Here is a 72,089-nt window from a genome sequence, read left to right as displayed (position 1 = left end):
TTTTCCTTACAGCAGATGGCAATATTTCTACAATCTTGAAGTTCAAAATGTTAGTATTTCCTTTCATTTGAAAAACAAGCCTGTATTTTACATTTATATTTACAAATGTCCAAATTATGTATCAAATTATATTTGGCTAGGCTGGCAGCCTTCACCCATCTCTACCCAATCTTCACATCTCTCCCCCTGGAGATCTCAAGCTAGTTTTTCAACTGACCCTTGATAAACGCCGCTTGAGAGGGTTAGGTCTATCTGAGTGTACCTCATCCCATTCCCTGTCTTGAGAGCCCATCTGCATTGGCATTGCTACTCCAACTGCGGTGCTGCACTGACATATCATATGCTTGCAAACCCATGCTCCATCTTAGCAAATTGGCGTTTTGCTGACTGGCTCTGTTTAGCCATGTTAGAGAGTTGTGATCTGTCATAACAGTGAATTTCCTTCCATGCAGATAAGGCTGACGTTTCTGCAGTGCCCACACTCTGGCTAGACACTCCTTCTCTACAGCTGCATAGCATCCCTCCTTGGGTTGGAGCCTATGACTGAGATAAGCCACTGGGTGCTCTTCCTCCTCTGAAGAAATCTGGCTAAGTACCGCCCCCACCCCATGGTTTGAAGCATCCACCTGCAAAACAAATTATTTGCTGTAATCTGGACTGGCTAACACAGGGGATCCTCCCAAAGCTTCTTTAAGCTTCTGGAATGCCTGCTCACATGATGGGGTGTACACTACACTTTCTGGCCTGTTCTTCCTTAACAGGTCAGTGAGGGGAGCAGCTATGGTACTATAATGGGGGACAAACTTTCTGTAGTACCCTGCTGTCCCTAAATATGCCCTCACCTGCATTTTAGTAACAGGTGCAGGCCATGCGTGAATGGTTTCCACTTTGGCAGGTTCTAGCCTTATCTTACCACTCCCCACTCTATGTCGTAGGTAGGAGACCGCTGCCATACCCACCTGACATTTGCTTGGCTTAATGGTCAAACCTACCCTCTGTAGTCTGCCCAGCACCTCCCTGACATGCTGAAGGTGCTCTGGCCAGGAATGGCTGTAGATGGCAATATCATCTAGGTAAGCAAGGGCAAAACCTCCAGCTCGTACTAGGATATGATCTACCAGCCTCTGGAAAGTCGCTGGGGCATTCTTCATCCCAAAGGGCATCTTTGTGAACTCATACAATCCAAAATGAGTCACAAAGGCTGACCTCTCTATCACTGGGAGTCAAGGGCACCTGCCAGTAACCCTTGGTAAGATCAATGGTTGTAAGATACTTAGCCCACCCAGCTGCTGTAGGGCCTCATCTGCCCTAGGCATGGGGTAAGCATCCGACTCTGTGTGACTATTTAATTTCCTGTAGTCCACACAGAATCTGGTGCTACCATCCTTCTTTGGCACCAGCACTACTCGGGAGGCCCAGGAACTGCTGGACTCTTGAATCACCCCTAGTTCCAACATCTCCTGTACCTCCTCCCTCAGAGTCTGCCTGACTCTATCAGGCACCCTACAAGGGGCCTGCCTAATAGGCCTTTGAGGTCCTGTATCCACCTGGTGCTGCACCAGGTGGGTGCACCCTGGTTTCCCAGTGAACATGTCCCCATATTCCTGCAACACTGCTCAGATTTCCCGAACCTGAGTAGGAGATAGCTGCTTGGGACATTGCTACCCCTTCCACTGAGGTGTCAGCTCGAGCCTCACTGAGGAGATCAGTCACAAGATCTCTCAGACTCCTCTTGCAACCCACTACAAATACTCAGCACAAGGGCCTCCTTATCATGGTAAGGTTTCATCATGTTAACATGGTACAATTTGTGCCCCTGCCGTCTGCCTAGCAGTTCCACCATGTAGTTAATATCACTTACCTTTCTTACCACTTTGTAGGGACCCTCCCAAGCTGCTTGTAGCTTGTTGTGTCTGACAGAAATGAGAACCATTACCTGCTGCCCCACAACATATTCTCTAGCTCAAGCATTCCTGTCATACCACACCTTTTTCTGTTATTGGGCTTCTGACAGGTTCGCCTGGACCAAGCCCATGAGTTCACTGAGCCTTGTCCTGAGGTTTAGGGCATATGCCACAACAGATGCACTCACCTTCACACTCATGTCGAATTAAATCTAGAAGTCCTCTCACCCTATGCCCATACAGCAACTCAAAGGGTGAAAAACCTGTGGATTCCTGGGGAACTTCTCTGTAAGCAAACAACAGATGGGGCAAATATTTGTCCCACTCCCTCTTAAACTGATCTGCAAATGCCCATAGCATGGACTTTATTGTAGAGTTTAACCTCTCAACAAGACCATTAGTCTGGGGATTGTAGGGGGTGGTCTTAATGTGCTTCACCCCACAGGACTTCCACAGACAAGCCAGCAGGTCTGACATGAAATTGGCACCTCTGTCAGACAGTATTTCTTTTGGGAAACCCACCCTACTGAAAATCTCTAACAAAGCATTTGCCACCTTCTCTTCCTTAGTGGAGGACAAAGCCACTGCCTCAGGGTATTGTGTAGCATAATCCACTACCACTAGGATATACTTTTTCCTTCTGGAACTTGGGTTACTCAGAGGGCCCACAATATCCATAGCTACCCTCTGAAATGGCTCCTCAATCACAGGCAAAGGCATCAAAGGAGTTCTTATTTTGTCTCCTGCCTTGCGTACCTTTTGGCACAACTCACAGGCCGTGCAGTACCTGTCACATCTCTGGAAATTACAGGCCAATAGAAGTTCTGCATAATACACCTCTTTGCATGTTTTATGCCCATATGACCTGCAAAGGGAATATCATGGGCTATGGGTAGAAGTGCCAGATGGTAGGCTCTAGGCACTACCAACTGCTGTACTCTCTCACCTACTTGCCCTCCCTCAGGGGTCCACTCTCTGTACAGTAACCCTTTGTCCCAGTATACAGATTCCCCCTTCCCTTGAGAATCAGGTGCCTCCCTAGTTATCTGCCTCAGGCCTTACAATGTAAGGTCTGAGAGCTGAGCCTGTCTCAACTCTCTCCTTGAAACCCTCCCCAGCTCCCCTTCCACAGGAAGTCTGGCATCCTCTGACAGTGGTGCCTCACTGTCAGCCTGGGTACTAATACTCACCTCTACCTTTGCAGTTACCCTGTCCAAGAGAACATTGGTACCCACAAGCAGCTGTAACTCACCTTCAGTGTCACTGCTACAGTGTAACTCACTCCCTGAAGTAACCACCTCACCAGTCCTGGCTGCAAGTATGCAGTCTGTCTTGGTCTCCCCAGGCTACCATACCCACATGCTTGTCTCCTAGCCTGACCGTGTGTAACTGCATAAGCACATGGTACTGCCTCATCCAAATCCTTCCCTCTCAGGACATCTGCAGGTTGGTAGTTCCATACCCCTGTTGTCTCAAGACAATCTACTATTGGCATTTTGTCTTTCCCACTTACTGGCTCCTTCACCTTTGGTTCCCCACCTTGCGTCCATGGACACCTGTATGCCACATGGCCCCACTGGTTGCATTCAAAACATTTAACCCTAGCTCCTGGATGTTGTACCTGGACTAGTGGCTTCCCCTGCTACTGGCAGATTCTGTTGTGGCAGTCTGTACTGCTCACCATGGGCTCCTTTAGACCCATGAGCAGTACGGGGTGGGTCCTCTTCCTGTGCAGGTCTGCCCTGCTTGCCAGGTATAGGTCTCCCTTCTTCCCTAACTCATCTGAAGTAGCACATTGTCTTTCAGCTAACCAGATCTTCATGTCTTCAGGCAAAGTACTATGGATTGTTCCCTCTCCAGAATGTCTGCCAGCCCTTCAAAAGTGGTGACATGACATCCACTCACCCAGCTTTGAAAATAAGTGCTCAGTTCAGCAACATATTCACACACACTTTCATCTGCCTTGCATCTATGCTCACAAAACATTTTCCTATGCATTTCAGGTGTTAGCTTAAAACATTCTAAAAGATATTTTTTTACAGTAGTATAATCAAAACAGACAAATTCAGGCATTTTTGTCAAAAGCGTTACAGCTTTCCCATGGAGTAAGGGGGTCAGGAACCATACCCAGAGCCTTTGGTCAGCACAATACTGTTTGCATACCCTCTCAAACATATGAATGAAATTATCAAAATGATCCCCCTCTTTAAATTGCAGAAGAAATTTAGTGACCTGATGTGCTTCTGGGGTCCAGTTACTCCCTTCCCCATTACCTCCATGACTCTGAGTCAGCATTTCCCTCTCATGCCTCATTTGATGCTCCTTTTCTTCAGCTTCTATCTCCAAATGCCTGGCCTCCAACTCAAGTCTCTTTAGCTCCAGCTGGATTTTTAAGTCCACTGCAGAAAGGTTGAGCTGTCCATTCTCTGAAGATATTGTATCTCCACTGCCAGTCTGATTGTCCTCCTGGATGCTGTTTTCTGATGCAGCTGTAACCAAGGCTGCAATCAGGTCTGCCTTAGTCAGGTTTCCATGCACCAGTCCCCTAACCTGGCACATCTCCACCAGCTGGCTCCTTGTCAGCTTTCCATACTCCTCTGCTGACATGCTGCTTACTCACCCTAACTAAGCTAATAAAGGAAATAAAACAATTGTGATCTGAACTCTGAGAATTCACTGCATGGCTGATTTAGAGTACAAAAAACCTTCAGAGATCACTGTAAATAAGCTACAGGATTCACTCTACCCACACCACTACAAGTCAATTAGTATTTGCCAACCAATTAATATGTGATGTGGATATCCCAACCACTGCCACCAATTAAGATGTGATGCCCTAGCCCAGCAATCAAGGAGCCTCAATCCTCACCACTAACACCAGAGAGGGTGTCTCATATAGGAGAAAGGATAACAAGTTACACACAGTAAAGTGCAGTTTCCCTCGAGCATACAGAGATCACAGTCAGTCTGTGGCTGGTCACTCCCTTGCTCTCCAGGTCCCCAATAAGACTCCCCACTGGCACAGCTATAGGGTTCAGATCTCGGCCTAGCTGGCAAGCTAACCTCCAGTACCCTCCCTGTCCAACCAGTGCTTTGTGTCCCTGTCCAAGTTGCTGACACACACACACACACTTTGAGATAAGTATTTATACAACTTCACAGACACTCCTGGGAAAGGCTGGCACAGATTCTCCAGCTGTGCCCTATACCCAAACAATACAGTAGTAATTACTGCCACCACCAGCTAATATTTATCAGCTACCCAAAGGCCCTTAAAAGGGTTTCCAATTATTACTGTGCAATATTATTATCCAATTGGTAAGTGTGTCAAAACAGTCTTAAGGCTTATTAGAGTGGTTTTGTGCAATAAACTCTATAAATATGCAATGTACACTAGAGCTTAACTTATCTCTACATAAACCAGAGTTGAAAAGGTTTTAAAAATACTTAATAATAAATACTAAAAACACAAGACAGTACTACTACACCACAGTGCTATTCAAGAGTTCAGAGATCACACAGAAACTTAACATAATTCAGTAGTACAGTTCTTTTTTTTTTAAAACAAGTTTATTGTTTTTAACATACAAAATAAATATCATAACAATTTTATACAAGCAATTAAATTAGAAATAGTTATAACATTCAATAAAATAACCAAAGTATTTACAAAGACATCCACTACAAATCAAATCAATTGATTAAACTATAATGTCATGCTATTGAGACTAAGATTTTTTTAACAGGTTTTGTAAAGTATCCCATATAATATAATAAGATGTTTTTCTAGTAGTTCTTGATTTTATTGTCATCAATTCCATATGACACACTTCAGTCATAACATTTTTAAATTCATTAAATGAAAGAGGGGTATCTGAAATCCAATGTCTGGTTATTATTTTTCTAGCCACTGCTAGAATAGACCATAATAAGGGAAGTTTAACTTTTTTAACACTTTTAGGAACAGGTGTGTTAAATAATATAAATGATTTAGAAACAATGAAATTATCCGTGAAAAGGGCCTGCAAAAAATCATTGATTAACTTCCAATATTCCTTCAATTTTATACAGTCATAAAACATATGTGCCCAATCAGCATTTATTTCTACATTACATCTTTTACATAAGTTGTCTTTATTATTTATTTTATTCATCATTAAAGGTGTATAGAAGGATCTATGTAAAAATTTCCAAGTAAAAAGTCTCCAATTAATGGAAGAAGTAGTTTTATAAGCAGATTCCAATATATATTGTTTATCTTGTTGTTTTGGTGATTCACCATTAATGGAAATGAAATAATTCCAATAGATATCTGAACTGTAATGAGTTTCTTCTCTGATAATTTTATGTATGTATGAGAGCTTACCTTTATCAGAAACTCTATGTTGTAAATTTAATATCAAGTAATCAATCAGTATTGGAGCAGATTCTTTAACTGTTAAAGACATTAAATCAATTTTATTAATAAGATGTTGTCTAAAAGTCTGAATTTCTAACCAACATGTTTCTTTCAAATCAAATTCTTGCTTTAAGAAGTCTAAATTTTTTACTTTATTATCAGACAGCAACTGATACCAATACTTTAGATCATTCTCTGTGACTAAAAGAGTTCTTTCAGATGTGGTTGACAAAAGCATACCTTGTGTATACATTATAGGGAATAGAATAAAATTCCATTCCTTATACTTAGGATGCATGAATATAAAATTACGATAACTGATAATAATGTTTAATGGGTAACTAACTACATATTTTGGTGTAATGGATGAAGTACAAAATTCTTTTAGTAACCATAACATGGGATTATTTACAATAATATTTTTATGTATTAAAGAGATTTTCTTCCATGGTAAAAAACATATTGTTCCAGCTATTGAAAAGATTTTGTATATTAAGAAGACAGGTACTATAATTATTATGTATAATAGATTTGATATCTTTAGTTAATATTATACCTAAGTAAGTTATCTGACCTGAGTTGGGTATATATTTTTAAAATCATTAATGAGGACATTTTTTCGTGTGTATATTGGTAATATTTTAGTTTTTTCTTCATTGAATATTAAACCAGAGATATTTTTAAAATCCATCATTTTATCAAATAAGGACTGCATAGAAGAGTTAGATCCAGCTGATGTAATTAGAACATCATCTGCAAAAAGTTGAATTTTAGATATTGTATTTTCATCTATATCAAATCCTTCTATATCAGTACTGTTTCTGATCAAATTAGCCCAAGGCTCCATTATTAAAGTAAATAATAGTGGAGAGTGGACACCCTTGTTTTGTACCTTTTAAAATGGGTATTTTTTGTGAGACATATGTTCCTATCTTAATGTAAGCCAATGCTCCTTTATATAGATGTTCAATTAGATTTACAAATGCATCTGAGAAGTTTGTGCACTTCAGTAAGATAAACAAGTAGTCCCAACTTACTGAATCAAATGCTGAACTTATATCGAGACTAATAAGTGTTAAATCTTTCTTTTCCTATTTGCAAAATCAATTAACGTTAAAGTTCTCCTTATATTATCAAAAGTATTTCTATTTACAATAAAGCCTGTCTGGTCTATATCTATAATGCCTGGGATGATTGTCTTTAATCTATCAGCAAAAATACTCATAAACATTTTATAGTCAACATTAAGTAATGAAATAGGTCTATATGAAGTGCATCTGGTTGGGTCTTTATTGGGTTTTAAAATTGGTGAAATAAATGTGTATTGCCAAGATGGGGAGTTGTTAACTCATTTTGGGCCAAAATAAAAACCTTATGTATTAATGAGTAAGTACTTTTGGGAAGAATTTTATAGATCTCTGGTATAATACCATCATTACCTGGTGCTTTGTTTGATTTAAGCTTGTTTATTTGTGTAATAACCTCTGTATATGAAATATTTTTATCCATTAGTTTAGTCTGTTGTTTATTAAGTTTTTGTTCATGTTTGTAGTTATAAATTTCTTTATTTTATCTTTAGGCTCCATGTTAATGTTATTATGATTAATTTTGTGAAAGTGATTTCTAAATTCATCTAATATTTCTGGTAAACTAGAAACATTCTTCTTTTCCTTGGAGAAAATTTCTGTGATATGATTTTGTTTATTCAACCTTTTGTTTTATTTTTAAGTCTATGTAAGTATTTGGGACTTATTGAGTAAGACAAAACTTATATTTCTCTAATGTTATTTTAACTTTATGAGTTAAAATTTCTTTGTATTTCTCATTTAATTTATTATTTCTTCAATGACTTTTTTGTCCATAATATTTTCTTTATTATTATGTTTGTATGAGTCTAATTTGCTCTGAATATCTAGTAATTCCTTGTCCCAAGATTTCCTTTTATTATTATACCATCTGATATTTTGTCCATATAAATATGATTTTAAAGCATCCCAAACATAAATAATGGAGACTTCAGGTGTATTGTTTAAGTCTAAAAAATGTTGCACTTCTGAAAGTATATAATCTTTATAGTCTTTTAGTTGAGTTAAGTATGCTGGTATCCTTTTGATCTGAACATTGTAAGTACTTTTTATCATAAACTCAAAGACAATTGAATTATGATCTGATATAGGACACTGAATGATTTTAGAATTAATTAAGTCTGTAACCATCTGGTTAGAAATAAAGACTCTATCTATTTTTGAATAAGTTTTATATCTGTTAGAAAAAAAAGTGTATGGTAATGATTTTGAATCTATCTGATTATTAATATCATTCAAATGATATAAATTAACAAAATCCTTTAAATGTTTTGCATTAGATGTATTTTTCTTTTTCCTATAGTAGTAGTATCTTTTTCATGTAGGATACAATTAAAGTCACCTGCTAAAATAATATCTCCTATAGAAAATGATATGATCTTATTGAGATGGTGTTTCACTGTATTAATGCCAATTCCTGGTATCCAATATACATTGATTAATGTATATGTCTTTCCATTAATCTGTATTGTAACCATACAAAACATTCCTTTATCATCTTTATAAGACTTAATAGTTTTAGGTATGGGCATACTTTTATTCCATAAAATAGCCACTCCTCTTTTTTTCTGAGTGTGTTCTGAACTAACCAAGACTGTATATTTATTAGTGGCTAATTTATCAATATCCTTTTTCAGGAGATGTGTTTCTTGAAGGAATAGTAAGTTGGCCCTATGCAAATTAATGTATCTCATTAAACTTGCCCTTTTACATGGGTTATTCAGTCCATTAATGTTTAAAGAAATTCCTTTTAGAGAAATCATTTAGCTTATATAAACATACAAAATATATAATCAGAATAACAATTAATAAAATAAATGATATTATACCTCCTCCTTTAGGTGTACCATTAATTATAACTGTATTTATTGAAAATCTTATGGGATTTTGTATAAGCTTCACTTTTATTTGTAGTGACAATAAGTTTATAAAATGTGTTGTGGATGTCAGAACTATATACAAACAACAATAAACAGGTGAAAATAATATTAGGATTAAACATTGCACCCAGCCTGGAGTTAAGAACTCCAACTTTGAGTAGTACATACCACTCAAGTTATCCCCCTATCCTAAGCAGCAGTACCTCAGCTGCCACCATATCAATTCAATACTAACTATTATTAACTAAAGTTAACCTCATTTAATTAGATTATCTAGTAAGACAAAGCTAAACAATTTATAAATCAGCTTCATATAAACAAATAAGAACATTTAGAAACAGCTCATATTACTATGTACATCTATTTTGTAAAATACACTCATAGTCAAAATAGCATTCTAATAAACTTGATAATGGGAACCGAGAAGAGAGAGAAAGGAAGAGAGAGAGAGAGAAAAAAAAGGAGCATATCTATATATTAGTTTATTAAAAGTTTGTAAAAATAAGTTCTTATCTTCATTTGGATTCAATAACTTAGGCTATAATGGTTCAGACATTACATATATTAGGGTATTCCTACTTTCTGCCATAGAAATGCTGTTAACAGTTTTAAAAACTTTAAATTACTTGCACCAAAGCTTTCTTCTCATACTTATTATTGCCAGTAAATAAAATATTTATACTCATACATATGTTTACAAGTCATACTGCACAGCAATGATAATTCCTAGTTATACATAAATCATTGTGATGAAAGCCATCTGTATTTTATATATCTGAACTGCAGCTTTAAAATATGTCACATGACAGTTTCTTCTAAAATATGGACATAATGATACTTGTGCTTGTCAGTTAGTTAAGGCAAATGATTTATAACATTATATATGTTTAAATCATAAGTATTTATATACATTAATATGCTGCAGTAATGTAAGCTTTCAAAAACATGTGTATATGTGTTTTACCTTCTATGCCTTCTAAAATATCTCACTTGCTTACTATGGCATACTGAATCATTTAAAATCATTATAACTTTCATATTTTATAAATTACATCTTAAATAAGTAAGTTGTTATAAAGAATAACTCACATTTAGATGTCATAAAGTTCGTTTTTCATCACAAAGTCGCATTTACAGCAGTTCTACTTCCTGGAACAGTGTTCTTCTTGAATCTGCGATGTGTCAGTGTGAAATCAGGGGTCAAAGTTCAAAATGACTGCATTCAGCTTCTCTGCGTGTATTCTGAGTGTTGAAGCTTTTAAAACAACTCGAGGACACTATTCATGAGGTAACCCTCATCCCAAATTGTCTCCCTTAACATTCTGGCGGGAATTTTAGTAAATAAAAGTGACTGACATTCATTTAGTAATACAAATGAAACTAAACAGTGCAAAACCTTCGCAAAGTATTTTACAAGTCATTACAGTCTCTATGACAGTGAAACCAAGCCTACAGTTTAACATATTATATAACTTATTTTTATATGCCCCATTTCATTTTCTCATACAAATCTTATTATATACATATATCAGTATTATCAGAAGCATATAACTGTACTTATAAGAGAGAAAGAGAGAGAGAAAAAAAGAAAAGGAAGAGAGAGAGAGAGAAGAAAGAAAAAAGGAAGCTACAAAGAGTATCTACAAAGAAATATTACTTGCTGTTTGTATTAATAAAGTTAAACATGAAACATATTACTTACAACTATTTTAGTTCTAATTATTTGCAATTATATCATGACATATTTGTAATCATATATAAGCAATAAAGTCATGATATAATATTTAGCAACAGTGTTTAAACAGCATATATAGTTTTATAGAACTAATAAGTTATTATTTCACTTTTTCCATATTTTGCATCATACTTCTCTCCTTGCCCTCCCCCACCCCTCACTAAATGCATAGTTTATAAAGAAAGCCATTATTTAAAACAAGAAGAGAAAGAAAATGTATCAAATTACTAACCTTAGGTCTCTGTATCACAAAGAGAAACAAGTTGATTGATAGCATGTTATTTGTTCCTCAGAGAGTTTGACTATTTATGAAACAAAAACAGTTCTTTGCACACAGAAAAATAACTTTGAATAAATCTTTAAAATATTTGTGGCTTTCTGGAGATGCAGTAACTGTATTTGAAGAGATTAAGAGAGAAGGAAAGAAAAAAAAATATAGAACATGTCATTTGTTTTTTTAGTCTTTTTTGCTTCTCTGAAGTCTTCCAAGAAGTTCCTGTTGCCATCCTCTTTAATGAAGGACTTGCCCATTCCATATCTTCTATTTTATCTATTATCTTATTTTTTTTAATATACAGCAAAGCAGAGTCCAAGTCTTCAAAAATTCTAGGGCCATCAGGTAAAAAGATTTTTAGTTTTGCAGGAAATAAAAGGTAAGTTTTGAACTGTGCTTTCTTAAGCTCTCTTATTAATGGAAAAAAAAAACTTTTCTTTTAGTTATTACCAAGGAAGAATAGTCATTGTCAAAACGCACAGTTGCCTCATTAATTTTAATAGGTGCTTTAGCCCATGCAGATTTTAATACCATCTCCTTGTCATAAGATGATAAAAATCTTACTATAACTGATCTAGGATACTTTTTGTTAGAGTTAAAATTAGATAAGGACCTATGGGCTCTTTCAATACCAAAAGAAAATGCTTCTGACAAGTCTAAAGTTTTGGGAAGCCAAGTATTTAAAAAGGAAGTAATGTTGTTGCCTTCTATATTTTCTGGCAGTCAAAAAATCCTAATATTATTGCATCTAGATCTGTTTTTCAGGTCATCAAGTTTGGATTGTAGGTGTGTGTTCTGCTTCAGCAAAAACTCAATGTTAATTTCTTCTTCCTGGATTCTGTTCTCCATATCATTAACAGTCTCTTCTATGCCTGTAATCTGAGCCTTCTGTTGTTGCAAGTCTTGATGTAACAAATCCATTTGTTTTGTAGTTTTTTCTATGAAGTTATCAATTTTAGTATCTAGTTTGTCCATTTTGGTTGTTAGTTGCTGAATAGTAGATATCAGAGACTGAAGCTCTTTCTTGATGCTGGAATCCTGACTGTTTGCCTTACTGGAACTCATTTTGAACAGAGGTGATGAAAGAGAAATTTCCAAGATGATTTCTGACAGGAAAATTATTGAAATTTTCTTTCTTTTTTAGATATTATTCAAGAAACTGATATTCCAAACGTATTTAGAAAGAAAATTATTTCATTAGTTGATTTTTAAAGTAATTATTTCCTGTCAGTGCAGTTAAGTTGTTGGAGCTGAAGAAATCTGCTGCTATCCTGTGTTCATCCTTGGCCACACCCCCCCAGTAGTACAGTTCTGACATAACAGAAAAACACTTAGTCTAATATTTATAGTCCTAGCTATTTCTATAAGAAAACACACTTCTAAGATAACTTATTAAGACAACTGGCAGTGCTGTAGAATGGATATCAAGACAAAAATGCTTAATAGTCTCTGGTTGTCACTGTTTAAATTGAAACTGCAGTTCTGCTAAACATTACATCATCTTTTATACCTTCCTGGTTTCAGACCACACAGAAACTGCATTTACATTCTTTTATACTTAGAGCAATAAAGGACATTCTACATGTAAATTCTGGTCATTAACTTTAGCCTTAAAACAATAGGCAGGATGCCTTCATCTAGCCGGACTGGAGCCGAATTGTAAAACATCAAAGGCAGTGATGAAATAATTTTAATTTCAAAGAAGAGATGTGAAGTGCTTGACTTAGTTTTCCTTACAGCAGATGGCAATGTTGCTACAATCTTGAAGTTCAACATTTTAGTATTTTCTTTTATTTAAGAAACAAGCCTGTATTTTACATTTATATTTACAAATGTCCGAATTATGCATCAAATTCTATTTGGCTAGGCTGGCAGCCTTCACCCATCTCTACCCAATCTTCACAGTGGGTTTCAATGCTGTTTCAATGAATGTGATTTTCAAGGGCAGAGAAGTTTTAATGCGAAGTCTAGTTTCATTGTGAGACTGCATTGCTTTGTTTAGCAGATATCTTTTAGTGTTTGTGCTGTAAAATGCAAAATAAAACTTTCAAATGATATCCAAATCATTGCAGAAGTAAAGCAATATGCACATTACAGTGTTTATGGTAAATTGGTTGAAATAACCAAGGAATGGGACATTGGAATGGCTGCAAGGGGGAGACTCTATTCGACCATGATTTTGTGAAGGGGGAAGGGCAGCAAACTCAAAGTCAGCCCCGGCTGAACTGTACCTCACAACTGTCCAGATTTTTGCAGAATGAATAGATTTTGCTACTTATTTTTGGTTTGTACCTCATAAAAATGTGTGGTTTTCTGGCAAATCATTTAGGAATGAAGTCACTAAATAATGACAGACATTGAGTTTCAGACATCATAACCTTCAGAAAAAGCATGCTAAAGCAAGACCAGTTATTCTATCAACTATCTAAGTTTATACAAGAGCAATTTTTAGTACTGTTTGTATGTTCCCCCAATATATTTGGCCTTGTCCAGATTTCTTGCATTAAGAGGTTGAGAGGTATGTGCAAATAAATTGCTTTATAGAATTAGGAATATCCAAACCTCTGAACTATCCTCAAGTTTTGCTCAAAATGTTGCTCTCCCCCTAATAATACCTCTGCAATATGGCAATTTTGGAAGAAAACATCGAGGGTTTACCATAATAAATATCTGTAATGATCAGAGTTATAGATTACTTTTATTTCAGAAATGCATGTAGATTCTCTTATTTTTCAGCTGTTCAAGTTAACAGTTCTAATATTAAAAAAGGTGTCCCTTCTTTGACAGGTGCCCAGCTGTATTGTGTGGCAATTTTATATTTTTGCATCACATTTTTGGTCTGTTTTTCATAAAATTGTGGTTTTCTGGTAAATTAGTGGCAAATCATCAAAAATTGAAGTTAGAAAATAATGGCAGACATTTGAGTTTCAGATTTCATACCCTTCAAAAAATTCATACTAATGCAGGACTTACTACTATTCTATTATCTTTCTAAGTTTATAAGAGCAATATTTAAAAAAGTGTCCTTATTTTTGGGCCTTTGTCCCACTTCTGTGTATGGCAGATTTCTTGCTCTGAGGTTGAGAGGTATGAGTGTCAGAGCCATCACTGTCAGCCAGAGACATATCAAATTGTGACATATTTGTTGCACCCCACTATCCCATGTAGGGACTCTGGATGAGTCCAAGCAAGGCAAGGAGCAGTTATGCAGAGTAAGTGTGCAGAGTATTCCCCTATCCAAGGTAGACACAATTACAACAGTGGCTTTTCATACGTCCTTGATTTTGCAGAATGTTCTGGTTTTCTGTCATATTTTTATACTTTTGATTTATGCTTCTTATTATTTAGAAAATGCATGCCATCACAGTGCCCTATTGCTCTGTGTTTAAGTAGCAATGCTTTAATGATCATCAGGTAAGCTTGTCGGAGATTGTAAGATGCAAGTAAGCTTTAATAAGCATACTGTTAAAGAATTGCCAACATTGAAAGCCTTTTTGTTGTTGCCATGCAGAGAATTTTAAATAAGTAGATAACATAAGCCTTAGGTATTGAAATTCATATGACAATATTTGTAATAAAGGACATGATTACAGTATTTTCAGAAGCTCATTACATTTGTTGGAGACTTGCAGTCATCTTTGCAGGCTTTGCCCATAAACTAAACAGAATGCCAATCTATCATGTGTGGTCTATAACATGTGCAGTAATCCTTTAAGCAATTTAACTTGAGCTTGTTTCTTGTTTGCTGTTCATTTTTTACTTTGATCATGTCTTCCCTATGAAACAAGTAGATAGTTATTGTCAGGCAGCAGGTCTTTTTTGGATAAGAAACATTTTTACAAGTGGGGGTATCACAGAGATTGCTACTTTCAGCATGTTACTTGGTAATTTTATAAAGCTGAATATAAATTATAATTACAACTGGAGTGCAAGGAGAAGTCGTTTGAGTTGAGTGCTGCTTGTTTTTTTATACTTGATTTTGACTGGTATTCCAGTATTGTATTTAAAAATTAATTTATTTTTCATGTCTTACAACCTTTTTGTTTCCATCTAGCTATTTAGTAAGCTGTCATGTAGCCAATGCATTGAAATACATTTTTCTTCTACACATCATTTTGTCTTGATTGGACTCTCGTAACAATGGTTTGGCACCCAGGGTAGCGTATTTAATTAAAGTTCCAGTTGTTGTGGTTTTAAGCATAGCTCCACCCCTTTCTAGTTGGCCACACCCCTTCCCATTGGCTGCACCCATTCAGCTGTCTCCTGCAGCCCCCTTTAATTTGAAGTCACCAGCTGCCACTGGGTAATGGTACAAATTGCCCACAACATCGTACATTTACATATTTTTTTTCTGAAAGCAAAGGGCAATTACATGAGTTATGGTAAAGAGACGCATTTTAAATCATGTATTTTGCTAACTGTGAACTAAAAATGGTTAGTTATTATTTGGGGAAATGCAAACTCATTCCTTGCACAAATTAAATTAGCTAACAATAGATAAACTATTAAAGTGGTCATTAGCCTAGTAAACAGCTATGAACCTATGGGGGGGGGGGGGGGGGCAGGCACAGACATTCCTTAGCCTGAACTCATGCAGTTGCCTTTACAAACAATTAACTGAGAAGGTGCAAGCCTTGCTAACAAGTAATTTAGCAGAGGCTGTAGCTCAGTTACCAACTAACAATTAAAACATACAGCAGAGTTAACTTATATTTGCTACTTTACATGTCTTTTGTAAGTTGAAAAAGGAAATTAGAATATTGTACTTGGGGTTTCAGTGGTAGATGTGCAACCTCTTGTTGTATTTTCTAAAAGAAGAAGTCAAACTATAGCTTGAAATAACCTAAAAGAGTAAAGTGGTAAGACAGAGCAAAGATGCTAGTTACTAATGAAGAGAGTCAAAGAAACCGTTATAAACTGTGTGTTAGTGTATAATGAAGGAACACAAATCACAATATTGTCATTCTATTTTACTTACTAGCATTGTCATGTTGTGTTTATGAAGTTTCTCTGAGTCTACTACAAATGCTTGAGTCCAAACACTTCAAGACTACTGTGTCTCAACAATAGGGACACATGCAGCTCTGCATCTAATCTGAAAACATTATTCATGTCTGAGTCTGCATTTTATCTGAATACATTATTAATGTCTGTGCAATGTAAGTGGAGCAGCCATGGTACGGTTGTGGAAAGGGGTGGGAGTGTAGATTAGGGCACCAGTCAGGAAGGGATTTTAGGTGTAAGTAGCCGGAATGAAGTTTTAGGGTTAGGGAGAAGGAAGGGAGTTTTTAGGTTGAGGAACAAGAAGAAAGACTTAGGCTAGGGCACACATGGGGGAGTTTAGGTTTAGGGAGTAGGAAGGGAGTTTTAGGGCAAAGAGTTAGGGTTGTTGTAGGTCCATAAAGTTTTATAGGATAGAGTGGCTAAAAAGTTCCTGGAGATTGCGTTAGTGGGAGTTTCAGCGCTTCCTTTTTGAGCAACTGGTAGAGAATAAGTGTGCTGCAAACCAGCACAAAAGTACTTTTAGTAGATCCAGGTTCTCCTATGAAGAATTGACCTTCAACACTCAAAATGAATAACTGCTCAGTTGGAAACAGTAAAAATACCAGTACCTTAAGCAGGCGATCTGCCCTATAATCCTCATGTGGCATTTGCCCAACACCCCACTTACTTTAGTATACTAACTATATGGTTACATAACCAATGGGCAAAGAAATAAATGTTTTTCACAGGTGCACACAGTCGCCAAATGTACCATAATCATACAGTCTCTTTAGAAATATAGCAAAATTAATAGAGAAACTATAACCAAGGAGACTATAGATATACAAAACATCTAATCACACATACTTGACATAGGACAACTAGTTTGGTTTCTTAGCTTTTACATTTGTATTTAGTTAAGAAATTATTGTAACATTCTTATAGTTATTATATTATTATTATTATTACTGTAATGTTTGAGTTGTTCAGTAGTATCTGCAGCCCAAACCTTTATTGCATATACTTAATGCATATTATTATTATCATTATATTTTTTATAAAGCATTTAAAGATATTGTAACCCTTTCTGAGTGAAAAGGCATTTTCCTACTCACAACTAATTAAGTACTTAGCGCTGGTGTATAAATATGATGTTGACTTGCTTATCAATTTAAACAAATAAAACATATTGAGCTGCATTTTATTGAATTGAAGTTACAGTGTCGCATGGACTGAACTTCAGTAATAGTTGCTTAACTGCTGCTGTGTGTTACATACTAAGTGTTGTTTCATTTGATGGGAATATGCAGATTTAGCCGATTGCAGCAAAACAGGAATTCTGTGTCTGTAAACTGCAAAAGATAAACTGCAGTAGCTGTAGCAGTATGATTGATTGGAAGGAAGCCACACCGTGGACTCTTATTCAGGGAGCGGTGGGTGTTAGAACAGCTTCCAGCTGGTCCCTGCATAAGTTATTCTTCTGAAATATGATTCATTTTACAGTCAGCAGTAGGAGAATCATGTAACTGCAGGAGTCAGAAGTGCCTTCTCAACAGATGGTGATGGGAGACTTTGGAAACAGCGGGAATCTGAACAACTGACTCAGGAGGTGAGTGAATCAAAGTTAAATGAGATGGAGCAAGCATCAGTGTCTCTGTCTGACAGAGGCCTAGTGTCAAAAGGACAGACACTTATAAGCAACATGTGCCTGTAGTCAGCAGTCATGAAAATAAAGACAGTGAGTTAAATATTATGGGAGTTCTAGCTGATGCTGACAGAAATCAATATGTAACACACACTGGCATGTATAGCTGCTTGTTTTATGAATGCAGAAATGTTAAACACCTATTTAACTTGGTTAAAATCTCACATCTACCTGTGTTTCTACATATATCTTAGAGAAACAAGCTATATTGATCTATTTGACTTAACTGGCATTCTCTCTCATTTCCCCTCTGTCTGGATAAGTTTTCTGAGTCACAGCTCCAAGACTTTATCCTGACCTCTGGTTAGTATTATGAATATTCTAGATTCCTCCCCAGAAGTATACTGGTTGAATTAATAACTTTACGCTGTCTGTCATAGGGCTTTAACTTGCTTAAAAAATCAGTTGCAGAAGTTTTTGATAGATTTTGTAACACCATTTCTCAAAAAAAAAATGTTCTTGCTGGTTTCTTCTAGCATTCCATGAAAATATACTAGAAGAGAACAAAAATAAGGTACAGATTCATAAACTATTTCAATAAGTTTCCTGTTGTGTTAATGCCACAAAGCTTGCAGAGTAGTTTGTGGTCAATGCGCTTCAGAATAACACAGAATGGCACAGAGCATTGCAGACAGCAGTAGCTAAAGTTATTATATCCTCTGCAAACCTTGTGCCTTCTGCTTTGTAAATACTTTCTTCAAAACAGTGTAAGAAACGTCTCTGTGTGGAAGATTTTCAGTCCATATATTTCCAGTTAATCACTGTATATTAATCAGATCAGACAATAGTAGTAGAAGTAGCGAACTTAAACTCGTCTTAAGTCAAAACAAAACAAAAAATAATAATAGAAAATATATAATTGTACAGCATTACTAAGTATTCGAAAGTAATCCAAGCGAGGCAGGCAGTCTGTTTCCAGTCGAAAATCCTTTATTAAGTACACAGACAAGTGATCCAAGTAAAACAAAAATAGAGTAATAATTTCCTCACAAGCTTTCTAAATATATATATATATATATATATATATATATATATATATATATATATATACTTTTTTATCAGGCATGGGAGTGGTCTATCGTGCTGTAAAACAAAGTGTTATTGGTAGATATGTTAAATTCACATCCCTTCCCCAATCAGTGTGACACTTGAGCTGGTCCTGCCCTACTTAGTAACTGTCATAATAATATATAAACCTTATGTACTTTAAATAAAATTTATAATGATGTGGTACCGCTTATCTAACCAGATTATTATGTAGATTATTAAGTCTGTGATTGTATCCAAGACAAAATACTACATGGCTGGAAATATATCAACCTTAGTTCATTTGGCAATCAAAATATATATATAAATATATACATATACATTTTGCATGTAAAAATCAATTTTTGTTTTCATAACCTATTGTTAACAAAGATCGCTTTCGTCCTTCTAGACTTCTTCAGGTCTCTGTACAAGAACCCGAAAAACAATCTATAAATATATATATAATTGTATAATTAGTTAGTATTGTTATTACACTTCATTTTGAATAAAGTGGAAAAAATAACCAGAAAAAAATAAAAATAAGAAAAAATGTATGTATGATGATGGAAACAAAATATACACTTAAATTTCAACTGATTTAAAATGGTATTTAAAACCAGTTTGTAGAATAAAATAAAATACAATTAGTCATGTAAACAATGTGGCAATTTTCTAAGTTCTAGTGCACTTTTAATTGAACAGTAGTAGTTTAGTCCAGGCTTCCTAAAAGTTCCAGTGCACTTTTAATTGAGCAGTAGTAGTATAGTCCAGGCTTCCTAAAAGAGTTCAGCTTTAATTGTCACGAGTTCATGTTTCTCCAGAATATTCGGGATGTCTCCTTCAAGATCACCCATGTCTATGCAATCCAGGATCTGGAACTTAAAACCTGTGTGTCTTTTATGAAGAGAAAGGTGTTTGGCTAGTGCATTATTTTTACATCCAGAGCGGATTTCTGACAAATAACATGAAATCCTATGCTTGAGTTTATTTACAGTCTTGCCCACATAGAATGCATCACATTTATTGCACTGTGCCCTGTAAATTACTTTTGTAGTGTTACAGTCACCCCCTGCACTGGTTTTAAGGATCTTCTTTAAATAAGGGCAATAAAAACAATCACCTTGCTGTATAAATATACAAAATGTACAATTAGTTTCACATCTTTTAGTGCTTTTTTCATATGGTCTAGGTTTAAATTCAACAAAACGTCTAATGTTCCTGGCCTTCCTATAAACAAATGATGGGGCTTCACATAAGATGTTAATCAGAAAAGGGTTTCCTGTGACAATGTCCCAGTTTTCTTCAATAATATTTTTGAGACTGTGATAATCCAAAGTGTATGTCAGGATGCAGCTATTTTTGCATTTGTTATTCTCTGTGGAATTACTTAACATTTTTCTACTGGGGAGGTTGGGTGAAGCTGCTTCAGTCCTTTTCAGTTCTATAATGGGTCCCAGGATGTTTTTTAACATATGACTTTCATAGCCTCTCACTAGAAAATCATTCTCTAAGTTGTTCAGGTTTCTCAAAAATGGTTCCATCTCTGTGATAATTCTAGCTAATCTATAGCCTTGGGACTTCACTACATTATACTTGGTTTTTGTAGGATATAGACTTTTATTGTGGAGTAATAAGTTAACCTTCATTGGTTTTTTGAATAGATCAGTGGTGATTCTGTTATTGTTGGTGTCCCTGGAAATCTGCATATCTAAGAAAGTGGTTGAAGTACAGCTATGGGAAGAGGTATACTTCAGGAAGGGGGTTGTTTGATTGAGGTAAGTGATAAAATCTCCAAGCTGCAAGGTGTCACCTTCCCACACAATAAAGATGTCATCAATAAAACATAAATAGCATGTGATATGCTGCATGTAGTCTATGTTTAACACAAAGTCCTCCTCCCATTTACCCAGGGCTATGTTAGCTATGCTGGGAGCCATGGCAGCCCCCATTGCTTTGGACCCACTACACTTTAGTGGGTTATTTTGAGACTTTGGGGATACCACGTAGATTACTTGTAAATACTTTCTTCCAGACAACCCTCAATACTTGTTTCACTATTAGTGTGTGTGTGTTTGTGTGTGGAACACACGTGCATATACATATATATATATATATATATATAGTCTAGATAGTCTACTACCTTTAATGGTATCAATACCAACAAAGAGAAAAGGAGGAGTATTATGATCACATAAATGTTTATAAAGAGCACTTCTAACGTGTTTGCAATTGATATCATTCAAGTGCAGTGCAATTCTGCTTTTCAAACTTCTCGAAGTTTGCCCAGTATAAAAGGAACCACATTGGCATACTGCCATATATATTACCCATTCTGTACGACAAGTAATAAGATGTTTAATATCAAAAACTCTAGAAGTGTTAACAGAAGTGAAAGATTTGGTACGTGACATCACCTTACAATATACACAATTACCACAGGCATAAGAACCAGTAGGTAAAACATTGTCTGTACCAACTTTAGGCCAATCAATCTGTTTAAACCAGGACAGATGTTCCCCTAAATTCTTACCCCATCTATAACTATATGAACATTTACATTCCAAAAGTTGGTCAAAAAAAGGATCTGACTTGAATATTTCCCAATGGTTGTCTATAACATTACAAATCTTGAAAAAATTAGTACCATAATTAGTTAGAAATCTAATATTCTGGTTAGATTTAGGTTTAGATATATCAAGAGTATCAGCGTCCTGGTTGATGTTGTTTGTTTTCAAAAGTTCATGCCCGGAATGAGTTGAGTCCGTTGATTTTAATGTATAGATATTGTGTTTATCATGACCCCTTCTGATGAACCTATCACTCATGTTGTCCAATTCTTTCTCAAAATCTTTTTGTTCATTACATATATGTCTAAGTCTATGAAACTGTGACTTAGGTATATTTTGAGTGATGTGTTTTGGGTGACAACTGCTGGCCTCTAATATAGCATCCTTAGTAAATTTTTTCTGAAAAAGGCCAGTATTGATGGTACCATCAGTTGTTTTAGTCACTTGTACATCCAAAAAATCAATACTATTTATTTCAATTCTATCAGTAAATTTTAAACCAAAATTGTTGGAGTTAAGATAATTCACAAATTCTTTCCAGCCTTCTAAATTCCCAGACCAGACTCCCCAACAGTCGTCCAAATAACGACGCCACATTATCAAATCTTTCTTAAAGATATTCTTATCTGAATAAATTAATTGACATTCAAAAAATCCCATATAGAGATATGCATAAATGGGTGCAAATGTGGTACCCATGGCAGTGCCTCTCATTTGTAGGTAACATTCACTATTAAATAAAAAGATGTTATATTCTAATAGTAACTTGACCAAAGCAATGAAGAATTCAATGTGGGTACGGCTATACTTCCCATATTGGGTAAGCCAATATCTAAGGGCTAATATACCACCATGGTGCAGAATGTTTGTATATAATGATTGCACATCTAGAGTGCAAAGAAAAGAATCAGGTTCAACTTGTAAATCATTCATGAGACATAGGAATTCACTCGTATTTTTACGTCTGGCTCTAACAAGTGTCAATAGGGGTTTAAGTTGTTGTTCTAAGTAAACAGACAAAGGTTCTGTCAAAGATCCACGTCCTGAGATGATGGGTCTTCCTGGAGGGTTGTCTATAGTTTTATGAATTTTGGGGAGGATGTAGAATCTCTGGGGTATTGGATTGTCCACTGTCAGCTGTTTAAGTAAGGAATCTGGTATGTTTCCATTTTTAACAGCAGTGTGTAAGAACTCGTCAATTTTTTTCTTAAAATCCATAGTAGGATCTAAAGGTAATTTATAATAAAATTTAACATCATTCAACTGCTTATATACTTCAGTTAAATAATCTTTTTTAGACCAGATAACTACCGCTCCCCCTTTATCAGCATTAACTATTATAATGTCATGATTATTTTTCAGACGCCCTAATGCCTGCCTAATTGTTAAATTATCACCAGACTCCCTGAAAATGGAATTCTGTCCCATATGTAACTCATGTAAGACTAAATCTTCAAAAAGCTTAACACGAGGATGATATGGTGGTTGAAAAGTAGATTTCCTAAACTGAAAAAAGCTAGAATAGTTGGCATTCTTAGTAACAATTTCAGTGTCTGGTTTATTATTGAAAAAATACTTGAGATTTAAATTTCTGCAAAAGTAGAAAACCTAAATCTAACCAGAATATTAGATTTGTAACTAATTATGGTACTAATTTTTTCAAGATTCGTAATGTTATAGACAACCATTGGAAAATACTCAAGTCAGATCCTTTTTTTGACCAACTTTTGGAATCTAAATGTTCATATAGTTATAGATGGGGTAAGAATTTAGGGAAACATCTGTCCTGGTTTAAACAGATTGATTGGCCTAAAGTTGGTACAGACAATGTTTTACCTACTGGTTCTTATGCCTGTGATAATTGTGTATATTGTAAGGTGGTGTCACTTACCAAATCTTTCACTTCTGTTAACACTTCTAGAGTTTTTGATATTAAACATCTTATTACTTGTTGTACAGAATGGGTAATATATATGGCAGTATGCCAATGTGGTTCCTTTTATATTGGGCAAACTTCGAGAAGTTTGAAAAGCAGAATGGCACTGCACTTGAGTGATATCAATTGCAAATGTGTTAGAAGTGCTGTTTATAAACATTTATGTGATCATAATACTGCTTCCTTTCTCTTTGTTGGCATTGATGCCATTAAAGGTAGTAGACTATCTGACCTAATAAACATCAGATCTTGGACAAAAAGGAAAGAATGTGGATGATTAAACTTGGGGCTATGTATAAACCCGGTCTTAATGACCATTAGTAATTTAAATTGAATTTATTAATTTATTTGTTTTCTATTTTCTCTACAGTCATTTCACTTTCTTCGGCATTTTTTAAAAAATACATATATATTTTTTTTACTTAGTGTGCCTTACCCTTTATTAGGTATATGTAGTTGTATGGATGTACTTTTACATATTTTTTGTATATATATGAATATACTTGTTTATTTTGTTTTTTGTATTATAGGATGTATGTACTATGCACATGATCTATTCTCATTATAAAATATGAGCTGGTGTGATGCCTTGTTGTAATTTCACACTGATGACACCAGGGGCGAAATCGGTCACCGATCTGTGTTTTTTCAGTCGAGCTGAATGGCTGCATGAAGGAGCAACCTGAATGCTTGTTCCACTTTACTATTAAAGTACCTTTGTACTGCTTAAGTGCTTTTTGGGTCGTTATTCTACATCTGAAATTAGAATTACTATTCTGAGTGCTGGAATTTCTTTTTGGGACTATACATATATATATATATATATATATATATATATATATATATATATATATATATATATGTATGGGTCTACCTTACTTAATCAAAATTACACTTACCTGAATTTTAAAAACGCTAGACAACATCACCGAACACACCCAAAACAACAAATCACTGATATTGTTTATAGGGAAACTAACCACTTGGCCACCAGGGTGAGCTTTGCCATTTCCCCAGTGTTGTGCGATTTGAGAGTTGATATATTTAGTCAGGGGGAGTTGAAGCCCCTGGGTCTATATTAAAAGACCAAAGAGGTGCTTCAGTGAACACATCTTTGTCAACACATAATGAGTGAAAGCACTAAAGCGGGAATGCTCAAAACTGCAGTTTTTTTCCTCTGTCAAAGAAACCGCTAGCACAAACACACACGCACACTTTAAAACATAACAACATGGGGGGCTTCGCCGCCACATCCCCAACACCCCCCTAACTAAATATACCAACTCCAAGATCGCACTACAGTGAGGAAAGGGGCAAAAACATGGGGATGGCCAAACGATTTCTTTCCCAAGGAAAGAAATTGCTGTTTTGAGTGTTTGCTCATTATGTGTCTACCAACACCTCTTCAGTCTTTTAATATAGACCCGAAGCCCCCCACTTTCATGGGTTTAATTTTCTTCCTTTTTTTTTTTTTTTGTGTGTCCTGGTGGCCAAGTAGTTAGTTTCCCTGTAAAAAGTATCGGTGATTCATTGCTTTGGGTTATTCAGTGAAGTCGCCTAGCATTTTTCAGAATCAGGTAAGTATAGTTTTGATTAAAGAAAGCAGACCCTTATATGCATATGCTAAGTGTGTGTGTGTGTGTGTATATATATCTATCTATATATAAATACATATATATAGATATATGGGTCTACTTTAGTCAAATAGCCCATATATTGACCTATGTGCACTGACAACAACACGTTAACTTGTATGCTCTGAGAAAGAACTTCGTTCTATGCAATTTTTAAACAAATGACAAAAAAAACCCATAAAATATTGATTTTTGCAGGGGGCAAGCCCCCTGCACCCCCAATGTGGGAGTCTGCTCCCCCCACAACTCCTTTTAATTATATATACTAAATCTAAAATTCTACAGTCCTTGGGGAGATGGAATATTACCCAGGGATGGTCAATCACACACTTGTCAACAATCTGCTTATATCTACCAAATGCAGTCAGTTGAACAGATGTTGACAAATCTGCATTTAGACCAGATGTAGGCCACCCATGTCTGTATCTATAAATAGACTGATAGATATTCTTCCTAAAAATGTGAAATAAGCCTCCTGAGTTATTGTACAAAATAATTGAGTTGATCAGAATTCCCTTCACTTTTATATTATATTAAAAAAAAAGAATTAGTCTCTAGTTATAAAAAAAAACATATTAAACATCAGAATAGCTAAGTATCTCAGCATTTCATTTTAGTAATATGGATCATAGGAGGTTACTAGGCTAATGGCCCTAAGGCCCTTAAAAGCCTAGCCAAATATCCACTCTTGTTCTCAAGGGTATTCGTTCTAAAGCAGACACTGAAGTCAGCACCTATTGCCCCTGTCCAAGAGGGACACCGGTGGAACCACTGGGGTGAATTTGTGGTTACCCATCCAGTCGTCCAAATTCTGCTAAAATAGGGTCAGTGGGGGATCTGTTTAACATGAATTGGAAGCCTGTTCTAAAGGTGAGCAGCCTCTGGGAGACAAATCTGTCTCTCCAGCAGGTTCAGTTGATGTCACATACCAGGTTAAGAGCCTTAGAGTGAGTGACTTTTGTGCCATTTAACTTGCTAATATGCAGCATTTCCAATAAAGCAGTGTCACAGATTGCCCTATATGCAAGGCACAGGTCGCCTCTGAGTAGTCTGTACAACACAGAGTACAGTGACAGTGATTTCAGTCTGTCCCCATATGATAGATGCTAGAGACCCTGAATTTTCTTTGTAAGGAAGCTTTGTGGTCTCTCCAGTTGCTGCAGGCACTTGAAGAGGTATATACCAAAGGGTTTGTTGTACTCTATTATTGGCCTGATAAGGGAAGAGTACAGGAGGTTATAACCTCTTTTTTTTCTGGAGGCAGTGGCCTTGGTTATGAGATGAGCAATATAAAATGCCCATCTTACCACTGTGGAGACATGCTGAACAAAGGTAAGGTTGTTGTCAACCTCTGTGCTCAGATCTCTCACCATTGAATGGGTGCTCAGGGTATTACTATTTATATGATAGTTTGCAGGAACTTCACCCTTACTGAAGGGGGTGATAATGCACTTCTTTGTATTTAGTTTAAGACCGTGACTTTGGCATCAATCATTAGTCAGTGTAAGCCCGTCTTGCAGGATGTTGACATCGTTAGGGGATTCAATGACCTACTCCAGTTTGCAGTCATCTGCAAACTTTGTCAGCCACAAAACTTTGGTATTTGCTTGGAATTTGGAGGAGTAGATTCTGAGCAGTAGGGGTCCCAGAAGCAATCTCTGATGGATGCCACCGATTACAGCTCTGCTGGAAGAGGTGGAGTCCCATATTTTAATTGTATGAGTTCTATCAGTGAGCCAGTTCACAACCCACTGGCAATATATGGGTTGATACCCAGCTGGGAGAGCTTATCAATGATGCCTGAGTAAGGGATTATGTCAAAAGCCTTGGCCAAGTCTAGATAGGCTGTATGCACAGATTTACCCTCATGTAGAACTTTGATGACAATCTCGCAGAAATCCACCAAGTTTAACAAGCAAGATCTCCCCTTGACAAACTGGGTGGGAAAAAGCATTTGGAGATTTCTTTTTTTTCAAGATCTTTATTTTATTTTATTTTCATTAAACATATTGTGATGTACAATAACAAAACATGCTTTACTGAAAATGGTCAGCATTCATAGACAGATAAGGTCATTAATCATTCAAATAACCGGCAAATACATTTAAGGCTTGTTTTCTCAATATGAAAAGAAATTATACACTCATGGAAGAATCATGACAATGTTAACACTATTAATACAATATATTGTTACTGGCACAGTATCTAAATTCGGTAGTTAACTAGAGAATAGAGTAGAATATAAAATAAACATCACCTATATACATATATTTACACATAGTGCTACATTATTACATTATTATTTATACTACATTAGAAAAGTTTAGTATTTCTTAAAAATCAGAGAACACAATGAGTTGAACCTCTTTGGAGGAAGGAATTGTTAATAGTACTAGTACAGGATGATAGGTGCAAAAAGCCATTATGTATTATTTCAGGATACAGTCTAGAGAAATACTCCAGAAGCTAAGGTATTTCAAGCATGTGTTAGTATTGTAAATAGTTAATGAGATAGAGAATATATTTGGATGCCATGTTCACAAAGTTATCCCAGTTTATTTTGGAACATTTCATCCAATTTTGCGTAATATAGATTTAATTAGCATAAAGAGAGCAGTCTTAATCCTCAGTTCGGTAATGGGTATGTCATTTTGGCCTACATGCAAAATATCAAATTCCCAAAAAAGAGTGGATTTACCATATCCCATTTTTGCAAGTTTAATCCTTAAGTGAGTTCCATAGATTTTGTGCATATTTACAGTACCATAAGATATGTAAGAGGTTGGACGTTACTGTGGGGCAAAAGGGACAGAGAGGTGAGGTTTTAGGAAATAAACTGTTTATCCATTCAGGGGTATGGTATGCATTATTATTTATCATTAATTGGGTATATAATAGTTTCTTGAAGGTGGCACATCTGTTTGCATTATTTATCACTTGGGGAAGATGGATATTAGTTAGTTTGGGGGTTTTGTTTCTCCAATACTGTGTAAATGTAATAGAAGATTGGTATTTAGTGGTAGAAATTAAATTGCATGTAATCAATAAAATCTTCTTTTTAATTTTTAGACATTTCAAGAGTGATATAGCGATATTTATTTCTTCCTGTATCTCATTGATGAAACTCCCCAGAGTAGAGACTATCTCTTTGATTTATCTCAGAATTATTGTATATTTGTTACTATGTTTTCATTTTTCTTTGATATCTTTTAGAGAGTTATCCCTGACTACATATAAGTTCCATACAGTTAAGTCTTTAATTTGAGGGAATTAGTCAGGATTTATAATGTTATTACCCAGTTTTAAGTTTATATTTAAATGAATGGGCTGCATGCGAATAAGAGCGTTTGTTAGGCAAAGTGAAGAGAGAAGCTTTTGGAATGTATCAGTTTTATATTTGATTAGATTATGTAGATTAATGTCTTTTAATACAGATTTATTTATGAAGGGCAACGATTTGGGATTTATATTATACAGTTTCACATGCTAAAGATCAACCCGTGGGGGAAGTTTATTGAGTCAGTTGGATTATGATCTGCAATTATCATTTTCTGCTGGCACATATTATGTCGTAATATAGTCTGAAATCTGGAATCCCCAGTCCTCCCTTGTTTTTAGGAAGTATTTGTTTTGATAGGGAGATCCTTGGGGTTTTAGGAAACCAGATGAATTTAGTTATGGTTTTGCTTATTTTTTTGAAGAAGTTTAAAGGAATGTTACTATTTGCTATTAAATTGGTACAGTATTCTGGGTCGGATGTTCATTTTTATAATTGCTATCTTAGAAAGAATGGGGAACTTCATGTTTTCCATCTGTCCATATCATTTTCAATGTTTATTCATGTTTTAAGGAGATTATTTTGGAGAGAGTTTTTGTGATTATGGTCAAATATTAGCCCTAGGTATATAAAAGTATATTTCAACTTTATTTGAGTTATAGGAAAGAGAAGCTCATTATGACTGCTTGGGTTGATTGGAAAAATAAGAGATTTAGAAGGGTTAATTTCATAATTAGAAGTTTTCGAGAAGATTTCAATTGTATTTTGAATTTTAGTTAAGTCAGTATTAGGCAGCTAGAAATATATAATGAGGTTATCTGGAAAGGCTGAAAAAACAAGATTATTGTCCAGAATGCGTAGTATATGATGAAAGTTTTTTTGCTTTAAATATATAAATAAGGGTTTGATATATATGTTGAAAAGATGTGGTGAAAGGGGACAACTCTCTCTTGTACCATTGTTTGATTTTATGTTAGAAGAATGTACCTTGTTGATGACTAGAGTAGTATATGAAAAATTATATAGGATTTTGATTGTCTTTATGAAGTTATTTGGGAAGTTAAATCGTTGTAGAGTCAGCAACAAGAATTCATGGTTTACTCTATCAAAAGCCTTAGTAGCATCCAGTGCCATAAGATATTTGGGAAGTTTATGCTTTGCAGAAAGTTGTATGGCTGCGTCTAGGGTAAGTGTGTTATCCCAGGTTTGTCTTTCCTTCATGAATCCTGACTACTGTGGGTATATGATTGTATGGAGAACTTTTTTAAATCTATTCACTAAAATCATGGACATAATTTTAATGTCTACATTGATAAGTGAAATTGATCCGTAGTTTGTTGGATTAAATTTGTCAGTATTCAGTTTGTGAATAAAGATAGTTTTAAAGTTGTTAAGATATAGATCAGTAAATCCAAATTTACAGATATTTTCAAAGACTCTAAGAAGGATAGGAGAAAGTTTTGAAGGAATTTTTTTATAGAAGTTAGAAGTTAAGCCATCAGGGCCTGGAGCATGGATATTTCTAAGACTTTTTATTGTCTCTGAAACTTCTTGTGTTCTTAAAGGGGTCTCTAGGCTTTCAAATCGGTATTTTTCTTCAGTTTTGGGGAATGTAATAGTATTACAAAAGAGTTGTGGGATTCTGGGTGTATTTCATCTTGTGGGCCATGGAGTTTATTGTATATTTTTTCAAAAGTAAGCAGTATATCTTGTTTATTTGTAAGTATTTCATTATTGTATTTAATTTGTGAAATTGTAGGGAGGTCCTGATGAACATTTATGAGTCTAGCTAATAACTTGGAGGGTTGTTGGGCCCATTCACAGTAGTTAGCCAGGAGTTTCATTTCTCAGAATGACAGATTTTGTACATGCATTGAGTAAAGCTCTTTCTGATGATTGATAAGTTGGGTTTCTAGTTCAGGGCTAAATTTTTCTTGGAGTCACTTTTCTGTTTCTTGGAGTTTCTGTTTTATTTTGGTTTCTTTCTCTCTATTGTTTTTTTTTTTTAAAGTGAGAGGCTTTTTGAATCAGTAGGCCCCTAATTTTGGCTTTTGTCACTGCCCATAGCATGTCTAGAGCAATGTCTGTGGTTGAAAGATTAGCACTGAGTTCATCTAGTGTATTGTTAATTTCATTTACTACTTCACTTTATCAAGAAGATTTGGATTTAGGGACCATGACTGGGGGGTGTTTTGATTTTGTATTTTTTTAAAAGGTATACGTTTCAGTGTTATTTTGGAATGGTCTGATAGAAAACTTGGAATGGTTGAGTATAGGGTTTTTTAATTTAAGAGAGATTCTGAGATCAGAAAAAAAATCAATCCTAGACCATGGTATACAGCATGGAGAGCAGAATGTGAATGTATCCACTTGATTGAGTTGACTACTTGAGATAGTCGGATCAAGTAAAGAGAATTCTAACATTAGTTTCTCTAAAGCAAGTATTGCTTGCTTATTTTGTTTATTATTCCTGTTGGATCTATCGTTTAAGCGATCAATAACCATGTTTCAGCCCCCCCCCACTACATAATCATGGTTAGGAAATTTAGACAGTAGATTATATATTGGAGCTATGAAATCCTGTTGATTTGTACAGGGACCATCTATATTTAGAAAGAGTGTGGGCTTGCAGGATAAGGATAAAGTAGCACCATCTACCAATATTATCTGTACCATATTCAAAATTGCTTCTTTAAATGATTTCTTAATCAAAATAGCTACTCCCTTAGAATTAGGAAGCAATGTTTGAGTTTAACCAAGGTCTATCTCTATCCTTGTTTCAGTCCTCATTAAATAGATGTGTTTCCTGGAGAAATACGATGTTTGCATGTGATTGTTAAATTAATTGTAAGAGTAATTTCTTTTTTTTAACATCCTGAAAGCCCTTCACATTCCATGAATCTATCTCCCACAGTATCCAAACTCAAAAAAGGGCATTGTGTTATTACACTAGGCTTTATAAATCCTATCCTTCTTATATATTTGGAAAAATGTAAATAGAGATGTGACATATTTGGTTGTATTGTAGCATTAAAATCTCTTTGATCTACCACTGTGCCTAACCACATAACTACCTACTCTAAATGAAGAATTAGCAAGATAGGTGTTGAGTCAAATAGATACCAAACTATAATGATATGAGTCAAAATTAAGTAACTAGCAAATTGTTTCAATACAAACAAACAGAACTTTATATATACATTATATACAAATAGCACTGAGCACAAGATGTGCAACCTCCACTCACTCAAAATATTCCTCTTTAATGCTCTGATTTAAGCTAATAGAGAAGTAACCATCATAAATTATTGGAGTTATAGTTACATATGTTTGGACTCATACAGCTATATGCATTTGTGTTGCAAGCTGTTAAGTCCAGACATAGAGACTTTCACTTCAAAGTCTTTTTAAACAAAAATCATGTCCCAGTTCTGGACACCCCATTGCAATCTGATTTTTTAACATCATTACAGTCCATTCTCTTAACATCAGAGAGAGAAAAAAAGCAGCTATATCATTTAGAGCTCTAGTTATCAAACTTAGAGAGTTTTGCTGTAATAGTACTGCTCTTATTGCAAATAAACTAATCAGCACTCCAAACAATAATAGTTCCTATAACATATAGTATATTACTGTTTTTTAACTTTTATCACAGTCTTTGCATATTATTAAGTCTATTGCTTGCCATTTAGATTTGTCTATACTGCTTTTCAAACCTTGCATTGATCAGGTCTTGTACTTCATATCCAGGATTCTTTGCCAAACCAATAATTCAGATGCCTCTTTAGCACTGTTGGATTGCTTTTTCATGTTTTTCCCCTTCTGTCCTTCATAAGATAAATGAAAATGTGAGCTCGCTGCAAAGATTATCCAGTTCCCAGTCAGTCCTTGCGAGGAGGAAGTGGGTAGAGCGGTGTCACCATTTAATGTGTCCCTCTAGGAGGAGGAAGTATAAAATAGGGCAAACAAGTATGGAGCATGTTTCCCAGCGTGACCATAATAATTGTAGCCATCTTTGGCTTAGAATGTTGCAATGGAGCCTTTGGCCTGCTTTTTGGATCCTTTACTGTTTTGTTTCAAAAGAAAATGAAGATTTATAGTGCAGGAAGGCAGTGTTGATCGCGAAAAATCGTTTGAGGCGTTTTAAGACATTGCTTCACATATTAAACAGGCTAATGCAGCTTTTAGGTAAGAACTTACTTGTTTTAGACTGATAGCAGGGATAGTAATTATTTAAAGCTTTGGAGGTTCTCTGAATGCCTTGATGAAGGCAGTTTTTGCTTCTGATTTGCTTTTAACTAAGCATTTCTGATCCTTATTTTTAAATGCAAGAGTATTGGGATATTTCATTTGGAATTTTATTTTTTTGCGATAAGGAAAGCACAGTAAGGGGCCAGCTGTTGTCTTGCTTGTTTGATAGGCATCCCGTGCAAATGTTATTTTGTGATCCTGCCACAGTAGAGTACCTTTTTGTTTTGATGCATGGAGAATTGCTTGTACATGCTCATAATTCAGGATTTTTGCATAGACCTGTCATAGATTATTTGAGTCTTGAAATCTTCGGAGAGCTGTATGAGCTCTTTCTCTTACAATATCATTGGCAGTGGGCTGTTTTTCCATCAGTGAAGCAAATATCATTTTTAGGGTGCCATGAAGTTGTGCTTGATCAACTGTTTCTGGAATTCCTTGTATAAGGATATTGTTTCTTCTGCTATGTGCCTCTAGATATCTTCTAGGATAGATTCATTATTTTTTAGTTGTTTTTGGAGTTCTATTTTTTCATTTCGTTAGCTGCAGATTTGGCATCAGCATGGTCTAGACAAGTAGCACTTTGCTCCAATGTACATCCAAATTTTGTCATTTGTTCTGAAAAGTTTTGGATGTCAGATTGTATGGGCATTAGACCAGATTTCAGTTCATCCAAAGAGTAGGCCCCCTCAGGCTTTATTTTAGAGGTGGATTTTGTTGTTTTCTGTTGTTTGTGAGTTTGCTGTCTTTTAATTAAGGTTTCTTTTTCAGTTGAAAATAATTGTGATAGTTTAGTCTTAGTTATTTGTGAGTCCATTTGTTCTTGGCCGTTAGGCATATTTAGGTATTTAATTGAATGACTGTGCTGTGCTGCAATTAATACAAGACCTCAAGCTGCCATGCGGTTTGCTGTAGCAGTATTCAGGATTAAAAATACAAAGTTTGCAGGATGTAGAACAGAGAAATTTTATGAACCGATTGATCCATATGCTTAGCTGAAGATATTCTTGTCCGCTCTGGTGAGGAAAAGGAGATTAAAGAGTCTTGATTACGAAGATTCAAATTGATGTTTGTGGAGCTGTAGGGAGAGAGTGTTCAAAGGCTGTCCACCATCTTGGAATGTGCATTTGGAGATTTCTTGTATGTTTGTTGATAAGGTCCATGTTGATTTGTTCCATGGCCTTGCAGATAAAGCTTGTCATCTAATGGATCTATAGTTCCTGAGGTCAGCAAATGCACAATTTGTATAAAGGGATAATGATAGCTGTTTTCCATTTCTCTGGTACAAAGCCAGTGCTTAGGCTGTGATTGAAAAGAGTTCCCAGTGGTGTTGCTAATTCCTGTTTTAGCCCATGTAGAGTACAGCCTGGGATTTTATCTGGTCTCATAGAGGTTGTGTTTTTGGATTTGGAGAGAGCATTTAAGACCTGTTCCTTTGTGATGCTAACTGGAGGACAGGTGGTAGGATGCTTTGGAATATGTGTGGCTGGGATAGAGGAGTGAAGTTTTCACTGAACATGTCAGCCAGCAGGTTTGCTATATCCACAGGTTCTGTATATATAGTACCATTAACTGCAAGTTCAGTGCAAATCTGGGACTTTCCTTTGACGTTATGGATATAACTAAAGAATGTCTTATGGTTGTCCTTAGTTTGAGATACTAATTTGGATTCATACTTATTTATTTATTATTATTTTTATTTATTTATTTATTTAACATTTGTCGACTGAGAAAATCCGACTAGGACAGAGCCTATTTCCAACGGAGGCCCGGGGAGAAACGTTCCAGATACATGTCTTTGGAGGACTTCACAAGGAGTCTTATTTGCTTGTTTACATTGAGGAAGGAGTGTTTCCAGTTTTAAGACCTTTCCTTTCTACTCTTAGACAGCAGTTTTCCCTCTTATTGTGTAGCCTGTTGATGACAGATGTGCACCAGGCGGGTTTGTTCTTCCTTGAAGATCTTACTTTGGTCCAATCAGGTACAGCAGAGTAAACACAAATGTACAGATGTTTATATAAACCACTCGTGTATAACCTAGCATAGGTGACTGTTCCATCTGTGTGGGGGAGGGGCTGTGAAGCTATTTATGCCATTTCGTAAGAGGTTGTAATTGGCCTTGGAGAAGCTTTTTAGCCTAGTTGCTATTAAAGGGGGCCTAGTGTTATAGTTACTTCTAACAAAATTGATTTATGGTCAGATCTCACCAAGGATGGCATTAAACCGGGGGTGGTGCAATGGTCTCCCATGTTGATGAGCACCAGATCCAGTATATTTGAGCCCCTTGTGAGGGTATCAGCCACTTGATCCAGGGCATTGGAGTTAATGAAATCCAGGAACCTTTGGGCATGTGCATTAGAAGACATATAATTTACTCAGTCAATGTATGGGTAGTTAAAGTTGCCCAAGACCAGGGTGCTTGGTTTTGTCTTGATTGACTGAAGTAGATCCAAGTAGGCTGAGTGGGTGTCCTGATTCATGGAGGGGGTCCTATAGCTTGCAATGGCTTGAAGAGGGGTCTTACCATCAGTCAATTACACCTGAAGTAATTCCAGGGAATCATGTTGTATAGCCAATCTGGAGGTGTATTTATCTTTAATGAATAATGATACACCACCACCTTTAGTTCTCATGCCTTCAGTTTGCAGTCTGAATGTGTGGAAGTAAGTATAAGCCGGTATGGCGGGGGTGCTGTCTGCAAACTTAAACCAGGTCTCTGTGACTGCCCAAATGTCAGCATCTTCCAAGGTAAGAGCTGTTTCTAATGAATGCAGTTTCAGGTTCAGACTCATTGCTTAACAGCATAACCCTGAGGTTGTTTCTAGGAGGTATTTTTAGACTGGGAATTTTTTTCTTGTGACATTGCCTAAAAAAGGCACTATGGGGATGGCAAGAGCCTTAGCCAGTAACTGAAATGCCATGTGCGACAGATAAAGACCATTCCTGGCAAAGCATTGAGTCTGTTGACTATATCATATCAGGCAGACAGATACTGGATCCCCTTAGAATGACATCAAAAACTTAGCCAATTATTGAAGTTGATCATTTTTTTGTTTGTATTGCGACATCAGTCTAGGTGAAGGTAAAATGCTGCTTAATGCCAAGGACATACCTGCCTGAGACACATAATCAGAGAGCTCAGTCATGTCTCTCTTCATAAAATCCAGTGAAGTATGTCTCAATTCATTCACACTAACATGGACTATGACAGACTCATAACAGTACTTGTTGAAAGGTTTGTGAGCATTTGTGATATGGCTGATCCTGGCACTTGACAGCTGACTGTGACCTTTTCCTTACCCAGTCTGGTGAGCTGGACTTCTGTGTGTCTCACAGTAGAGTTACCTATGACTAGGATGTTTGATTTTGTGTTATGCCTTAGGGGCTTTTCTGATGAGACACTGGTGTGTGAGATGTTATGTTTACTATGTACTGCAGGGTGTGGGGGTGTATTATGTTAAGCGTGCTTGTGTTTGGGAGGTCTCTGGTATTTAGCTAAGCTTCTGGTAAGGACCTCTGCATATGTAGGTTTATGTGTTGTTGGTATGGTTGTTGCAGGAGGTGTAGTGTGCATGTTGACAACCTGCTTTGTGTCAGATATACTTGTGAGAAAGCCTGTATTCTAGGTTCTTAATATAGGTGCATCTCTAACATATTGAATTTGTGCAAAGTAGAACAAGCGAGTTGTCAGTGTACATGAGGCAATTACTACTTTGCCTCTGAAAGCTCATGTCAACCAGGCTGGCGGGAGAAACTGTGGGAAATTGTCTGTCTATAATGCTAGGGAAATTTGATGAGGTCAGAAATGGGAAGAGAAGACAGGAAGGATCAGGTAAGTAGAGGATAGCAGAAGTGGTCAAAAAAACATGGGGCTAGTGGGTAAGATCTATGTTGGTACCTCAGGGGCTTCACTGAGTTTATTGCCTGGTAAAGCACAATCATGAGAACACACAGAATGAGCATGAGCAAAACACTAAGGTAAACACTAAGGTAAACACTAGGGTAAACACTAAGGTAAACACTAAGGTAAACACTAAGGTAAAATTTGAAGCAGAAAAGTTTGCATCTGTAACCACCTACTTTAACCACTTCTAAGCAGCAGTGCACACTGGTGCACTTCGCACAAACGCAGGACTTGTGCAGCAATGGATTTAAGCAATTTAACCAATAAAAGTGCTCAAACTGAGCCCAGTTCCAACAACCTTCAATCAGATGAATTCTAATTGCACCCTCCTGCCAAAAGGGTGCAGGGGAACACTATCCAACAAAACTAGATTCAGCAGTTCTGAATCTAGCTTATGGTACAGCAATCAAAGTGTAACAAAATGCAAAAACACTTCTATCTAGCAGTGGTACATTAACAACACATTTTTAAATTTATTTAGTCCTGACTTTCATATTATTAAAGCTTCTTCCCTTTACAATTGTTATATAGAATTTCATAGGTTCATAGGTTTATACTAGGCTATCTGCCCTAAGGCATTTATAAGCCTAGCCCAGAGTTTTTGTGGCCTACGCCACCCCTTATGTTAAAAAATACTGTGCCCATTAGTTTGTTGTGCCTCTGTCCAGCAGTGACACAGAGATGATTCCCGGGGTAAACCTACGATCTCCCATCCACCGGTCAAGATTTCTCTTGAACAGAGCCAGCGAGGTGCTCTGCCTCACATGGACCGGGATTTTATTCCACAACATAGGGAGTCTCTGGGTGACAAATCTATCTCTCCAGCATGTCCTATTTATATCCGTGCTAAGGTTTAAGTCGCTTGCTCTAGTGGATCTGGTAGATTTGGATTTTTGAGGTGGAGCATGTCCATTAATTCCAGGTTGGACATGGCCTTGTATGTCAGGCACAGGTCACCTCTGAGCAGATGGTATGCGACTGAATAGAGCTGGAGTTTCTTCAGTCTGGCAGCATATGACAGATTTTGGAGTCCCTTTATCCTTTTGGTGAGGAACTTTTGGGGTCTCTCCAATTGCTGCAGGTGTCGGGTGAGATACATCCCGAATGGGGCATTGTACTCGATCATTGGTCTGATAAGTGAAGAGTACAGGGGAACAATGACCTCACTTGATCTGGATGTGAATCCCTTCATGATCAGGTGGGCAATGTAGAAGGTTTTTCTAACCACTTTAGCAATGTGAGTGTCAAAAGAAAGGCCACTGTCAACCTGGGGTCCCCAGGTCTCTGATAACCTCTTCTGTGCTTAGTGGATTGCCACCTATATGGTAGCTTGGGGTTACCTTGTTTTTCCCGAAGGGTATGACTATACATTTTTTGGCATTTAACTTCAGGCCATGGCTCTGGTACCAGCTATCAGTTTCCGTGAGACCCTTCTGAAGGATATCTGTGTCCGATGTACTTTCCACTATGGCTCCCAGTTTGCAGTCATCTGCAAACTTTGTCAGCCATAGTCCTCCTATGTTAGCCTGTACTTCTGAGAAGTAGATGCCGAACAACAGGGGGCCAAGGACTGAGCCCTGTGGGACACCACTTGTGACCGGCTTGGAGTCTGACATGGCGCCAGCTACTCTAACCCTGTGGGTTCTGTCCTTTAGCCAGTTTGCAATCCATCTTGTGACATATGGGTTTACATTTAAGCTGGTAAGTTTCTCTATAATACCCGAGTGGGGTATTGTGCCGAAAGCTTTTGCAAGGTCAAGGTAGGCTGTATGGACTGCCTTTCCCTCATCAATGGCCTTGGTGACTGTTTCGAAGAAGTCGACCAAGTTCAAAAGGCATGACAAAGCCAAACTGGGTCGGGTCCAATGTCTGCAAGTCCCCTATGTCTTTGTTTATGAGTTCCATTATGATCCTCTCCATAGCTTTGCAGACCAGGCTTGTTAAGCTTATGGGGCGGTAATTACCAGGGTCCATAGAGGCACTGCCTTTGTGGAGTGGGACCACAGTTGCCGTACGCCACTCCTTGGGCACGTATCCTGTGGTAAGGCTAAGATTAAACAGCTGCCTTATGTGCGGGTTTAGTTCCTCATTGAGTTCGTGTAGCACACAGCCGGGGACACCATCCGGTCCCATTGATGCTGTGTTTTTAGCTTTAGAGAGAGCAGCTTTCACCTGCGCATTGGAGATGTCTGGGAGGCTGCACTCCACTGGAATTGTGGCCACTATTTGAAAATTCAGAAACATAAAAAAGTGCATAATTTCAACATTTTTGCATTAATTTTCAAAATATTTACATGTTCCTTTTTATTATACCTCTTAGAAGTTGTTATAGCCTACTTGTGAAATGCATTTTGGTTTTCCTCACATTAAAGCAATTGCAGATATGTATATAACAAAAGTGTCAGTGGACAATTAGTTAATTACATAAACCAGTGCCATGGCATAGATGGATAAAGCCCTGACAAAGGGCCATGTGACCAGAGTTCGGTTAATAATCTGGGATGGAAGATTGTGCCCATCCTTCCATGGAAGGGATTTCACCTGGATGCTTCTCAATTTTTTTTCCTTGGTAAAATCTGGGAATACAGAGAGGATGTTGTCCTTAATGGAAAGGCTGGGGGATGTTGACTGAGTGGCTACAGAAATAGGTTGATATGCAAAACATCCCCACAATATACCCATCCAGCAGACCTCAACAGGTGATGTGGGAAAAACAGGAAGTTTAAGCATACGTGAAACCACCCCCCAGTTACAATATGATACTGCAGTAGATTCATAGATTAGTACTAGGCTAACTGCCCTTTTGAGCCATTTTTTAAGCCTAGCCAATTATCCACTGTGAGATTCAAACCCTGTACCTTGTGTTTGTAAGGAAAACACCTTAACCATTAGGCCACCCTCCCAACCCCCATATATTAGTGCATGCCACTAGATTCCTTATCTATTAGGTGAAAGTCAGGACTAAATAAATTTAGAAATGTGTTTTTATTGTACCACTGCTAGGACAACTTGATCTCCTCACAAGCCTAGAGCATAGGTCAGAATAAGTATAAGAGTGGATAGGAGATCCCAGAAGACCTGGTGAATAAGAACAGGCATTGTTGGCAAATGAGAGTCAGCTGCAGGATGAAAAGAATAGTTAATTTCATGACCTTGTAGTTTCGATAATAGCATGTACAAAGACAGCAAAGTTATTGACTGAAAAGGAATTTGTGGATATGTGACATAAATAATAAAGCATTTCAGATGTCTTTTATAAGGCAAACACATGGCAAGATTATTTCCTAGTGTCCTTGCCTTCAAAAAAAAGTTAAATTATGCTTAGAACCACAATAATTGCCTTTGATGCAATCTTCTCTTAATATTCTCCAGTGCTTATTAATGCCCATTCTTGTGTTTCATGAATTGGCTGGATAGGCAGGGATAATTTTAAACTCTTTTGTAGTTCTATATTTTGTCCTGTATTACATGACTGATAAAACAAATTTAGTAAGATAAGTGCTAGCTTTATCCATAAATGGTTGATTTTAACTTACACAAAGCGATTTCATTCAACTATTTACAAAACTCCATAAACTAGCATTTATGTTTTTTTTTTTTCTTCTTTTAAACTGCCTTCTGGGAATGGCTATAACCACCTAATAGATAAGGAATCTAGTGGCATGCACTAATATATAACTAAATACCATTGATTTGTTACAAAGTGTAACCTTAATTCCACCCAGTTTAGAATTTAATTAGTTGTCAAGGAAGGAAACCTGAATGTTGTTGTATAGCTATATCTACAGCTTTCCATCTATACATGCAGATGCATGCGTCTGTGCGCGTGCACACACACACACACACACACACACACACACACACACAAACATGCATGCATATACAAATCTAACTATCCATATAGTTAGATATGGTATGTGTGTGTGTGTGTGGGAGTGCCAACAAGTGACCAATGGGAACAGGGCATGGAGTTGGATATGCATGCATGTGTAATCTGATGATGACTCCATAGCTGCTGTATAAGTATTCCTATAGTTTTCCCATAGACCACGGCTGTGATTACTCAGGAGGCTGCAGAACAAGAATAAACTGAAGCCGAAGTCACTGTCAGCTGTGGCTTTAATGTATTAATAGAGTTCTGGGCAGATGATGTCACTCTTTTGGCTCTAATGATTGTGTGAGCTGCTGAGGTGAATGGCAGTCACTCAGCAGATACCACTGCCACAATACCACCTAGGGAGACACTGATGTCCCCAACATAGTATGTCATCCTGGGTCTGCAGCTGTATGGCATCTAAATATAGCAGCTTATCATTCAGAAAGAAATCTACCACTGTGTCTCCAGTCAGTCTGCCTTCCAGGTAGGCTACTGAGACTATAAGGATAACCTGTAACACTGTTGCAGGTTTACAGAATGTTTACATAAGATGCAAAATCACACACATCTAAGGGTGAATGCAGAACTGCTACTGAGCATGCATTCAGGGGGCCTCCTGAAGATCATATGCAGCACATATAGCCGCAGTAAGCAGTATATTTGATGGTTATTGGAACTTCTTGTGAGAGTGTGTGTACACCCATGAGTCACTGGGCAAGACAGAGGGATGGACAGAGTGGGCATTGATCAGGCATATGGATCATAGCTCTCAACTTCTTAGATAAATAAATCTGGACAAAACCATAAATAATGGGGGGACAGAGGCTGAAAAATAGGGACAACTTTTAAATATTTCTCTTCCAAATTTAGAAAGTTCATGAAATAAGTTTTCCAGCAGCATGCATTTTCTGAAGGGTATGAAGCATGAAACTCAAATATCTGTCATGATTTTCTGACTTCAATCCTCAATTATTTGCCAATGATTTACCAAAAAACTACAATTTTATGAGAAAAAGAACAAAAGTATGAGGCAAAAATCTGGACATTCTACAAAAATATGTACAGTTGAGAGGTATAATATGGATATGGTTGAGAGGACACATAATAGTTTACTTGTCCATCAGTCAGGCAGCTTTTATTTATTTATTTTTTATTTATTTCCAGTTTGATTACCGGGGTAGTCCACTGGGCCAGAACGTGCCCATTTTCAGTGGAGGCCCAGGGAGAAAAGCTCAATAAGCAATGCGAATACAATCTAAGTTACGTAATGTTGAAGGTAAAAAATACATGTATAAATGCATTCATACAGTTAGTAAAAAAAAAGCAATGCATACAGTATACCTCATAAACATCATTAAGGAAAGTAGATTAAAAAGATTTTCAGTAGTTTCCCTTCAGAGCAGCAAGTTTCAACTGTCTGTAATATCGAGATCTGAGGTTACTTGATATTTACAATTTTTACATACAAGGAGTAGAGAGAGAGAATTACTTAAACTGAGAAGTAGCTTAAGTTTGTTTTAGGAGCAATAGAAAAATAATAGTTCTAGGGTAGTGTGAAGTGAGGAGTATAGAGGGTTCAATGGGTAGTTATTTAAATTTAAGTGGGATGAAAGCAGGAACATTTATGTTTAGAAGACAGGTAAGAGAAAAGTTGGGTTTTTAAGGATTCTGAGTTAGGTGTTGTTCTAAGTGAAGGAGGGAAAGAGAGAAGGAGTTGGCCAGCAGGGTGTTTGGGTTTGTGGATAGAGATTAAATTTTGGTGTTCAGATCTTAGAGATCTATTTGGGATGTACGGAGGAAGGATGTTTGTTAAGGCTGGGCATTTATCAGGGTAGAATATTAATTTGTGAACAGTGGTTAGTTGGAGATAGTCTAGGTGGTTAGAGAGTTCTAGCCAGTTCAGAGTTTGTAGGGAAAGGCAATGGTGAGTAGAGGTTTTAGATTTGGTTGCAAATTTAGAGATCTTATTATAGCAAATTTCGAGTTTAGAGGAGTTGTAAGAGACAGGTTAGTTAGGAGTGGAGCTCTATATAGTAAAGATGGTAGAAGATAGGTAGTTGCTAAGGTATGCCTAGAGGAGTTGGAGAGAAAGCGGTCTCAAACATCTGTCCTATGCTGCCCGACTGAAAGAACTCCAGCTCTATTCAGTCGCTTACCGCTTGCTCAGAGGTGACCTTTGCCTAACATACAAGGCCATGTCAAACCCAGATTTGATGAATATGCTTCACCTCAAAAAATCTAGATCCGTCAGAGCCACAAGGGCGGGAGACTTAAACCTCGACACGGCTATTAATAGGACGTGCTGGAGGGATAGATTCATCACCCAAAGACTCCCTATGCTGTGGAATAAAATCCCGGTATATGTGAGGCAGAGCACCTCGCTGGCCTTGTTCAAGAGAAATCTTGACCAATGGATGGGAGATCGCAGATATACCCCAGGGATTACCTCAGTGTCACTGCTCGACAGTGGCACAGCAAAATAATGGGTATAGTTCCCCATACTAAAGGGGTGGTGTAAGCCACAAAACTATGGGCTAGGCTTGTAAATGCCCTCGGGCAGATAGCCTAGTATAAACCTATGAACCTATAAGTTAGTATGTTTGAAAATGTTTGAGAAAATTGCGGGGTTGAAGTTGCTGAGATTGCGAGTGTGGATGTAATGGTGTTGATATTGGGTGGAGTTAGCTGAGTGGTGTACGAAAGTGGAGAGATGGTCACTAAAGGTGTCAGGGATAGTGCCAGAAAGAATTATTTTGTTTGGATGAGAGACTATGATCCAGTCAATGATGGATCCTGGGGGATGGTTTTCGTTAGGACGGGTGGTTGAGTGGATTACTTGGGTGAAGTTGTAGAAGTTAATGAATTGGGAGGGGGAAGGTGAGTTGATTTTATTCCAATCAATGTTAACGTCACCTAGAATGTAGGATTCGAATTTGATTTCTGTTGAGGCCCAATAAAGAATATTTTCGAGGGTAGGGATGTTGTCACCTGGGGATATGTATTGGGAGATAATGCAGATGTTCTTATGTTTATTTAGTCGTAGGAGACTAGCAGTTAGTTCAGCATTTTTGAATTGTGAAGTTGGGATTTGTAAAGGGATTAAGGAGAGGAGGTTAGAGAAGATTAGTGCAGAGCCTCCACCTTTTTTATTTAATCGGTCATTTCTGAGGATTTGGAAACCAGGGGGTAAGATTTCAGAGTCAGCAATATGGGGTTTTAGCCAGGTTTCAGAGATGGCTAAGATGTCAAGTTGGTTGTGGCAAATCCAAACTTGTAGTCGGTGTATTTTGTTATTGAGGCTCTGAGCACTGATAGTGAAGAACTTAAGGGAGTTAGGAGAGAAAGTGGTAGAAGAAGTGGGAGGGGGAATATGATTGTTCCCAGTGGGAGAAGTAGGGGGTGGGGGGAAGTTGTTAGTAATGAGGCAGGGGCCAGGGTTGGGATGGATATCTCCAGATAAGGCCAGGTCATTATTGGGAGTAACTCTAAGTCTTTTGGGTTTATGTAGTAGGAAGCTGTTAGGTGGTAGCAGTAGTTTAAGAGTGAATGTTTTTGTTATGGTGAAGTGTTTGGGATGGAAAAGGTACAGTGTTTTGGGAGGAATAGGAGAGGAAGATATGTTGGTGTAGTGGGTAGAGATGGTTGTAGGTGAGTACAAGGGATAGTTTGAGTAGGAGGTAGGCATAGGGGTATTTTGTGAGAGTACGAAGTAGCATAATATAGAGGAATTAGTAGTACAAGAAGTGAGGATGGGACACAGATAGTATGAAGGATTTTGGAGGGCATGTTCAACATGGGGAAATTGAAGAGATGATTGTAGTGGAAGTGTACAGGCAAAATGGGGTGGAGAGCTTAGGAAATAGATGGGGTTGAAAGTATTTGCAGGGGGGAGATGGGGATTATGTGTGGTGAGGAGAGAAGTATGATGGAGTGGGATGAGAAAGAGTGGGAGGGGTAGTAAAAAGAAGGACTATGACTAGTTAATTGGTAAAGTGAAGTATAGTGGGGTAGGAGGAGTAAGAGTGGGAGGGGGTAATGAAAGGACTCTGATTAGTTAATTGGTATATGTAGGAAGGGTATGAGAGGTATAAAGGTAGAGGTGTTGGGGTGGGTGGGAAATGGGGGCAGGGTAGGGGAGCGGAGTGAGCCCGCGGGGCGAACGGAGCGGGAAGAGCCAAAGGAAGGAGAATGAGAGGAAAACAATCAGTAGAGCGTGAGAGCCAGAAGGTAAGTTTTAATTCTTACTGTATCAGCCATGACATTTTTGGAACTGGTTCTGCCCCTCAGTGTCATACACTGTATTTGCTGGTGCACTTCCAGGGATTATGGGTAGCCTGCACTTGCTCAACAGGTACCAGGCATACAGTGGCCACTCACACTTGAATCCAAAGGCTTGCAGAGTAACAAGTCTGATCAAAAAGTCCATGTGGCAGGCAACAAATGTTAAAAGTAAAAACCCTGTAGGCACTGGAAATCTATGTTCACTGTCAGTGGCCGCATCACAGAGTAGGGTTGCCACCTTTTAAGAGGGCCAAAGTGGGACATGGGTGTGTAGCCAATATGACACTGATCACACCTTCTACCATGACATCACCACAGGAGTGGTGAAAGAGACGCAGTTATGGGTACAACAGTGTGAAGTTACTACAGCATACTGAAATCTCACAAACCATTTAATTTATGCAGCTTTAACAATAAAAGTGAAGCAGTAGTGCAACAACTGACACATTACTCAGTTGTAACACTAAGTAAACATTACAGAAAAAAGCACTACTCATATTAGACAGACAATTATATTTATTTAAAAAAGCCAAAAAATCTCTTAAATTTTGCATATTATATGTAGAATTTAAACGTTTTTTGTTTTGCTTTTTCAAATAAATATTGACTGTTTAATAAGAGTAATGCTTTGTAGATCTTAAAGTGCTTGCAGCCATAGAGTATAGGTCATCAAGCCAATTAGTTCAAGGGAGTAGCTAACCAAAAAGAAAAGTATGTGTTCCCCATGTCTTAAGAAAGTGAGAGTGCCCACAAATTAATAACAGAAAAATAAAAGAAAACTTTATAGCAATCAGTCCAAATTACTCACAAGACTGAGGTAGTAATACTGTTGCAGTTTGCATACTAAGATTGTAATAAAAGACTGATATCCTGTCATAAGAGTGCAGGTTTTAAAGTGCTTGCATACCTAGAATTGTCAAGCCAATCAGTCCCAGAAGGCAGCCAACCAAAAGAGGAAAAATAACAAAATACATGTTTCTCCCATCTTGAAAAAGACTGGGGCGTGCACACAAATTAATAAAAATAAATACATAAATAAAAAGAAACACCACAAAAATCAGTCAGATAGTAATGATTTCTCTATAGTTTGTGTGTTCTTCAGGTAATATTCTATGGTGTTTCAGTATAGGCAATACAGCTTCACAATAATGTTTTTGTTATATGGCATTGGTTTCATCAGTGCTTTATGTGCCTAACATCTATGACAATTAATTATCCTCCATTTCATCCTAAAGTCACCTTTCCTATCTCTTCTTTTTACAGCGAATTATCTATACAGAGAGAAAAACAGCTAATGATTTCCAGTGTAATGTATTACATTTTGCTTGCAATTTTCTATGGTACAGTATTGAATTTCTTACATCTTCACTATAGCATGTTTCCTTCATTTTGGCAATGCGGTTCTTTCTATAAAAAAATAATTAAATTTCATGTAACTTTATGATATGAAATAAAATGTACAGGTTTATACATCTGAAATAATGTCATCCTTAATATCTCTCAGTGCCCTAAATTTTCTCTCAAATGATTCCAGCTTTCTTTTGTTGTTCCTCACCAAAATTTCATTAGCTCACACTCCATTCTGACAAAAGGATTTAACATTTCAATGTGTAAGATTCTGTTAGGTCAATTATAACTTTAATAAGGAGAAACTGGAGCTAATCCTTTACTGATGGATTTATGGGAAGGCTTGGTAGTGAATCGCTTATTGTATGCAGCAGAAGTGAGACCCAAGGAAACTTGCAGTCACCAGAAAATGCATGGCAAGATGTGACAGGAGTAAATGCTGTAAATATGTAACATCTCTGTAAGTGGTTATAATAGATAAATTGGTTGCTCTAGTGTTTTCAATTGTAAGACAAGAGAGTTGCTATACAGTTTGCCTATCTTGTCTTGCATACTACATGGGAAACATTGAGAAAAAATTAAGCTGTAAATGCACTGTATAAATATTTGTTAGTGTGTAGAAAATATAAGAAATCTCTTTATTACTGTAAAGTGGGGGGATTGATGACAGGGGAGGAATATGGGAAACAAACATGAATAAAGGAAAAAGTTAGGCAACTTTGTTTAAATGCTACATGAAAGCCTGGCCTGAATGACACCATCTTTATCTTCAGTATACTAAAAAGGAGATCTGCAAAGTCTGAATTGTCGTTTGAGCTATAATAGAACATATTAATAAATGGAGGTGGTTCATTCAAAACTTTTTCATACAGTTTAACAGTACTACATAGCTGCTAATGGCCCAGCTGTTTATATATATATATATATATATATATATATATATATATACACACACACGAAAAAATCTCAAAGCACGCAAAATCGCCAATAAAGATAAATGTCCAGGAAACGAAGGATAAATCCAAAGATGCAAAATTTTATTGAAGCTTATAAAACACACTACGAAATTTTGTAGTGTGTTTTATAAGCTTCAATAAAATTTTGCATCTTTGGATTCATCCTTCGTTTCCTGGACATTTATCTTTATATATATATATATATATATATATATATATATATATATATATATACATACATGTATATATATATATATATATATATATATATATATATATGTGTGTGTGTGTATATATATATATATATATATATATATATAAAGAAAAAAAAGACAAATCTCAGTCTTCTAGATCAAGAATATATCAAAACAGTCGTCCCAATAACATTGTCCAACCTGTCAGCAAAACAGTGTTTGTGAGCCACTCGATGTCATAGAAAAGCAGACAAAATCAGTGATATCCCACAACCCACCTGTCACACTACCTTCAAAAACTGACAATGCATATCTATAAAGTAACTGAAATATACGGGTGCCAGGTTTCGGAGTTTCATTTGTAATGCAGAATGTGTGTCTGTGTAGTTAATGGCAGGTAGTATTACAATATGTGTTTTACTTCCTGCTGCAATAAAAATATTTACTCGATAACATATTGAGATTAATGTGTGTATTTTGTGATACAATTAGCAAAAATTAAGAAAAAAATGTCAAGGCAGTTTTTTTTTTTTTTGTTTTTTTTTATAATCAGTTATTTTATAGTTTAAATTGTATTAAAGTAAATAAAGATTTAATAAATTAAGAATAATACTGCACAAGAAAATGGAATGATATGGCAGCAGAACATAATTTTGGCCTCTCTGAATGATCTGAGCATGAGTCATACATTTTATTATAAAAAGGTATAATCTGTCAACAGATGATAAAACATTTCTTTTTTTTCTGTGACTGTAGCATTTGTGTGAAATTACAGAGAATCAGGTTTAATCTGCATGTTTCTAGCAAACGATATAATGTTCTTTGCTTTGTAGATTTGTTAAAAGGCAGTCATAAAGATAAATCAAATTTCTTCATGTGTGCAAATTAGTCTGAGAATGCATTAAAATTCAACAAGATAGTGGTTTCACACTTTATTTTAAATTTCAAAAGAAATTGGAGTAAAGAAGTAAGAATGTCAGGCATGTTACACCTTTCATGGCATCAGGATGTCAGGCATGTTACACCTTTCATGGCAGTAAGAATGTCAGGCATGTTACACCTTTCATGGCATCACAATGTCAGGCATGTTACACCTTTCATGGCATCAGAATGTCAGGCATGTTTCACCTTTCATGGCATCAGAATGTCAGGCATGTTACACCTTTCATGGCATCAGGATGTCAGGCATGTTACACCTTTCATGGCATCAGGATGTCAGGCATGTTACACCTTTCATGGCAGTAAGAATGTCAGGCATGTTACACCTTTCATGGCATCAGAATGTCAGGCATGTTACACCTTTCATGGCATCAGGATGTCAGGCATGTTACAACTTTCATGGCAGTAAGAATGTCAGGCATGTTACACCTTTCATGGCATCAGAATGTCAGGCATGTTACACCTTTCATGGCATCAGAATGGCAGGCATGTTATACCTTTCATGGCAGTAAGAATGTCAGGCATGTTACACCTTTCATGGCATCAGAATGTCAGGCATGTTACACATTTCATAGCATCAGAATGTCAGGCATGTTACACCTTTCATGGCAGCAAGAATGTCAGGTATGGTATACCTTTCCTGGCAGTAAAAATGTCAGGCATGTTGCACCTTTCATGGCAGTAAGAATGTCAGGCATGTTACACCTTTCATGGCATCAGAATGTCAGGCATGTTATACCTTTCATGGCAGTAAGAATGCCAGGCATGTTACACCTTTTATGGCATCAGAATGTCAGGCATGTTATGCCTTTCATGGCATCAGAATGTCAGGCATGTTACACCGTTCATGGCATCACAATGTCAGGCATGTTACACCTTTCATGGCATCAGAATATCAGGTATGTTATACCTTTCATGACATCAGAAAGTCAGGCATGTTACACCTCTCATGGCAGTAAGAATGTCAGGCATGTTACACCTTTCATGGCATCAGAATGTCAGGCATGTTACACCTTTCTTGGCATCAGAATGTCAGGCATGTTATACCTTTCATGGCATCAGAATGTCAGGCATGTTATACGTTTCATGGCATCAGAATGTCAGGCATGTTATACCTTTCATGGCAGTAAGAATGTCAGGCATGTTACACCTTTCATGGCAGTAAGAATGTCAGGCAAGTTATACCTTTCATGGCATCAGAATGTCAGGCATGTTATACCTTTCATGGCTTCAGAATGTCAGGCATGTTACACCTTTCATGGCAGTAAGAATATCAGGCATGTTATACCTTTCATGGCATCAGAATGTCAGGCATGTTACACCTTTCATGGCATCAGAATGAATGGCTTTGCAGTGTCAAAGTATTTACACAACTGTAGCTTTGTGGAAAGATATGCCAAATGTTATGCTTGAACATCCGGAGGAGTATACTGAGGTATTGCAGAAATGAAGGAGATTAAAGAACAGCAGCTATTCAAGGAAATCACTAGCTTATTTTTCTAGTTGTACCAGGTTGCGATGAACAGAAGTGCCCTGTTTTGTTGCAGATCAGAAGCTACTACATGTGAGTGTCCTACCTTCATGCTGACATGCATACCTCAGAAGTCATGTTGATTTGCAGCTGAATCTCAAGGCCACTTCAGAAAAGAAAAATAAAATGTACATATCCTAGCTTTGTGTAGCAGAAGCTGACTGCTGTGACTTCTATGTGTGAGAGTTACCCATATGCCCATAGATTGTGTGGAACTCCTTTCCAAACCTATTTGTGGCTTATATTCTGTAAAGAAAATCTGGGTAAACTAATCTGTCTCAAGGGCCACTGGAGAATTGCAAAAAAAGATTATCTGAAAATGTGAAAATATTATGCAAAAATATACAGGAAAATGATGGGCATCAAATACCTAACCCCAGTGACCCCTTACAGTTTGCTGTACTATATCCTACAACTTGTATACATCAAATAGGTTAATTATCATGTTGGCTGTAATGTGTATGTGATGATCAAAGGACAGGGAACTGCCAGCCTAGGACCTTGACTAAAGTTTAACTTAATGCTTGACTATTGTTTGCATTATATGTTGTGGTTGGCGGATGTCTTCCAAATGAAATAATACTATAGTTTTCTGCAATTAATTTGAGCACATTTCAGTACACCAGGTATTAACTGAGGAAGTAATTTGTAAATGATTTAGATGTCAGTGAGGGTCTTCACAGTAACACTCAGTTTGCAGTTATCTGTGAACTTATGAACTTAGTTGACTTGAGGTCATGTTTCTCAGTTTGGGGATCAGTGAAGTGAATGCTAAAAGGGGGGAGGGACAAAAACCTGGGGGGAATTTGCTGGTTTACTTTCATTCTTTTGGATGAGGCAGTTATGACCAAACTAAGTTATGTTTTTTAGCCATTTTGCAATGATCCTGCCTCAAAAGGACCTATATGTAAATAATTCAGCTTACTTACAACACCCACATTGGGCATGATGTCAAATGCTTTGTGTAAGACAAGATGCACTATGTGAAAAGCATGATGACTGTTAACAGTCTGTGTGACATTCTAAAAGAAGTTAATTATATTTAATGGGCAGGATATACCTCTGAAAATGCCACACTGTTGAGGGTCTGGGCTTACTGGACTTTTGATATCATAATTAGTGACATCAGTTATAATTTGATCCATAGCTTTTCAGATCTGGCTGATAAGGCTGATGGGTCTTTAACTACCAGGGACTGTGGCAGAGCCACCCTTGTGGAGGATCATCTCCATTATGGTGGACAATAAATTTAGGAACAAATCCTGTTGCTAAACTTAGGCTAAAAAAAATCAAGGAGAAGTTTGCTGAGAGCAAGTTTGGTGCCATTTAAGGAATATCCATGCATGTTGTCAGCTCTCATAGGGAAATATATTTTTAGTCTCATTCAGAGCATGTTTTTGGTGATAATATGGCGTGTAAGAAATGATTTTTTTTTTTTATTTTTGTTTTGTTTTTGCAGGGGGGTGAAGTCTGCACTAAACTTGTATGCTAATATATTATTGATGCTTATTGGGTTGGAGTGGATGGTCCCATTTTGGATAACCTTTAAACATTGTTGGGTGCAGATCTTTAGTCTCTTAATATAGCCAGTGAAGGACATCTAGATACCCTTAGTCTCAGAAGCTAGCCTAAGTTCATAAGTTGCTTTACTAGTCCAAATAATGTTTTTTTTGTCACTGGTAATATTTTTATACTATCCTTGTTATGTGTTTTAAAAACTGCTGAATAATTTGAGGTTTTTTCTTCTCTGATGAAGCTTATTTATGCTGAAAGGATGCTTTTTTTTAAATTTTGCATTAACTGGCAGTTGGCATAGAGAATTAAGGCTACAAACTGGCATAGGGCTATGTCCTGTTGTACAGGGTTTGATTCCCTCAGCCTTCATTTGCCTACTGTGTGACCCTGAGCCAGTCATTTACCCAGACAGAGCAAAGAGGCAGTTGATAATTTGAGTTAGGTTTCTCAATGGTCTCCTGGATTTCAAGCCTAGTAAGTACCTACAAACCTGATTTTCCCTGGTTGGGACTAATGATAGCATGACTTTGTCAAAGTGAGAATAAGATTCCTTTGTGAAGTTGACTGCTTTCACTGTGTCAGCATCAGAGCAGGTATATCACTGGTGAAATTGAGATTTTATCATATAACTGTATTTGTTTTGAACATTTAAAGTCCTTAAATTCATAGATGTTAGTTTCAGTGGCTCTGGAGATTTTAAAGGGTAAATATTACAAGTTCATGGACCTACTTAACCAGGGAAGGAGACATCAGCAGAATTCTATATACAGAGGCAATATATTCATGATGACCAGGTGTCAAATATTCTGTCATCTGATGGGTTATTAACTATCTGTTCCATAGAATTTTTGTTATGCAAGTCCAGGAACTTCTGGACATACTCTACATCAGACCTATATCTGCTGGACAACTAAATTCTTACAGAAATAATGACGTTCTTGTTAATTAGAAGTTCTTCTAATACTTTCAGGAATCTATCATGATTTCTTGTGGATATATATGGTGTCTTGTAGCAGGCTATAATTTGGTAGTTTGTCTTATTTATAATGAGTTCATGTTCTATTTCTGTTTAAGGGGTTCTGCCTCTCTCTCTCCCCTCTGTCTCTCTTTGGAGTTGACAGGTTCCTTGACAAATAGGGAGATGCAGCACAATTGCATTCAGGCTTAAAGGCATAATAGGTGGAAAATCCAAGTTATAAAGGAAGCGTTTGAACAAATTATAGTGGACACCTAACTACCTATGACTTTTATTAAAAAAAAAATCAACTACTTAAGTACTCTCTCTTTCTAATAACAGTATATTTAGCATAAAATACCACTTAAATATAATGAACATAAACCACCAAAAACTATCATAAGGCAAAATCATCTTGAAAATAGTCACAAGTCAAATGTTGGTGTTTTACTTTGCAATATATAAGCACATAATGCAATTACTTACATTTTCATGGAATTATTGAAAGAAAATCACTTTAATGTAGTCAGCATTTGAAACAACCAAGTAATTTCAACTTGTTTATAATTACAATAATGTTTAGGATGCACGATTAATAGCAGTGAAACTCAATAATACAAACCTTTGTGATCACTAATTTTCCCATGTGAATGGGGATATTTTTAATTATTCTCACAACTATTGTTGAATTTCCTTTCTCATTGGAAATGTCTCTAATTATCTGCTTTAACTCATGATTTTTGTTATCAGGTTGTAACACGTAGTCTGAATGATGAAACCTGGAAAAGATTAAATCTCTTGATACATGGCTCGCCTTGGATTTCGTTATTAAATCTCTTGATACATGGCTCGCCTTGGATTTCGTTGCCATATACTGTTATGTTGTGTTTAACTGCTGCTTTTCTTGTTTGATTTTTCCAAGTCATGTCATCCTTAGGCAAAGGCAACCTAGACTGCTACCTTGAATGCCACTTGGATAACTAGTGCTTTTCCAAGTCTCTTACTTAGTAAAAGCAACCTCACAGTTGTGAGCTGTTGGGGAAAACACCTTTTAAGGAAAACACTACACCCTTGTTTTTCCTAGGCTTCCTGCTCATCCCCTGGCATGTCAGTCTACATAATGAACCACAGAGCTTTGCAAGCATCAAAGGCCATGTGACTTGTACCAGATCCTGGTGAAACACGGTAGAAACATAAACATTTAACATTGGCGTGTAATATTGATCACGACATTAGGAAGTGTCTGAACTCTGTAGGTGGGAACGCAGTGAAGGTCTGAGAGACTATGCTATGGTCAGTGTACAGCACAAAACACTGGTTTGGAGAGAGAAGCTTGGTTTTCTTTTTTTTTAAATCCTAGCAGGTAACAACCAGATTGTGTGTGTAGTAGCATTATAGTATATCTCTCACCTGTTCCCAGTTGTCCTGAATGTCCATGATTTTGCATGATATTTTTGATTTGCTTCTTCTAAAATAAGAGGCTTTCTAACAAATCATTGAGAACTGAGATAATGAAAAATGACATACATTTAAGTTTTATGTATGATTTTCTTCATAAAATACATACTAATGCAGATATCTGCTTTTTATCAGCCTTCTAAGCATATAAGAGCAGCATTTAAAATGTGTTCCTGATTTTGGTTCCTTTTCCCTATTATTTTTTTGGCTTTGTCGCAGATTCTTAAGCTAAAAGACTGACTGCTATGGGACTAATTTGTATTTTTTATAAAGCAAGCTGGAATAGCTTAACGTGTGGCTAGCTTACTGCGTATTGTATGTGTGAAACACAGTTCAGGTGAATTTACTCTGGCTAGTATTATTTTTTCTTTTTATTAAAATTATACATGTAAGTTGTACACAAACTAATTACTGGCTATGGAGGGTCTTAGTAGATGAAAGTGAATAATCCCAGCCTGCAGTCATTTCTTTAAATTAAACAATCATTATTCTGGTTTTGCAGGGTTAAGGGGGATTTGTGTGTAAGTGGGAATAATTTGCTATTGCAGGCTTCAGTGTGTTTGTGTGAAACAGTCTTAAATGATACAGAAATGTATTTCTTAAATTTTTTTATAATCAGACATCTGAGGTACATGCAATCAACAAAATGGATGCAGTTGTTGGTATTTTTGCTGTCTGTGACCTAAAATGATGGACCCTGCCTCAGCTGCATAACCTAAAAACATTTTCTCTGACTTGACAGAAACAGCATCACACAGTGTGTTCAGTTAGCTAAAATTGCAATACGATGACTGGAATGCATGTGTGTATGTGTGTGTGTGTGTGTGCGTGTGTGTGTGAGCATGCATGTGTGTGTGTCAGTGTGTGCGTGTGCATGTGTGTGTGTCAGTGTGTGCGCACGCGCACTTTGGAGGGGTAGTATTGCTCTGTATGTAAGGGTAACACGCTCATCAGAATTTCTTTCACTTTGCATCACAGCTGAGCATTAGCATTATGCACAATAAGTGAAAGGCTGACTTTGGTAATTTACACTGGTTATGTGTGAAAACAACTGATTATAGGCACAGGGGTGCATTAAGAAGCACTGTGTTTTTACATCACTTGGTTCTTTGGTTAACTTCTTCATCTGGGCTTCAATCTTTGTGGAATCTGCATGTCCTTCTTATCAAAGTTTTATACAGATACTCTGGTTTCCTCCACAGCCTAAGGACATGCTATAGCTGACATTGTATTTCTCCAATTGGCTTGTACGCAATACTAATGAGTGTGTGTTTGTGTGTGTGTGTGTGTGTGTGTGTGTGTATATGTGCACGCGTGCATGTATGAGTGTCTGTCTGTTGTCTTGAGATAGACCTGGCTTGTCAAGGGCAGTGTCAGTATATGTGTGTGCATGTGTGAAGATATGTTTGGGAAAATATTACCTTTTTTTATCTGCTGCATCACACGATACGTACAATGCACATATGTAGTTGCTGTCGGACATGTCTTCTTACACTTAACCCCCAAAAGACTCATGGCTTACATCAGTTTTCACTCCTTAGAAGTTTGCACACAAGGTCGGTATAGCCAGAGTTCTTCATAGTAAAGTGAAAAGAAGAGTTAGTAAGTAGCATTCTAAAAAAAATAAAAATAAAAAACAGTCAGTCATAAAATGTAATACACTTCATCTAGATTATCAGCGCTTCTGCAAGACTGGCAATCCCCAGGCCCCCATATAAATTGATTTTGAGACAGGCTTAATATGGAATGCTCCATCCACAATGTCTGCCCTGGGCCCACCTTGGCTAAAACAATCCATGCTCAGAATTGTGCTGTAGTTTGTTGAGGGTTTGGCTGTGGCAATGTAGTGATTATTTCTTTAATTTCCTCACAATCAGACCTTAGAGGTATGCATAGAAAGTTGCTGTAGATTAGGTAGGGTGGTATACTGGCTAGGAGCAATACAAAGGAATTTATTACTGTGATCACTATTGTGTTTTTAACTTAATCACAATCAAGATATCATGCACTTATACAGGCGGCGATCTTCTGGGGGTAGGGGTAAGGAGACATGCTGTGTATACATGTCTGACATCAACAGGTCAAAATATATTACTATCACCATTTGCTCTTCCACTGACATCCCAGATTAACATTAAAGGTATACACAGACTACAGCAGTCTTTTGGGAATATTGATGAAGAGGCATGATTTGCATATGCATCGCAGAAAAAATTTGAAGGTCCTTACAAAAACCTGTCTTGTCATGTTATTGCAAATTATTTTTTATCGGCATTTAATATTAAGCCATGAGCACAAGTTATTTATTTCTTGAATTTGCTTATACATTTTTTTTGATCATCACTGGAACAAAATGGTTGGGGAAAAAATAACTCTAAATTGCACCTCAGAGCATCTGGAATTGTATGTGTTTTGGGGATTTTGTGCCCCCCCCCCAACCCAATTGTTTTTCTTTTTATTCTGCAGTTATTTTAGTGCAGTTTAGGCCAATTAGTGTGTGTCAAAATGATTGAAAAAAAGCTTAATAAGAAAACAATGCTTGAAAACAAATTTCTTTCCTTACTCATGATATCTCTTCAGGCCATTTATTAGATGAAATAGTTCATAAGTAGTTACCGGGCATGAGGTCAGGGAGATGACTGTGGAGCCCAGTATATTTACTTGTTGTCCAAAGGCAATTTCTTGATAAGTGACAAGGGAACAAAGGGATAAACCCTTTACTGCTCCCCAGGTGACTTGTGCTCATCTAGCAGCACAAGCACTGGAGGAATTGGGCAACAAGGATGGGAGGGAGTGCCTGATGCTGATTAACCCAGTCTGGGGGGAGGGGGCTGCCTTGCCTTGCTATAATTGCTTTGTTAATAGACAAGTGAGCTCTGCACTACAAGTGGGATGCCACTTGGTTAGAAGTTTACTTATAAGCCAAAGCATGGATGCACCTACTAAAAGCAGCAATTACAGAGCTTACAAGCCTGTTGCTGGGTGGTGGTGGGGTTAACTCACACTTCCTGGCAGCAGTATGATGCAGTATCAGCATCCTTGATCTCCTGACTGGCTTCTGACGTGGTTTGTTTTTAGCCTGTAGGAGGCTAAGGTGGTCCAGTAAACCCAATAAATGAGGAGAGGGGCTGGTGGCAGCTGATGGTCAGCTGCAGAGGAGTAGTTGGCAAAAAAATAAAATAAAATAAAACAGACATCATATCATATCATCTAGCATAACCACCAGACTCTTAGCTTAATTCAGTTATTTCCTTCACAGTTATTTCACTATAGTCAAGTTAGGGTGTGCTGAAAAGATGAAGGAATAAAGTGAAGACTAAGACAAACTATTAAGAAACCCCACAATAATGTGGGTAATGTAACTGTGTGGTAAGTCCAGGATGACAGCAAACAGAGTTAGGAAACACATGTAAGAAATGGGGAACCAGTGGGTAGGGTGGGTACTACGTAGCCCTATGTCTATCACATCATTTCACCTAAAGCCAGCCATGGTCTGAACATATAAACCATTTCATCACTTTAGCAAACATTTATCATATATTACAAAAAATGTTGTTTGTTTAGAGAGCAAGATGAAATTGAGTCTATATTATATAGACAAAACTTCAAAATCTCGAATGCTCATATGAGCAGAAATGCAGGAAATTGAAATCGCTGTGCCCCCTTTACCCCCTGCTAAATATATATTCTAACTTCGAGATCACACTACAGCGAGGAAAGAGCAAATTTTCTGATCTTCACTGTACCGCAATCTCACAATAGTGATTACAAAGAATGGCATTTTCGACTTCTAAGCCATTCGAGATTTTGATTTTTTGCTGATCTAATATGGACCCGATGAAATTTATGGACATTTTGGATACATTGTTGAGACAGTTTTCCAATGGCCTTGATGTGGTGAGTTAGTGCCTCCCTCATCCTAAGCACAGAGGGGGAAAATGAAGAAAATTTTTTCTAATTTTTTCCTGTCCCCTCAAATCTCAGGCACCATTAATGTGGGTAATTTTTCTCCACACTAATTCAAGACCTTGCATGAATAAGAATAACTTTTGTTACTAAGCTGTCTATCTATCCGTCTATTTATCCATATGTGTGCTACATGTGCCTGTAGATTGGGGGATATATACCTTGATCTGTATAATTCTATCTTAGACTAGGAAACAATTGTCTCAGATTTCATCATGGATACTCAAGTTGGTTTAAGTGGAGTGCTGAATTTGCTGCTCAGCTGTGAATGAGTTCCTAGGCACTCACATTAAGAGACCTACAATAACCATACAAGTGTGTTTTGGCTCTGTTGATATCATCTGAAGCACATAGATTGTAAAACCAGTGTGAAGCCATGTAATGATCCATATGGCCTATCATACATGTAATGATCCATATGGCCTATCATACATGTGCATGACCCATAGTGATAGGGAAGCATGCAAATCATTCCATGAAGCCCAAAATACTCACATTAGATCGTTGTGGCCTTTCTTCATGGTACATAGACCATGTTCAAACCTGTGAATCAGTTCTCCTATGGCATTAGGAACAGACAAGACCTCCAGGTCCATCATTCCATCGCTTACTATTAAGTTTAATATGATATCCTATTCCCTATCAGTTCAAAAGCAGCCCTCGCAAGTATGGCAGGTGTGTAAGTCCAAAGAGCAACAGAATCCAATTCAAAAAAGGAGGCCAGCACCAAATGAGTAAGAAAACCATTCATTTAATGTGGTAACATGAAAAATACACACATGATCAGACTGGTTTTGGCCAACCTGCCTTCTTCAGTGATAAACACAATGTAATAGTGCTGGAATATATACCCTAATTAATTAAGCACTTAAAGTAACATCACCATACAGCTAAAAACCCAACCATTTGCTATAAATGATTATTGAGACTCGGAGAAAACATTCCACCCAGTCAAATTATCCAACTTTTTTCTTTTTTATTTAGTAGGGCATGCCACCCTAACTTATTTGACCTGTCCCCCTGAATTTTATCAATAATCATAAAATTGAACCTACCTGTACTATGGGTAAGTACATGTTTATATAGAGCACTAGATGTCCGTTTGTTCCAAATGTCACTTAAATGTTCGGACATATGTATACATAATGGCCTGGAAGTCTGTCTGTCTGGCCTGGAAGAGCATGAACATGTGGCTAAATAAATCAGCCAATCAGTCCCACAATTGGCAAAAAATTTATGTCATAGACTTTACTGGTGTTTCTGCTTGAAAATTGTATGGATTTTCTCATATGTTGACAAAATGAACAATGACCACAGGGAAAGGATCCGATCAGTTTATTCCCAGTTAAAGTGAGTTGTCATTCAGAATATCTACTAGAACAGCCATGTTTATGTTATGGTTAAAATATGACCCAAGAGTGTGTCCCCTGCGATAAGAAAATTGCCATCTTAGAGTAAAAATATTAGATAAATCCTCATTTGTCAATAAAATATTCCAGTTATGATTTATGATGTTCCTGATTATGTTAATATTCCTACCATAGATATTCACAAACCTGATGACATTATCCTTAGTTTGGGACTTGTTCCGGTACTTCAAAAGTTTAGACCTGTCCTGGCCTATTGCTCAATTACTGGCAGACATGTTGTTATTATATTGGTATCCACTGACTTGAAATCTATGAATGAGATCCTTCTGATAATGTTCATAACTATCCACCATGCAACATATACATTTAATAATTAAAAATTGTGACTTTGGTATATTTTTAATGATGTGATGTGGATGAAGGTTGGTAGCTAATAATAAATTATTATACTGAGGATGTTTGCAAAACACCTGTGAATTTAATGTATTATCAGTATTCTTGGTGATTATAACATCCAAAAAATGTATTTGTTGTGAGTTCATATTGACTGTGAATTTAATGCCCCATTTATTATCACTGAGGTATTGAATAAATTCTGATAAGTATATTTCATCTGACTGCCATATCATCTAACAATCGTCCAGATATCTTCTCCTGATATCATTTTCCTCCAAGAAGATGTTATGTAAACTATCATAGATCTGTTGATCCTCAAGGAATCCCATGAACAGATCGGCATAAATGCTCCCATTTATATTTACTGTATCAAGCTGATTTAATATACAACAATCTGCTTATGAGCTGAGCATGAACAGATTCACATGAACATGTTTGGAGTATATCACAATCTGCATGGCTAGCTGATGCTCTACTGCAGTGCCCTTGGTGTTTAACGAAAACAATAAATGTGTCACCACCTTAGGCTCAAATCACACATCTGGAAAACCAGCCTATTTATATCACTGACCTCTGATGCATCAACAAAAGTATACTATACACGCACACATCTTAGAGACTCCCTTTTTGAAAGGCTGTGATATGTCATCAGTCATCTAGTGCAGTGACTGGTCAGTGCATCTCTACCATTGTAAGGAGCTCAAACCAATTTCACTGTGTTTTGGATAGTTCGGATTATTTTTGACATCACTGCTCTCTCATTTTTTATGGTACCAGTGTCAGCTTTTAGGACCTGTCCTGTCTATTGCTAGGACTCAGCCTGTGGTGAGTCATTCAGCAGTAGTTTACAAACAGGATCTCTTCATGGCAAGGATATGTCGCCAGAAGAGTATTGTTTTCCTTTATCCTGCTGTGTGAAGCGGGTGTTAAGCTAAAGTGATTGTAATTATATTTTCTCATAAGGTGTGCTTTCTATAAACCTTACAACATATAAAACATTAACAAAAACAAATGACGAGCCACACAAAACTGGAGCTAAATCACTTTGTATTTAAATACATCCAGTACCTAGGCATTTCACCTTCAAGGATAAATTACAAATGAAACTCCATTTACACACCATTGCTCTCTGCTGATTGGTTAGAAAATCACATCCATAATTGTTCTTAAGCTCATTCAAAATGCATACAATATTAAAGTGCATAAAATACATATAACCACATTCAAAATGCATTCAATATTAAAGTGTTTATAATAATATGGAATATAAATGACCTTCTAAAATGCATATAATTTTAACACAAATTACAGTGTCCCTACACCAACAATGAATTTTAAAGTGCTTCATCAATTCCACAGTTTACACAACCTGAAAGAGCACATTTACCCAATATGCAGTTCTCATATCAAACATTCAAATTCACCTCAAAATTCAAACCTTTAGGAAAAAGTGTACTAAAATTAATAATCATTCTGCTTTCCAACCTCAACAACTTCATTATAAAGTCACCCCCTCTCAACATACAAGGTTGTTGAAATACACAAAAAAAATACATTTTCATCAGACCCCCCCCCCCCCCCCATGGACCATATGAAAATGCTCAGCAACGGGACTATTCATGTTCATGTTCCTAATATCTCCCAAATGTTCTAACTTTAGCCATTTTTTGGTCTGTCCAATATACCACTTCATTTCCTTACACCCACAACCCAAAATGTATACAGGAGCTACAATTATATCGACGCCTTGAAAGAAATTATTTATCATTCATATGACTATCTGTCAAATTCTTAACCCTGTTACACACCCTACAATGGCCACAAGAGAATGTGCCCACATTATCATAATTACCACCAACCTGCTTAAAATTTAGCTGTTCTTCAAGATTTAAATATCTCCCAAAAGATTTAACATACTTGGGAAATAAGTAACTGAACTGCTCATCTCTTACCATAAGATGCCAATGTATGTGTGTATTTTGAATGTTTTTTTTTAACAAGTCAGTAGAGGGCAATGGTGTATAAATGGAGTTTCATTTTGTTTGTAATTTATCCTTGAAGGCGAAATGCTGAGGTAATGAATGTATTTAAATAGAAAGTGATTTATCTCCAGTTTTGTGTGGCTCCTCATTTGTTTTTGGTAGTAGCTGGTCGTTTTTGTTTTTGTTATTAGCATATAAAACATACAAAATGTATAGTGAGAAAATTTTGACTTTTCTGAGTGTAAAATTGTTTTCACTGGAAATGCAACAAAAGTTTACATATGTGCAGATAGTTTCAGTGCTTGGCTGCTTTAATATATCAAGAAACTTAGCTTGATAGATTCACCTTCATTACCCCTCTCAAAGCTAAAAGACACTAAAAACAGGACAAGTATCATCCACTTTTGAATTAAATCAGGAAGGACTGCTTTGGACTCTTAAAGATCATGTGCAATGTGATGAAATGGAATGCAGATCATTTCACTGTTTTCAAGATGTTTACTGGTAGATAGAGGTTTTACTAATGATTTATGTAAAAACAGCAGTATAAACACACACAAAACTTCTTTCAATCTTTAATGGTATGCGGCTGTAAAGGGAGTTACCTAGTAACTTGAAATCAGTGGTGGAAAGTACTTGTATTATTTATAAACACAAAATATTGGCAAAATTGAAGTTGTACAGGAGAAGGGTTTATGCCCTTTCCTCACTCTTTAGTGAGCTCTGATTATAATAGAGTGTGGGGTTACACCCCTCAACACACACACACAACGGGGTGCAGGGGTGCTTGCCTACTTGCAAAAATACTGGTTTTGAATGTAATTTGATTTTGTCAATATTTTGTGTTTAGATGTTTTTCAGTTTAGATATTTTTACTGTCGATCTTATGCTGTTTTCTATCATTTAGTTAATCCCAAATATTGATATAGATATATGTCTGTGCATACAAAATATATACATGTGTGTTTGTATATACGTATATGGTTGCTGACAATTGGATGAGAGTATCAACTGACAAAGAGAAAAAGCTGGTACAACTGATCAAAAATCAATTGATTAAGGATACTTATTAGTGCAAGATTACAATTTAGTGGGTATCTAAGAATTGACTCTTTTTCTACTGTAGTGTGATCTTTTAGTTAGCAGGAGCGACCTTAGTTCAACTGTTGCCTTAGGCAAAAGGGTTACACGGTGCCCCCAACCACACCACTTGGTGCCTCCATCCTGGTCTTCTTACAGCAAATAAATATTGGAAAAGTGCCCCTGTTAGAGCGGCGCCCTAGGTGGCCACCTATTTGGCCTATGCCCAAGGCCAGCTATGTTAGTTAGTATATATAATTAGTGGGGAGGTGCAGGAGGGGCTTGCCTCCTGCAAAAAACATGTTTTTAAACGTTTGGTCAGTTGCTATTTAATCATGTAAGTTTTCCATATATGGGCACACACCCTAAATAGATAGCTAGATAGACGGAGAGAGAGATAGGGAGGTATTTATTTATTTTTGATTGAATTTTATTTTATAAAAAATGCATGCACATACAAGAATGTTGTCAGGATTATCTTTTAAATAGCCAAGATATTTTTTCAAAGTGTACCATTATAAGCTTGTAGTTGTTATGCTTGATTAAGGCATTTTCTTACTTAATTGCTGATGTTTGATGCTGATATTGATGACAATATTAAATATGATGTTCAAACCAGGCTTGCTATAAGCTTTCAGCTAACATGCTGTTTAACCGCATATTTCAGTAATGTACTTGAAAAGCGTCTTCTGTCTCGAGACATGCATGAATGGGCGTACCTTTGTTGAAGGTTGTGCGTCAGAGCTGGCAACTCGGTATGTAAAAATCTACCGCCAATCATTAGCGGACCGGAGTTCCACTGTGGCGACCCCTAACCGGGAAAAGCCGAAATATACAACAACTTGAAAATGCCTAGAACTGATATTCTTATTTTTTTAGCATCTCCACACAATGAAATTAAAATTGTGCTACTCAGACACTGACCAGCAACAAAATCAAGCTTAGCTAGAGCATTTAAAATGACTTTATATTTAATATATCTTAAAATGGAGTTCACCTAGTGTTTCATAATAATTATAATAGTAGTAGTAATAACAATTTGGGAACGAGGCAGGCCCACTGGTCACACAGTCCCTTTTTAGCAGCGACCCAGGTGCAAAATCTGATCAAGTGACTTCCTAAAGGCAACACAGTGCACAAACTGTGAGAGGATTTGTCATATAGAGTCCCCGTTCTCCCTACCATTTAAACATTCAGTTCTGGCCTTATTCTCTGAGTTTGGAAATAAGAACTGATCCTTAGGAAAGAATGAGGAGATGTGAGAATACGTCGTCATACTTTTTCTACTTTTTCCATGCATCTTTTTGACTTGTGGTTTTTTTCATAATTTCCCTAGAATCACCAAGGTTTGTTAATGACTTTTGTCTTATAATGAATTGTAATTAACATAATAGAATGTTATAATCTTTGTAAGATATGTTTTTGTTCTGGGCACTAATTATCTAGAAAGTTCAGTTACCATTAAAGTCAACAATATTTTGTGGCTTTATTATACAACATTGGCAATGATAATCTTATTTGGTATCAGAGAATGTATATTGTAACAGCTGATAAGAGTTGTAATTATAGTAGCATAGCAGAAGGGAATAACTGACAATTCATTTAAACTGAGATAATGACATTTATATGCCACTTGATTATAGTGCCAAGGAAACTGGCTATGTATTCAACTCTTCTTAATGAATATATAGGAAGTAGCTTCTACTCAGTAGCACAATTTGTGTGCTATACCGCAAGCATCTTAACAGTGGGAGCCCTTCCCATGTAACTCTCTAGCTACATTTTGCCTGTAGTATCAGTAATCAAGACCTGCCCATATATCTATGCTTAATTACATTTACTGTAGATTTTTTTTCTAATTGACATGTCTGTGTTAAGCTGTTTAGACTTAGTGTAGTTTATGATTTAATATAAATATTTAAAATAACTTACTTATCTTCCAGAAAGTACCATTTACTTTATATTTTAATCAGTCCCATTGCAGCTGTGAGCTTATTTTATTTACCATTGTATGCTGCAATTCATTTTCTAGCTGCATATTTAGCTTAGTTAAAGTTGATTGTGTGCTGACCATGTCAGCAGAATAGCTGGGTAACATACCTTCAGTTCATAGTACACTTATTCGCTGTTAGCCTGTTGACACACTAAGCTTCTGCTGACTTATTGTATCTCTTGGTTATCTGCTTATCAATATCTGCTTTATTTTCTTCTGCATTGTACAACTTTGCATTTATCTGTGCACAGATCCACCATGCTGCTCAGCTGAGCTACTGTGTTTTTAACTCTGACCATGCATCTGATCCATCTGATACCAGGGAAGTCAGTATTTAAGCCTTTTAAGCTAATATTGAGACTGCTTTTATCTGTGAATGATTTTTTTCTCTTGCACTATTTTTTCATTTTTCTGTTTTGAGACAATATGACATCAAATGGAATAGGTTAAGGGAGGCACCAAAAGGGAAACTGTGCTTAAAGCAGCCACAAGGGCAGCTATCCATGTACTTACTTATGAACCTATGAGTGATGGCCTACGTTCTAAATTCTAGTGTTCCAATCATGCGGCTGTCAAACGAATCTGATACATGTATGATGTCTTCATATTCACTAATTTTTGTCTGTATATAGCTTACATTTTCTGATATTCTCTGTCATTCTTATTTATTGGTATAATTTTGGAAATATAAACTTGTACCATTTGAATGTCATAATTTATTAGAATATAAAACTTAGCAATTCATATGTCTGTGGTCTATTGCTACTATAAATGATTACAGCCACATTATTTTGAATACTTCATCCCTAAAAACCCTATATGCCAATTGTAGTTTATTGTGTATCTGACTGTATACATCAAGGAAATTTAGTTTTTGTAAATACTACAAATACCTCATTGATGGTATTAATGGAGGGCCTGTCTGTCTAATGACAACCATTTCTGTGAATGTTGATATACTGACAGAAAAGAGCCGAATCAGCTTTCATATGAAAGTGGGGTTTTCCACTTTATCATCTCTTCTCTGACCTTGGAAAATATACATGCATATCTATCTCTCTCTCTCTTTATATATATATATATATATATATATATATATATATATATATATATATATATATATATATATATATATATCTGGGTCTGTGTTATAAAACCGAAAAGACTTTACCGCGAACACTCACATGAGTGAAAATGCCGGTAATCGAACTTGGCATTGTGAGGAGCTGCACCCCCCGCTAACTATATATTCCAACTCCGAGGTTGCACTACAGTGAGGAAAGGGCAAATATCCCACTCCTCACTGTAACATGACCCTACAATCACAGTTTCAATTCCTGGCATTTTTGTTCATGTGAGCATTTGCACTAAAGTCTTTTTGTGCATCTGATATAGACCCTATATATCTATATCTATATATCTATTTTATATATATATATATATATATATATATATGTGTGTATTCATATCATCTATATACATAAATATATATATATCGAGAGAGAGGGAGATGCACACAAATGTTTGGGTGTGCAGAGGAGCAAAGAAATAAAATACTTCCACGTTTCATCAAAAGTTGATTTAGTGGGATTTTTTTGTATTCACTTTTGGTTAAAGTGAATTCAGCCAATCAACATAATTTCAGTTAATTTTATGATTTGGTGCTGGACCAATAAATTTACCTTGCTTTGACTGTAAATATAAAAATACGTACTTTACTCCAAAAAGAAAAGGAAGCACTTTACTCCAAAATTGGTCTTTTTGCAGTTTTATATACTTCTAATAGCGTACTTGGGTCAGTTATTGCCCTTTACATAAATAATATGTCTACCTGATTTAAGGTATGGATTTTTTTAATACTTTGTACATGATCATCAAATACCGACTTATTTATTATGACTCAAAAAGCTTTGTCATTTGGAACTTACACTAATTCACCCTTTAAGATTCTGACATTAACTATGCATTTTTTTAAGAATATGTATTTACAATTTTTCACATTAAATCACACTTTTGTATCTCTTGCCCAAATCATAACATCAAGCAAGCAGTCATTTAATTTTGCTACATCAGCCCTGGAAGCAAACACAGTAGCAGTTATGCAGTCATCAGCAGATTTTCAATATCCAGTATGACATAGTACTAGAAAAGGGCAAAAAAATGATTTGTATGGTAATCCAGTACACGGTTACTTATTTTCTGAACATTCTGCTGGTAATGTAACCTTCTAGTTGTTTACTAATGTTGTATCATTTGGATAAACTCCCCCAAGGGGATCATAGAGTTGGTCCAAAGGCATTTGACACTATGCCTCCATTGAGATATAGTTAATAAACTAATTCAGATAAATATATATCCTTGTGTAACTCAATGGATAGCAAACTAGCTCACAAAAAAGTGATCATAAAATTAGGGTAAGGGGATCTACCCCCATTGAAAGACCTGTCATTATCAGAGTACCCCAGGATAGTGCTATGCAAAGTACCTTCCAGATCAGAGAACACTGATCACAGACAGCACAACACATCAGGGCTAGCAACCTCAAGGTGAAAAGTAGCTGTAGGTGTTTGGGTCATGATGACTAATGTCATCAGAAATGGACTTGTGTCTTTCTTGCTGATTGCTAAGTGGGTTGCAGACCCAGCACACACTGACCTACATCAGGGACCCATGCTAATAGTGGGAGGGATCTATGTGCTCTAATTGACTAGTATGTGCCTGTCATAAAGCCCAGAACTCCTCGGTCAATAAGCTATGGGCCAGCTCGTGATCAATTGCTCAGACTGGGTTACCTGTTGAGCAAAAGCTGGACATAAAAGCAGTCAACTTGCCAAACATGAACTAAGGATTGCTGTACTCATTGTAGGTTCACTGACAGGGTGTAGATTTGAAGTGAATGACGTGACCGTAGTGAGGAGACAGGACATCCTCTGTATCCATGTGACAGCATGGAGGGGCAGTGAAGGCCACTTAACATGTCAACCAGAGTCTTCTCCTGAGTGGGAGAACAGACTAGAAATGGTCTATGAATGGTGGTGAGGGAGAGGGTTTAGAAAGCAGTGAGGGATGTCTTCAGAATTACTGGCAAATTCATGGCAATCAAACTGTTTTGTAATATTAGTGCAGTATTGATGATCTCAGCCTGTGCCCCACAGCAAGGTTTTGACAGCAGGGAAAAGAGTGCATTCAGGTAATAATTACAGGACCTACTAGATAAAGCAGGACAACATGAGTTGGTATTGATAATGTGGAACCAGAATACATATATCGGGACAAACAGAACACATAATGTGGGAGGGTCAATAGGAACAAAGAAATACAGGCCGTACTAGACTTCTGTCTGGCAAATGACTTGATGTTGAGAGAGAGAGACAAAAGATCCCATACTAGAGTGGCCAACATGAAACTCACGTAGACTTCCTCATAGTAAGGGAAGGGCATTGGGGCACATTCTAAGCTGTGATTGCAAAGTCATTCTCACTGTAACAGCTAAAAGCAGAAACCAGTGGTTGCCATAATCAGATGCAAAAAAAATTAATTCCACTAAGCGCTTTCGTCTGGAAATAGAACAAATTTCATCAGAGTAAAAACACAAAAAATAAGCATGCTTAAAACTCATTCCCCCTTAGTCATGACCAATTATCTAATTAAATCCAAAAGAACATTAAACCCTAGATTAATAAACAATAAAATGAAAAATAATAAAGGAATTGTTATAAAAACATTTTTATAATGTCCTTGTAAGACTTTAATCTCTAAACACTACCAACAGAAATAGTTTCATTGAGACCTGGAATGGTGTTGGCATTTAACCTAGGCTGCCGAAGGAGTTCACGTTGCTCCACAAGGACCTCCCAGGGACCACCCCTTGGAGATTTAGACATAGAGTTAAGAAGAAAAAAAAAGAAATAATGCTTTCCATTGTCATTCATATGTTTGGCTAGTGAATTATTAGATTTATTTTTCCTTATATCTAGCGAGTGCTCGTATATGTGATCCCTAAATTTCCTCTGGGTTTTCCCTACATAGAAATGGTTACAGTTTTGATACAAGGCAAGGCAGATCACTCCAATGGAGTTATAGTCACAGAAAAAAGTTGCCTTAACTTTGTGCCCATTGACTAGGACTGTATTAGCCACTAAAATAAACTTACATTGTGGACAAAAAACACTTTACAGTATTTGTTTTTTCTGTGTGGTGAAACAACAGATTTCCCCCTTGTTCAAGGAAACTTTTGATGGTTTTCCCCTTCCGATTAACAATCCTGGGCCTGTTAGCAATTTTGTCAGTGATATTATTAAAACAAGTAAAAAACGATCAATTTCTGTAAAGAGTTCTTCTAATAAAATAGTCTTTATTATAATATTAAATAACAAAGGCAGAGGTGTAATCATCTTTGGTACCATGGGTCACACTAAAAAGATTTCTTAAGTCTGATGGACAGTTTTAATGAGTGGAGTAATAATCCCTGCCTTCCTCCTATGAGTAATATCAGCTCTAACATATTCAATAACTGAATAAGGATGCCCCTAGCAAGGAACATGTTCCTAGAGTTTTACCTTCTTCATCAAAACATTACATTGTAAGATACAATTCTTGCCAATCCGATGTGCTGCCCTTTTACTATCCAACTTTTTTGGACTTCAGGGTGATTACTATTTTCCACTTTACTAAAAAAAAAAAAAAATTGCTAGAATCTCCATGTGTTCTGAGTGTGCTTCTCAACTGAAAAGTGTATTTTTGGGCACTTTTTAACTGTTCAGAGTTGAATAAAACAATAACTGAATTCATTTCAGAATACATTTTGAATAAATTGCATTTATTTAAACTGTATTTGCTTTAATATTGCTACACACTCAAGTGTGCCAGCTTGCATTGCACTTGAATTATTTTTAGTGCTGTTTTAGCTGCTTTTCTGTTGAAAAAAATTCTAAGCCAGTTTCCTGCCTTTCCTGTAACTAGTCTAGCCCAGATGCAGATTTGCTGCATCCAGGGCTGTTTGTAAGCTTCTGAGCCCCCCAAGCCTTTCTGTGTTGGAGGGAAGCCTTCTAGCTTATCACTGGGAGTGGTAAGCACTAGGTAGCCTATCTACCACAAGAGGAGTGGTTTCTGGCCAAGAAATTGTAGTTTATTGGCCATTTGGGCAGTTTTTCCATCTTGTCAACTTTCTTGTTTAAAAGCCCATGTTTGCACTTTTACCGCCTTTCGTGTAACCAGTCTAGTACAGATACAGATTTGCTGTACCCAGGACTGTATGTAAGCTTCTGAGCCCCCCAAGCCTTTCTCTGTTCGAGGGAAGCCTTCTAGCTTATCAGTGGGAGTGGTAAGCACTAGGTAGCCCATCTACCACAATCGGAGTGGTTTCTGGCTCAGAAATTGTAGTTTATTAGCCGTTTGGGCAGTTTTTCTATATCTTTCAACTTTCTTATTTAAAAGCCCACGTTTGCATTTATTTCCAGCCTTTCTTGTAACTAGCCTAGTCCAGATACAGATTTGCTGTATCCAGGACTGTTTGTAAGCTTCTGAGCGGTGCCAAAGTCTGCTCTTCAATTTTTCCCTTAGATCTGCTAGTTCTCTCCTCTCCTGCACTTTTACTAGCATATTAGTCTAACACTTTACCAGACTTCTTGTAGCAATTAGTGTAGCACACAAATGTGCTACCAGTACTAAATGTTCTAAAAGGAAACAGCTCCAGTACTTATTATTAACGCCTACCCCTCCAGGCATGTCTAAAGGTCAGTTCCCTGTGCTTTCTCTTATTAACCTGGTGAACTTGGGTATCCTGAGGCAATGTAGCAACTGCCTCATGTACACTGACAACCCTTTCCTCTTACCTTCTAACATTCAGACTTGTGAGCGATGCACTTGTATATCCAAATTGGAAGAAACGCACTCTTCAGCCGAGACTGGAATAACTGGTCAAGAGGAGAAGGTCAACACTTGCACCACACCACATGGAACACAGCCCTTCAGAACACACAACAGCACTGCCTTCACATAGAAAACAAAAGCCACACACCCACCTTCATGGAGGCTCTCAATAAAAATCTACCCAAACAGCAGACACCTCCAAGGCAGAAATGCACTCGACCACCACAACACAACATTAATCACGAGACACATAACTCTCCTATACAGTGTGCCACTCAGCTAAAGCCCCTAAAGCAAAACAGCATGCCCAACACACTAGTCATAGGTGACTCAGTAGTGAGGCACACTGATGTTCTGCTCACTAGGTTGAATAAGGAGAAAGTAACAGTCATCTGCCTGTCAGGTGCCAGGATCTGCCACATAACGCACGCACTTAGTTCCCTCAACAACAGGTACAAATATGACTATGTTATTGTGCATATGGGTGTGAATTATCTGAGACGTACCTCCCCAGACTGCATGAAGAGAGACATGGAGGAGCTCTCGAATTATGTAACTGAGGTGGGTATGACCCTAGCCCTGAGCAGCATACTGCCGTCACTCAGAATGATACCACAGTACAAGCAGGCAATGATTGACTTCAACAATTGATAAGTTTTTGTTGTCATTCTAAGGGGATCCAGTATCTGTCTGCCTGGAATGACATGGTTGACAGACCTCAATGCTTTGCCAGAGATGGCCTGCATCTGTCACCCCTGAGCTTCCGGATACAGGCCAAGGATCTTGCCGCCCCTATAGTGCCATTTTAGGCAGTGTTCCAAAGACCAAATTACCACCGTAACAGCTACAAACAAATGTAATCTGAGGGTCATGCTGCTCAACTCTAGAGGTAAAATAACCACAAGGTGAAACGGAGACTCCAGCAGCATAAAACATATTTAATAACTAACGCTACACAATTTTAGTACGTTTTCGTCCACCACAGCAGACTTTTTCAGACAAACACAAGTACAAATAAAATTAACACTAATATACATTATCAAATAATCAGCACTTCAATCAAATTCATTTCCTAATTAAATCATTAGCAACCCTATTCTTTAAAAAGTACATTTAACATGTCATACTAAGATTCCTATAATTGTTAATGCATATAAATACCAACTCATCAATACCTAAAATTTACAAAATAAAACCAATAAATGCACCATTTAAAAACATGTTCTAAATTTCATTAATATATTAAATGACTTTCATATATATGTATGTATATATATATATATATATATATATATATATATATATATATAGGGGTGTAAAGGCAGTAAAATAGAAAAAAAAATAAAAGTAGTGATCTGCCGCCATCTACTGACGAAAATGAAAACTTTTCCTAAAAACATTTTTTTCCTTTCAAGAAAAAACAATACCCATTCAAATAGGTAAGGAGTTCATTCTTAAGGGTGGCAAAAAACTAAGAAGAGGCATATGTAAAATTACCATAATACCCTAATTCAGAGCTTGGCTGCTCTTAACTTTAATAAGGGTAAGATGGAGATATAACCATTAAGTCCAGGCTGTTTTCCTGCATCCAGGAATATCTGCCAATACAATTCTCTGTATTCCAGGCAGGTCTCTCAGGATCCTCCCCTGATGTCAACTGGAATATTTTCTAATACAAGAACATTAAAAATAGGCTGACCACATAAAATTGTATGCTTGTAAAGGTCGTTACTCTCATTTTTATTTTTAATGTCACATATATATATGCTCATAGATATGTCTGTTCAATTTGCGCTCAATTTTACTTACATAAAATGC

Source organism: Protopterus annectens, chromosome 15.part0 (genome assembly GCF_019279795.1).
Source record: "Protopterus annectens isolate FY-2018-M chromosome 15.part0, PAN1.0, whole genome shotgun sequence".
NCBI lineage: Eukaryota > Metazoa > Chordata > Ceratodontiformes > Protopteridae > Protopterus > Protopterus annectens.
The sequence above is the reverse complement of the archived record's forward strand: the minus strand, read 5'-3'. Positions refer to the sequence as shown.